At 43.8% G+C, this 72,089-nt stretch overlaps 1 protein-coding gene and 1 non-coding gene across 2 annotated transcripts; both read right to left on the reverse strand.

Moving 5' to 3' along the window:
• Window positions 1–3,304: 3,304 nt before the first annotated feature.
• On the reverse strand, window positions 3,305–46,674 carry fat1b (FAT atypical cadherin 1b). Its single transcript, XM_071411433.1, has 31 exons — window positions 43,415–46,674; window positions 42,879–42,997; window positions 42,649–42,744; window positions 42,453–42,552; window positions 39,632–39,693; window positions 39,329–39,489; window positions 39,109–39,277; window positions 37,274–37,484; window positions 36,307–36,446; window positions 33,055–33,330; window positions 31,660–31,870; window positions 27,435–31,490; window positions 27,107–27,303; window positions 26,071–26,224; window positions 25,704–25,937; window positions 23,496–23,882; window positions 23,157–23,371; window positions 22,832–22,969; window positions 22,504–22,647; window positions 21,865–22,062; window positions 20,236–21,061; window positions 19,612–19,734; window positions 19,218–19,375; window positions 16,326–16,645; window positions 16,044–16,204; window positions 15,750–15,903; window positions 12,276–12,386; window positions 11,719–12,007; window positions 11,288–11,633; window positions 10,904–11,020; window positions 3,305–4,412 (listed from the first exon to the last, which is right to left on the reverse strand). Exons 1-31 carry the CDS (start codon window positions 46,647–46,649, stop codon window positions 4,234–4,236), a joined length of 13,287 nt encoding a protein of 4,428 aa, XP_071267534.1. The 5' UTR covers window positions 46,650–46,674; the 3' UTR covers window positions 3,305–4,233.
• Window positions 4,711–4,787, reverse strand: trnaa-ugc (transfer RNA alanine (anticodon UGC)). Its single transcript has one exon. It is a non-coding gene; the product is annotated as a tRNA-Ala (tRNA).
• Window positions 46,675–72,089: the final 25,415 nt, after the last annotated feature.

Raw genomic sequence — 72,089 nt, forward strand, 5'->3', positions numbered from 1 at the left:
CCTGGGGACACAGCGTTGGTTTACCTCTCTATGACTGGGCCAGGGCTGACCTGGGGACAGTGTTAGTTTACCTCTCTATGACTGGGCCAGGGCTGACCTGGGGACAGTGTTAGTTTACCTCTCTATGACTGGGCCAGGGCTGACCTGGGGACAGTGTTAGTTTACCTCTCTATGACTGGGCCAGGGCTGACCTGGGGACACAGCGTTGGTTTACCTCTCTATGACTGGGCCAGGGCTGACCTGGGGACAGTGTTAGTTTACCTCTCTATGACTGGGCCAGGGCTGACCTGGGGACAGTGTTAGTTTACCTCTCTATGACTGGGCCAGGGCTGACCTGGGGACACAGCGTTGGTTTACCTCTCTATGACTGGGCCAGGGCTGACCTGGGGACACAGCGTTGGTTTACCTCTCTATGACTGGGCCAGGGCTGACCTGGGGACAGTGTTAGTTTACCTCTCTATGACTGGGCCAGGGCTGACCTGGGGACAGGTTTAGTTTAAGTCTCTATGACTGGGCCAGGGCTGACCTGGGGACACAGCGTTGGTTTACCTCTCTATGACTGGGCCAGGGCTGACCTGGGGACAGTGTTAGTTTACCTCTCTATGACTGGGCCAGGGCTGACCTGGTGACAGTGTTAGTTTACCTCTCTATGACTGGGCCAGGGCTGACCTGGGGACACAGTGTTAGTTTACCTCTCTATGACTGGGCCAGGGCTGACCTGGGGACACAGTGTTAGTTTACCTCTCTATGACTGGGCCAGGGCTGACCTGGGGACACAGCGTTGGTTTACCTCTCTATGACTGGGCCAGGGCTGACCTGGGGACACAGCGTTGGTTTACCTCTCTATGACTGGGCCAGGGCTGACCTGGGGACACAGTGTTAGTTTACCTCTCTATGACTGGGCCAGGGCTGACCTGGGGACACAGTGTTAGTTTACCTCTCTATGACTGGGCCAGGGCTGACCTGGGGACACAGCGTTGGTTTTCTGCTCTATGAGGCCAGGTGTGAGGAGACTGCAAGGGACAATTAATATGTTAAATATGGTTATTACCACCTGGGCTCCTCATTAACATGAATACATTTTTGTTTATTTATTTGTGTGTGAGAGAAAGTGTGTGTGTGTGTGTGGCGAGAAGAGTGTTTCTGAGTCTGTGTGTGGTGGGGAGTATTTGGGTCATTGTGTGTGAGAATAACTGTGTGTTTGTGTGTGTGTGCATGCATGTGTTCTGCCCAGGGATTTACATGTGTGTGTGCCTGTGTCACATGTTCCTGTTTGCCAGTCAGTCAAGGTGAAGCAGGCTGCCACATCACGTTACACACAAGGCTCTGCTCCTCTCCCCTAAGGCCCACCCACTATATGTCACAGAATTTATGTCACTGTCTGACAAGGATTTGTGCTACATGTAGGCCAGAAGTAGACCTGTTTAATCCAAATTATAAACTGGGTGGTTCCAGCCCTGAATGCTGATTGGCTGACAGCCGTGGTATATCAGACCGTATACCACGGGTATGACATTTATTTTTACTGCTCTAATTATGTTGGTAACCAGTTTATAATAACAATAAGGCACCTCGGGGGTTTGTGGTATATGACCAATATACCCGGCTACGGGCTGTTGTATATTGGCCAAATACCACACCCCCTCGTGCATTATTGCTTAATAATACCATCCTGTAGTTGGTAATGCCCTCCCTCCTTTCTGGTTTGATAATGTGATGAAGTCTGACACATCCATTCAGAGTAACATTGACATCTGAGCTAGACCACATGAATCCAGGTTACTTATGGTGTCTAATCCACACCATTCCCAAGAAAAGCTTTCTGGGGTTATACTGCCATCTTGTGCTATGCAATGAACATCTTTAGCTCTCACTATAAAGAACCTACTCTAAAACAGGGGCGTCAAACTCATTTTCCCTGTGGGCCGCATTCCATCTTCACCGAGGTCTGGAGGGCCGCACTTAAAATAGATTATTAATCCTAGCTGTCAATTTGCTAAAAAATTATTTATCCATCGCTTTTGGAATTTTCAATGCTTCCTGACTGTCTAGCTTTCCTTTCGAAAACTGTTAGCAAGCTGGACAGAGTGAAGAGACTATAAATATAGGTCCATTATCATTTCTACACCGTTTTCGAAAATGGTTTCAGTCATTTCAATGTCAATTGAGTTTTTGCAAAAAAAAATTTTTTAGGACATTTTACTCAAACCACCCACGGGCTGGATGGTTTGAGTAAATAGGCCTAGAGTTTGACATGTGCTCAAAAAAATCTAACTACATCAACATCAACCATTACAATGCTAAGAGTGTGCAAAGTTGTCATCAAGGCAAAGGATGGCTACTTTGAAGAATCTCAAATATAAAATACATTTAGTCTTGTTTAATACTTTTATGGTTACTACATGAGTCCATATGTGTTATTTCATAGTTTTGATGTCTTCACTATTATTCTACATTGTAGAAAATAGTAAAAATAAAGAAAAACCCAGGAATGAGTAGGTGTGTCCAAACTTTTGACTGGTACTGTATATCTTTTGTTTTACATCATATTGAGCTCATGTATACAGGACTGAACATAATGGATACAATATATTTGTTGTGTATCTCTGACTTGCTGTAGTGTGATAAGATCCTATGGAAACAGAAGTATCTGCCATTCTATTTCTCACAGAGGGTTAACCTTGTGAAAAGAGCTATATTTTCCTTGAGAAACATGAAACATAAACAGCTTCTAAAATGATTTTCCTCCAATGGAAACTGCATAAGAAGTAGAGGTGACCGTACTATCAACAGGCTAGATGACCACCATCAAGTCAAGTGCATCTGGTGAGGGGACGAGCAGCAGTCTTCCTTTGAAGCCCAAGAATGCATCCCAAATGGCACCCTATTCCCTACATAGTGCATTACACCCGTATGGGATTTGGTCAAAAGTAGTGCACTACATAGGGAATAGGGTGCCATTTGGGAAGAACACAGCTCTTTTACATCTCACAAGTTAAACTGGAGTAAATTACGTTTTTGAAAGTGTTCCAAAGTAAAATTCTTAATTCTTTGGTGAAAGTCCTATTCAGTCCAACTTTAAACATATCAGTCCGAAGTAGAAGTTAGAAACTGTTACCCCCTTTTTAAAAGAATGAGCTTGAGGTTGAAGAGAGGACTTTCCTCTCATCCTCTTCCTCTTTCCTTACTGATGATAGCAGGGTATGGCAGGACAACAGGATAGCTAATGCTAAAACTGTTTTGCTGTCCCTTCTGCTGACTGATCTGTATTCATTTATTAAAACAAACGTAACAGCAATGATTCAATGACAGAATCATTCATATAAATGTTTATTGTACAGTACAATTAAATAGCTAATTAATATATAATCAGTATAAACCTAACATAAGCTTCATGCAATGCAATGTCACTGATGAGAATATGCAGACATGTATGGTATTTACAGTTTTAGCCATTACAGATGGACGTACGGTGTGAGCTTTTTCTTCTAAAATTACATAACATTCACTACACCTTTCCTGCAGACAAATGACCAAATTGCCCTCTAGTGGCCTCATGGGTGGAATGTTATTAATATTTTTTATAATTTCATAATTAAATAAACATTATTTTACAACACACCAAAAATCTCACTGTTATGTTATATTTCAGTCTTCTGTGAAGTATATAAAGTATAATATTGGGATGCAAACTCAAAGTGTAATACATTTTAACTCTATATCTGACATGGTAAAGGTGTCTTCTTTTTTTAAAGCCCATAACCATGTGTATGAGATGTATACTTTTGTTTCAAAGTAGATTTGATTAAGACTACCAAGACATATTTCCAATAGAGCGCCAACGCTCTGATCATCAGGGTCTATCTCTGAATTCTCTAAATTAAGTTTATAGTTTCAGTCGCCTGTCAGAGGCCTTGTGTCCAGAGCTTAGGGTGTGAGATAACCAAACATGCCTGCTGGTCACTCTGACCCTTCACCCAAGCCTGACAGGTCAGAGCTGGAGGCATGGGAGACGGGCACACTGCCGCTGAGCTCCTATCCACAGCTCATGTCCAAGGGGTCACTTTGTGTCCCTATATAGTGGGGTCTGTAGGGTAGAGGTGGTGCTGCTGGTGCTGGTAAATGCTTTCCCCCTGCTGGCTACAGGTGAAGTATGTGTCTGGATGGAGTCATCATAACTGGCCCTGAGGCCTAACAGGTAGGTGGACATCATCCAGATCCAGAGAAAGGAAATCAGTTGGTGGAGTCACTCTCAATGTCTATACCTCCTACATAGCAGTCAAGGTTGAGGAGCTCAGGGTCAGAGTCAGTGCAGGAGGGGGCAGGCTTTTCTATACATATACACTGCAACAGTTCCTGGTCTACGGGACGCTGAGCACTCGGCATCCAATCAGATGTGTCCCAGTGATAGCCTATTCAGGGTGAAAATGTTATCAGTGAAAAACAAGCATCACAACTATGTAACAATGGTTCATATTTTGGCACAAATAAGCTGTGCTTCGCTGTGAATGAGATGTGATTTAGCTTTATAATTAGTACACAATTAGATTCTCTCAAAGTGTCTGTCTCCCCTTACACACAAATACAGACATGCATAGATCATCTCAGTAGTCTGTTACTGTGACCATTTTTACATTTACATTTAAGTCATTTAGCAGACGCTCTTATCCAGAGCGACTTACAAATTGGAAAGTTCATACATATTCATCCTGGTCCCCCCGTGGGAATTGAACCCACAACCCTGGCGTTGCAAGCGCCATGCTCTACCAACTGAGCCACACGGGACCATTGTTGGAGAATAGTCTGATAGGAGGTTTGGAGAATATAAACTGTGGATAATTATAGGATGTCCAATCTAAAAAACAATAGCTAAAATAATGTGTAGACTCTCCACTAAGAAAACCAATGGTCCAAACCTTATGTCTCTATCATAATCTGTTAAAAAGTTTACCCTTGTAGGATGGCCAAGATTAGGGTCACAGTAACTAAACTCATCATCTGTCTTCTCCAATCAGGAGGACATAAAACAACATAGAGGTAAGACACAGTTGAAGTCGGACGTTTACATACACCTTAGCCAAATACATTTAAACTCAGTTTTTCACAATTCCTGACATTTAATCCTAGTGAATATTTATAATGTTATTTCTAACTTCTGTTGACTCCAACATGGCGGATATTTCTTTGGCTGGATTGAGCGCCGTACTCAGATTATGCTTTTTCCGTATTTTTTGGGGGAAATCTGACACAGCGGTTGCATTAAGGAGAAGTCTATCTTTAATTCTGTGAATAACACTTGTATCTTTTATCAATGTTTATTATGGGGTATTTCTGGGATTTGATGTGGCTATCTGCAAAATCACCGGATGTTTTGGAATCAAAACATTACTGCACGTAACGCGCCAATGTAAACTGAGATTTTTGGATACAAATATGCACATTATCGAACAAAACATACATGTATTGTGTAACATGTTGTTCTATGAGTGTCATCTGATGAAGATCATTAAAGGTTAGTGATTAATTTTATCTATATTTCTGCTTTTTGTGACTCCTATCTTTGGCTGGAAAAATGGCTGTATGTTTTTTTGACTTGGCTCTGACCTAACATAATCATATGTTGTGCTTTCGCTGTAAAGCCTTTTTGAAATCGGACAGATGGGTAGATTAACAATAAGTTTCTTTCATTTGCTGTATTGGACTTGTTAATGTGTGAAAGTTACATATTTATAAAAAATATTTTTGAATTTCGCGCGCTGCCTTTTCAGCGGAATGTTGTCGAGGGGTTCCGCTAGCGGAACGCCTGCGCTAGAAAGGTTAACAAGAAATTTGTGGAGTGGTTGAAAAACGAGTTTTAATGACTCCAACATAAGTGTATGTAAACTTCCGACTTCAACTGTAGATATACATTTTGAGACATGACATTTTAATATACGCTTTTTTTAGTATACGCTATTAATGATACATTTCTCAAAAAAACAAGTGTATCTCTATGAAATGTCAACGGAGCACTGAGCGTACCGGAAGCTATTTATTTTCAAAGTCTTTTACATTTCATTTAATTTTCAACATATTCAAATAATGATTGATAGACAATTTCATTAAAAACATTATTTCAACGTCAACAAAACAAAGGAGATGATTGTGGACTTCAGGAAACAGCAGAGGGAGCACCCCCCTATCCACATCGACGGGACAGTAGTGGAGAGGGTAGTAAGTTTTAAGTTCCTCGGTGTACACATCACGGACAAACTGAATTGGTCCACCCACACAGACAGCGTGGTGAAGAAGGCGCAGCAGCGCCTCTTCAACCTCAGGAGGCTGAAGAAATTTGGCTTGTCACCAAAAGCACTTACAAACTTCTACAGATGCACAATCGAGAGCATCCTGTCGGGCTGTATCACCGCCTGGTACGGCAACTGCTCCGCCCACAACCGTAAGGCTCTCCAGAGGGTAGTGAGGTCTGCACAACGCATCACCGGGGGCAAACTACCTGCCCTCCAGGACACCTACACCACCCGATGTCACAGGAAGGCCATAAAGATCATCAAGGACAACAACCACCCGAGCCACTGCCTGTTCACCCCGCTATCATCCAGAAGGCGAGGTCAGTACAGGTGCATCAAAGCAGGGACCGAGAGACTGAAAAACAGCTTCTATCTCAAGGCCATCAGACTGTTAAACAGCCACCACTAACATTTAGTGGCCGCTGCCAACATACTGACTCAACTCCAGCCACTTTAATAATGGGAATTGATGGAAATGTATGTAAAAATGTATCACTAGCCACTTTAAACAATGCCACTTAATATAATGTTTACATACCCTACATTACTCATCTCATATGTATATACTGTACTCTATATCATCTACTGCATCTTGCCATCTTATGTAATACATGTATCACTAGCCACTTTAAACTATGCCACTTTATGTTTATATACCCTACATTACTCATCTCATATGTATATACTGTACTCTATACCATCTACTGCATCTTGCCTATGCCGTTCTGTACCATCACTCATTCATATATCTTTATGTACATATTATTTATCCCTTTACACTTGTGTGTATAAGGTAGTAGTTGTGGAATTTTTAGGTTAGATTACTCATTGGTTATTACTGCATTGTCGGAACTAGAAGCACAAGCATTTCGCTACACTCGCATTAACATCTGCTAACCATGTGTATGTGACAAATAGAATTTGATTTGATTTATTTCAAACTGAAGCTGGAATGACAACAAACTAGCTGCATTTTGTGTTTTTCTATTGACATTTCTTTGTATATATCCATAAAATGCTGATTCATGATTTCGACTGGCTGAGAAAAGCTGCCAGCCTGTCTGTATCGTCGCGGCACCACATTCATTACCATAGAACAGCTGGAGACTGAATTTCAATATTGAAACAAACAGCAAGGTTATTACACATCTCCGCGGTTGAAAAACAAATGCTAGTCTAAAAGAAATGGGAGATAATGTCTAGATACTTTTTAGAATGTAGATCTAGTATATAAAATGCCTGTCTGAGCTGATGAGACTGTGGATTGCGCAGTCAGACGGAACAGAGTAAATAGGCATTTTAACGTCATAGATTTAGCCGATGGTAACTTGTGGAATAGACACTGTCTGGAATGCATTTTTAACCAATCAGCATCAAGTATTAGACCCACCCGTTGTATAATTAAGCTTTTTGCGACCCACAGAAAAAACTTTGCAGACAACCACAGCATATAAAATCCTCAAAAGTCACTGTGAGAAGCTCTTGGTACGTATTATTGGATGTATTACGTTACAAAATCCAACTTTTAGGATACAATGTTAATGATATGTTAGAGAAAGACCTCACGGAGTGATTCAGAACATGAACAATCATATTTGTCTTGGTGAAATTCCATCACCAAACACGTTTTCACCCACTCTGTGCAGAGTGGGCGGACACCTAATAATTAGTGATTTCACAACATCATTGTGAAATCTCCTCTGTATTAAATCAGATTAGACACCCGCAGGCCTTCAGCAGCACATTCAACAGTAAGATGTTATAAAGGGTTTATTTACAAGCCAGCACATTGTTAAACGGTCCTTTTGGAGTACCATTCTGCATTCGCTACGGTAAGCTAACAGAGCATGAGAGGAGAGAAGACAAGCACATCACCTCTGGTGTTTTGAAGATCACAAGCCTAGTAATGACAGCTGAGAGAGAAATAAAATATTTCAAGTTTAAAATCAAGAGTTTATACTACAAAGAGACAAATTAACACCCATGGTAGTCAGTGTATTGGACTGATGCCTACTGAAGAGCATATACTGCATGTAAGGATGTAGACAGAACCACTGAGACCTAGTCAGAACCACTGGGACCTCGAGCCAGACCCACTGGGACCTCGAGCCAGAACCACTGGGACCTCGAGCCAGAACCACTTACAGCCAACATTACCTAATCTACTGACTCCCTAAACACAACTGCAGTGGCTTGCAAAAGTATTCACCCCCTTGGCACTTTTCCGATTTTGTTGCCTTACAATCTGGATTTTTGGGGGGTTTGTATCATTTGATTTACACAACATGCCTACCACTTTGAAGATGCAAAATGTGTTTTATTGTGAAACAAACAAATAACACAAAAAAACAACTTGAGCGTGCATAACTATTCACCCCATCAAAGTCAATACCTTGTAGCAATTACAGCTGCAAGTCTCTTGGGGTACGTCTCTATAAGCTTGGCACATCTAGCCACCGGGATTGTTGCCCATTCTTCAAGGCAAAACTGCTCCAGCTCCTTCAAGTTGGATGGGTTCCGCTGGTGTACAGCAATCTTTAAGTCATACCACAGGTTCTCAATTGGATTGAGGTCTGGGCTTTGACTAGGCCATTCCAAGACATTTACATGTTTCCCCTTAAACCACTGGAGTGTTGCTTTAAGCAATATACTTCGGGTCATTGTCCTGCTGGAAGGTGAACCTCCGTCCCAATCTCAAATCTCTGGAAGACAGGTAGAAGGTGTTTCCTAATAACATGCATTAGCCTGGATTCCAGCACTTACACTGTGATGGGCCATTGTCCTGCTGGAAGGTAAACCTCCGTCCAAATCTCTGGAAGACTGAAACATGTTTCCCTCAAGAATTTCCCTGTATTTAGCGCCATCCAGCATTCCTTCAATTCTGACCAGTTTCCCAGTCCCTGCCGATGAAAAACATCCCCACAGCATGATGCTGCCACCACCATGCTTCACTGTGGGGATGGTATTCTCGGGGTGATGAGAGGTGTTGGATTTGCTCCAGACAGTGTTTTCCTCGACGGCCAAAAAGCTCAATTTTAGTCGCATCTGACCCAGAGTACCTTCTTCCATATGTTTGGGGAGTCTCCCACATGCCTTTTGGCGAACAGCAAACGTGTTTGCTTATTTTTTTCTTTCAGCAATTACTTTTTTTATGGCCACTCTTCCATAAAGCCCAGCTCTGTGGAGTGTATGGCTTAAAGTGGTCCTATGGACAGATACTCCAATCTCCGGTGTGGAGCTTTGCAGCTCCTTCAGGGTTATCTTTGGTCTCTTTGTTGCCTCTCTGATTAATGCCCTCCTTGCCTGGTCCGTGAGTTTTGGTGGGCAGCCCTCTCTTGACAGGTTTGTTGTGGTGCCACATTATTTATATTTTTTAATAATGAATTTAATGGTGGGATGTTCAAAGTTTTGGATATTTTTTTATAACCCAACCCTGATCTGTACTTATCCACTACTTTCTCCCTGACCTGTTTGGAGAGCTCCATGGACTTCATGGTGCTGCTTGCTTGGTGGTGCGCCTTGCTTAGTGGTGTTGCAGACTCTGGGGCAGTTCGGAACAGGTGAATACGTACTGAGATCATGTGACACTTAAATAAAGTCCACCTGTGTGCAATCTAACTAATTATGTGACTTCAGAAGGTAATTGGTTGCACCAGATCTTATTTGGTGGCTTCACAGTAAAGGGGGTGATTACATATGCATGCACCACTTTTCCGTTTAAAAAAAAATATATATTTTTCACTTCACCAATTTGGCCTATTTTGTGTATGTCAATTACATGAAATCCAAATAAAAATCAATTTAAATTACAGGTTGTAATGCAACAAAATAGGAAAAACGCAACGGGGGATGAATACTTTTGCAAGGCATTGTATCTCCTGCCTCCCTGAACACAACTATCTCCTGAAACAACTAGTGTAGTATAAGATAGGAATGATACCTTATTTTCCACAGTAAATACTGTGTGATTGAAGTCCTATGAGGGCTAAGGAGGGAGTAACAAGAGAAATCTAACATTAGCACACAATAAATGTACCAAAAACTACATAGGGTTAATACTCCATTGAGTAATGGAGGTGGGAAAAAATAGATGGGAATTTAACCATATGTTTCAGAATAAACAAATGCTAATGGTATGTATTGGAACCACAGAAGCCACAAACTACACTTAACACAAGAGTTCAAGACAACACAAGGATGTGATATTACACTTACATCAGGAGACTATCAGGAGACTGTCAAACTATCAGGAGACTATCAGGAGACTGTCAAACTATCAGTACTGTACATGTAGATTGCCAGACTAACAGGAGACTATCAAGAGATTGTAAGACTATCAAGAGACTATTGGGCTACTTCCCACAACGTCAATGTAAATGACAACTTACACTGTGCCCCCTGTTAAACCCTGACCTGGGGCTGTGCATAGATTTAATCCAAACTGGAGTTGAGACTAGAGAAAAGGAGAGGAAGAAGGACAAGTGACATAAGAGAGAACACTCATTCAGAGGTATCATTACAGGTAGAAGGTGTTGCCTAATAACATGCATTAGCCTGGATTCCAGCACTTACACTGATGTCTCATCCTGTCATCTTGGACGAGTAACGAAACCTACCATTCTCATCTCCTGATCCTGACTGGTAGGAACAGAGTGACTCTGAGGCACTGCCACGGTTTTCCAGGTCTTTCCTAGATCTCTGAGTGGAGACCGGATCCAGCTCCACTACCTCTTCTGGCGGAGACAAAGATACAAATCACTTATTCATCCTTATGACCTTGCTGATGAAGACAAGATTGTTTGATTCACCATAAACACAAAGCTATCATACTGTACTATATGTAAAGCTACATCAAATGTGCAATTTAATTTTGTTGTTTACAATAAAAATACATGCACGTTATCAAAGTAAAGTTGATAGGTCAAAATGTGAAAACTATTAATGACAAAACAGTGTCTTCTCATTTCCTGCTCCCAGCCTCCAGTCATCTGCTCTCTCACCATCATAGTGGTAGTCCCAGCAGGGTTTCTGGATGGACTCCGTCTCTGAAGGGGTGTTGGAATGCAGGCGGCGTGGCAGGGTGGGAGCCACACTGCACACTGCCACCCCTCTCCTCAGCATGTGCACGGGGTCTGGGTCAGGGGTTCTGTGCTCTGTGGGTTCCACCAACCCAAGGCCTTCGCAGGAACCCTTGTTCAGGTTGTGGCGTGAGTTGCTGGGGTAACTAGGGGTGTAGGAGATGGGTCTAACTGGGATCTGTGGTGGAACGTCCAAGTAGACTGGGACTCCCCGGCTGGACTTGACCTCCAGGTAAGCTCTCCCAAAGAACTCTTTACCATCTTCATCCTTAAGGTTCAAAGTTCGAACGTCACAATTATTTGTCATATATTCAAAAATACAATCAATCACTTACTGACAACAGATATGATACCTCATATTCCTTAGATCCGTCCTGTTTGGCCCTCTTCCGGACGGCTACAAAGAGCAGAGACAGGCCGAAGATGGTGACCAGGAACAAGGCCAGTCCCAGGAGTTCCTCCAGGCCGATGGACCAGCTGGTGAACAGCAGCTCGTTCCTGACCAACACCTCGAGCTCACACTGGCGCCCAGCGAACCCCACCACGCAGCTACAGTTGAAGGAGCCGTAGGTGTTTACACACACACCTCCGTTAGAGCAGAGGCTCTCTGTCTGCATACACTCATTTACATCCCCAAGGCACCTGGGCAGAAGAACACCGTCCAGAGTCACATTCACATACAGCATCTATATGGAGTGTGTTCCAAATGGTCCCAATATAGTGCACTACTTTAGACCAGAGCTCTGTAGTGCACTATGTAGGGAATAGGGTGCCATTTGGGATGCATATATCCAGAACCTATATACAGTACATATTGCAGCTCTGGCACAGTGTGACATCATGGATGTGTCATACCAAACCCGGAGTGGAAGAAAGCGGGTTAGTGAGAGTAATGGATGTTTCTGCTTACCGTTCTCCCTGAAAACCCGGCTCGCACTCACACACAGCCCCATCCAGACTGTCGATACAATGTCCACTGTTTCTGCAGGGGTCATCTTTGCAGTACGGACCAACCGCACACCTGGAACATAGACACGCTTTTTAACTTCCCATACATCATCTATTTTCTACCAACAACAACAGCGCTATGAGAAACGTCCAACCCCACGGGATAGCAGACATGTGACTAACACTATAAGGTTCTATCTGCGCAAAGCATAGTTCAGAGAAAATGAGCATTAAAGTCTCAGAACTGTTTTGTAGTGATTTCTTCGTTCATAACCCATTAAGGTCCTCACCATAAAGGTACAGTGCTTTCAGAAAGTATTCACACCCCTTGACTTTTTACACATATTGTTGTGTTACAGCCATATTTGAGCCACTGGCCAACATACAATACCCCATAACGTGGAATTATGTTTTTTGAAAAATGAAAAGCTGAAATATCTTGAGTCAATAAGTATTTAACCCCTTTGTTATTGCAAGCCTAAATAAGTTCAGGAGTAAAAATGTGCCTAACAAGTCACATAACAAGTTGCATGGGCTCACTCTGTGTGCAATCACCTTTCAGCAGGACAATAACCTAAAACACAAGGCCAAATCTACATTGGAGTTGTTTACCAAGAAGACAGTGAATGTTCCTGAGTGGCCTAGTTACAGTTTTGACTTAAATATACTTGTATGGCAAGACTGAAAATGTATGTTCAGCAATTGTTGTCCGGACCTCTGGCAGTCTCTATGGAGGTGCCACAGGGTTCAAATCTCGGGCCGACTCTTTTCTCTGTATACATCAATGATGTCGCTCTTGCTGCTGGTGATTCTCTGATCCACCTCTACGCAGACGACACCATTCTGCATACTTCTGGCCCTTCTTTGAACACTGTGTTAACAACCCTCCAGGCGAGCTTCAATGCCATACAACTCTCCTTCCGTGGCCTCCAACTGCTCTTAAATGCAAGTAAAACTAAATGCATGCTCTTCAACCGATCGCTGCCCGCACCTGCCCGCCCATCCAGCAACACTACTCTGGACGGTTCTGACTTAGAATATGTGGACAACTACAAATACCTAGGTGTCTGGTTAGACTGTAAACTCTCCTTCCAGACTCACATTAAGCATCTCCAATCCAAAATTAAATCTAGAAAGGGCTTCCTATTTCACAACAAAGCATCCTTCACTCATGCTGCCAAACATATGCTCGTAAAACTGACTATCTTACCGATCCTCGACTTCGGCGATGCCATTTACAAAATAGCCTTCAGCACTCTACTCAGACTGCATCCAATTTGCTATCACAGCGCCATCCTTTTGTCACCAAAGCCCCATATACTACCCACCACTGCGACCTGTATGCTCTCGTTGGCTGGCCCTCGCTTCATATTCGTCGCCAAACCCACTGGCTCCAGGTCATCTATAAGTCTTTACTAGGTAAAGCTACGCCTTATCTCAGCTCACTGGTCACCATAGCAGCACCCACTCGTAGCATGCGCTCCAGCAGGTATATTTCACTGGTCACCCCCAAAGCCAATTCCTTCTTTGGCCGCCTTTCCTTTCAGTTCTCTGCTGCCAATGACTGGAAAGAATTGCAAAAATCACTGAAGCTGGAGACCCATATCTCCCTCTCTAACTTAAAGCATCAGCTGTCAGAGCAGCTCACAGATCATTGCACCTGTACATAGCCCATCTGTAAATAGCCCATCCAACTACCTCATCCCCAAATTGTTTTATTTTTTTTTGCTCCTTTGCACCCCAGTATCTCGACTTGCACATTCATCTGCTGCACACCTATCGCTCCAGTGTTAATTGCTAAATTGTAATTACTTCGCCACTACGGCCTATTTATTGCCTTACCTCCCTAATCTTACCTCATTTTCACACACTGTATATAGATTTTTTCTATTGTGTTATTGACTGTACGTTTGTTTATTCCATGTGTAACTCTGTGTTGTTGTTTGTGTCGCACTGCTTTGCTTTTTCTTGACCAGGTCGCAGTTGTAAATGAGAACTTGGTCTCAACTGTCCTACTTGGTTAAATAAAGGTGAAATAAAAAAATAAAAAGATCAACAACCAATGTGACAGCTTGAAGAGTGTTGAAATGAATAAATGGCAAAATGTTGTACAATTCCGGTGTGGAAAGACTTACCCAGAAAAACTCACAGCTGTAATCGCTGCCAAAGGGACTTCTACAAAGTATTGACTCAGGGGTGTGAATACTTATGTAAATGAGATATTTCTGTGTTGAACTGAGGTCTGTGCCCAGAGGGAAGGTTATATCTGGCACAGAATGTTAAAATAATTCACATTTCCATAGAGAAGTACAGACATTTAATGATTAAATAAAGAGAATAGCCTTCCTTCTTTCTAATCACATCAAATATATTAATTCATGTTCATCACACATTTCTTAAAGCGATAGCTCTCGAAAATGACAAATACACTATATCCTATGGATAACTAGCAGCATTGCTAAAGCTTAGCTCTGGATGAGTAAACTGATATGTGTGTCTGGTCTCTGACACCTAAAGTCAGTAAACTACTTGCTAGTTATAAAAAAATGTGGCAAGTTTGACATTTTTGTCAAAAATCTTCCTTGGAGGTTTTTGTATTGATATAGAACAAGACAAAAGCAGCAATGCCTCTCCTAAGGGCCTTAAACATGCCCTAAGGCACCTGTATTTATTAAGTGCTGGGAAAAAGAGGACCAGAACCTATGATATGAATAATCAAGGACTTGGGACTAGAACCTATGATATGAATAATCAAGGACTTGGGACTAGAACCTATGATATGAATAATCAAGGACTTGGGACTAGAACCTATGATATGAATAAACAAGGACTTGGGACTAGAACCCATGATATGAATAATCGAAGACCTGGGACTAGAACCCATGATATGAATAATCAAGAACTTGGAACTACAAGGTTCTACCTGTAAAATGTATAGTACGGAGTTAATGAGTATTTTTCAGAATTAGAACTATTTTGTGATGTCTTCCTCTTTCATGACTCAATAAGTATATGACCTTATATGTATATGACATACAGTTAATTTTGATTGGCAGCCCAGCATTGTGTGATATGATTGCAGCTATAACCTTAAAGCATCAAATTAAAAGGTGTTTGCGCACAAAGAACATTCTGATTTTTCAAAAAAAAATTCATTGTAAATTTACTTTAGAACAAATCTGACAGATCTCACATGTAAAGGACCACCTAATGAGCAACTCTATGTGAATAACTCATTTTTTACCAAGATGTCAAATAGAATCTCAAGGTCACGATTGGTTATGTCCCAACTGTCACCCTGTTCCCTATACAGTGCACTACTTTCAACCAGAACCCTAAGGGTCCTGGTCAAAAGTAGTGCACTACAAAGGAATAGGGTGCCAATTGGGACACATTTTCCAAATTTCAGTTCATAATGGGTAACTGCTCTATGTACCGTGGTCCTGAGTACTGTCCTCTACACTGGCAGTAAAAGTCCTGGTTGTCCAGCACACAGGTTCCTCCATACAGACAGGGGTTGGAGGAACAGGGGCTAGCTGTCACCTCACAGTGAGACCCCATGAACAAGTCACTGCATTTACAGAAGTAACCTGCAATAGAAACAAGTGTATAATGTACAAAATAATATATATAGGATAACAAGATGTTTGAGACCAATATGTTCTGTATAGACTGTGAATAGGACTGTATGGTGATTTATCTATGTCAATAAATGGTGTCTGTCTCCTACCTCCATGAGGCAGAGTGGAGCAGGTTCCTCCATTCACACAGGGCTGAGAGGAGCAGTCTGGGACAGGGAGGGCCCCACAGCCTGGTGCCACCCCCACCACCTCCTCTACTAGAACATGGGCCTGGGCCTCAGTGTCCAGGTTCAGATCATAGCCATTAAACCTGACAAAATAAAATCAACAGTTATTTAGTCATTTCACAAGCAAGTTTGTTACAAATCACGTTACAATTATTTATTTATTTTAACAAAAAGGTTGATAAAAGGGAGGGAAACATCAAATACCTGACTGCCTCCATACAACCCTGTAGATCACGACTGTGAGAGACTGGCAAACGCTGTGAGGCTGTCTTTGCTCCCCTCTGCTGGTCGGATTCAGAAACACCACCCAGAAACAGGCTTCCGTCCAGGTTGAGGGAGCGGAGTGTGCCTGGTGCCGTGCCCGAGGCCGTGTAGAGCTGATCCAGAACCAGCATGGCGTGGTTGCCGTTTACCTCAAGGGATACGGTGTGCCACTGGCCATCACTGACCTGGGCACTGTGGATAGAGACGATGCCTGGGCCACTGCCGTAGTCAAACTGGTACTGCAGCCTACCGTCCACTATCTGGGGGCAGGAGTGGGTACATAAAGATAGGAAATGGCTGTTAGGCCTGGGAATTGCCAGGGACCTCACGATACAATATTATCACGATACTTTGGTACCGATTCGATATGTATTGCGATTCTCACGATTCTATATACACTATATATACAAAAGTATGTGGACAAATTAGTGGACCTTCAAATTAGTGGATTTGGCTATTTCAGCCACACCCGTTGCTGACAGGTGTATACAATTGAGCACACAGCCATGCAATCTCCATATACAAACATTGGCAGTAGAATTGCCTTACTGAAAAGCTAAGAGACTTTTCAACATGGCACCGTCATAGAATGGCACTTTTCCAACAAGTCAGTCCCGGTCAACTGTATGTGCTGTTATTGAGAAGTGGAAACGTCTAGGAGCAACACAGCTCAGCCGTGAAGTGGTAGGCCACACAAGCTCACAGAACAGGACCGCCGAGTGCTGAAGTGCACGTAAAAATCTTCTGTCCTTAGTTGCAACACTCACTTCCGAGTTCCAAACTGCCTCTGGAAGAAACGTCAGCACAAGAACTGTTCACTGGGAACTTCATGAAATGGGTTTCCATTACTGAGCAGCCGCACACAATCCTAAGATAACCATGCGCAATGCCAAACGTTGGCTAGAGTGGTGTAAAGCTTGCCGCCATTGAACTCTGGAGCAGTGGAAACGCGTTCTCTGGAGTGATGATTTGCGCTTCACCATCTGGCAGTCTGACGGACAAATCTGTGTTTGGCGGATACCAGGAGAACCACCTGCCCGAATGCACAGTGCCAACTGTAACGTTTGGTGGAGGAGGAATAACAGTCTGGAGCTGTTTTTCATGGTTCGGGCTGAGCCCCTTAGATTCAGTGAAGGAAATCTTAACGCTACAGCATACAATGACATTCTAGACGATTCGGTGCTTCCAACTTTGTGGCAGCAGTTTGGGGAAGGCCCTTTCCTGTTTCAGCATGACAATGCCTCTGTGCACAAAGCGAGGTTCATACAGAAATGGTTTGTCGAGATCGGTGTGGAAGAACTTGACTGGTCTACATAGAGCCCCGACCTCAACCCCATCGAACACCTTTGGGATGAATTGGAACGCAGACTGCGAGCCAGGCCTAACCACCCAACATCAGTGCCCGACCTCACTAATGCTCTTGTGACTGAATGGAAGCAAGTCCCCACAGTAATGTTCCAACATCAAATGGAACGCATTCCCAGAAGAGTGGAGGCTGTTATAGCAGCAAAGGGGGACCAACTCCATATTAATGCCCGTGATTTTGGAATGAGATGTTCGACACATACTGCGCACCATATCTCTGTTGCAGAGGGACAAGAAAGCCATGAGAAAACAAGTTTTGATCAGACATAAAAGTGCTAAAAAGAAATTGGCTCCCTATTTAAAAAGAAGATGGAGAACAAGCTATGAAGGAAAAATACTGGAACTTTGGCACAGGTAAAGTCAACTAGAGCAGCAAAAATTATTTTTCAATATTGTCAAAACTATATGATATATTGGATTGAGTTTTTACTCATCACAAATGGTTGTCTCAAATTGCACCCTATTCCCTAAATAGTGCACTCAGGGGCCAGTTTATTAGGTACACCACCCGATTCACGAAAATGGTTTCTAGGGTTTACCGAGAATGGTGCAACAAACAAAAAACATCCATTCAGCGGCAGTCCTGTGGGCGAAAACAGCTTGTTGATGAGAGAGGTTGAAGGAGAATGGCAAGTATTGTGCAAGCTAACAGGTGGACAAATAACGGCACATTACCACAGTGGTGTGTAGAACGGCATCTCAGAATGCACAACTCGTCAGTCTTTGTCACAGACGGACTATTGCAGCAGACGACCACAGCGGGTTCCACTCCTATCAGCTAAAAACAAGAAGAAACCCCTCCAGTGGGCACGCCCTCACCAGCACTGGACAACTGAGTGGAAGAACGTTGCCTGGTCTGACGAATCCCGGTTCCTGTTGCGTCATGCTGACGGCAGAGTCAGGATTTGTCGTAAGCAGCATTAGTTCATGGCCCCATCCTGCCTGGTGTCAACGGTACAGGCTGGTGGCAGTGGTGTAATGGTGTAGGGAATGTTTTCCTGGCAAACGTTAGGTCCCTTCATCCCAATTGAGCAACATTTGAACTACACAGCGTAACTGAACATTGTTGCTGACCAGGTGCACCCCTTCATGGACACAGGGGGTCCAACCCAGTACTAGATTGGTGTACCTAATAAATTGTGTAGATGGAGTAGGGTGCCATTTTGAATACAAGACAATGTGATGTTAGAAAATACTGACTAAACACATACTATTTTCCAATGAAGCATGTGAGTGTCTCTACATGTGTACAGTATAGTGTTGTAGTGACTGTATTCACTGTCATTTCTTCTCAAAGTTTAAATCCTGAGTTTATGGCCTGTTTTATTAAAATGTAATTATTGATTTTCCTAACTGAACAACCAACAGCAACTTGTGACCTATCCCCTACTACTTTATAGTGCACTACTATTGACCAGAGCCCTATATAGGGAATAGGTGCCATCTGGGACTTATCTATAGACCTACCTCTAGAATGCAGTAGTCTGTTCCTCTGGCAAACAGGAGAGTGGCATGGTGGGACAAGGTTCTCAGTCTGAGAGACAGTTTCATCTCCTCTCTATAGCGGTTCTCCATCAGACGATACCTGATGTAACCCTTCCCACTGAACCATAGAGACTGACCTCCTGTGGTTTAAAAATAACATGTAGACGGATCAGTTATGTGACATCTTCCATCTCTGTTACTAATATCGGTTTTGCTGGTGACTGAAGTAATGGTTATATCGGATCTGAAGAAACAGGAGCCATTCTATTCATCTTGAATGTGAGAATAATGTCTAGCAAAGTTAGACTAAAGAAACAGTCATTGAAACACTATCTTGGTTGATGATCTGTTTGGTTGTTTGAGTGACAGACAGTACCTGAGCAGCCTCCCTGTTGGTCAGGTGGACAGACACAGCTGTATGGTCCCTCTCTTTGGTTGGACACACATCCCTCAGGACAGGGCTTCTCCTCACAGAGCTTCAACACAGGACACTCACCACCTAGTACCGAACATATCAAATCATTACAATGAGGGAGAGGACACATCCTAAACGGCACTCCATTCCCTATACAATGCACTACTTTTTTTAGGGAAAAAAGTGCCATTTGGGATGCGGCCGAAATGTAGTGTATTGGACGACTTCTATTGTTTTATCAATAACTTGACGATATGTGATGTGTGTTGGTGTGTGGTGTGTTGTGGTAGTGTGTGATGTGGTGTGTGATGTGTTATGTGGTGTGTGATGTGTTATGTGATGTGTGGTGGTGTGTGATGTGTGGTGGTGTGTGATGTGTGGTGGTGTGTGATGTTTGGTGTGTTATGTGGTGTGTGGTGTGTGAGGTGTGAGGTGTGAGGTGTGGTGGTGTGGTGGTGTGGTGGTGTGAGGTGTGAGGTGTGATGTGTGGTGTTGTGTGTGAGGTGTGAGGTGTGGTGGTGTGGTGGTGTGGTGGTGTGAGGTGTGAGGTGTGATGTGTGGTGTTGTGTGTGATGCGTGATGTACCTTTACAGAGGCACACAGCAGATCTGTGATGTGGCGGGGTGATGAGGCTGAGTCTAGCCGTGCTGTAGGTGGTCAGGAAGTTCTGGTCCAGGGTGACCACCTCACTACAGAGCATGGCAGGACAGTCCAAGCCTGCACATAGCTTCCTGAACACCCTGACCACGCGGAGGCCTGTAACCTCCTGGATTGCACCCACAGAGGCATTGAGCTTACGAAGGAGGATCCCGTCCTTGGTAGTGGTCAGGGGGCTACCGGGAGGTGACCGCTCCAGAGCCAGCAGGACATCCAGGCTACCAGGGGGCTCACAGGGCTGCAGACTGACCAGCTGGACATCACTCCTCTTGATCCCTGCCACCATGCGCAGCACCCTCAGGAAGCCCCTCCAGTGCTCCCCTACGAACTCCTCGGGGCCCACCCCAGCCAGACGAACGGCCACGGAGCTCTCCAGCATGCGCTTGGTCACCTGGTGGACGTGCACACTGACACCGGTTGCCGTGGTGAAGCGTCCATCAGTAACGGTGACGTTGAGCAGGTAGTGGCCCAGCTTGAGGACGTGACCCGGCCGGGTCACCAGACGGCCATCTGAAGGGGACAGGGAGAACAGTAGCGTATTGGCTAAATTGGGCTGGAGGTTGTAGGTCAGGGAGTCATAGAGGTCCTGGTCAGTGGCTCGGATCTGACCCAGCACCCCGCCCGGATAGGCCTCTCCTGGGGTGGAGATGAGTACCTCCAGGGGGAGGATAGCAGGGGGGTGGAGGCTCTCTTGGATCACCCTGATATTGATCACTGTGGAGGCCAGGATTGGTGGTCTGCCACTGTCTAGCACCTGAGGAAACATAACACAACAGAACCACAACATCATTATTACAACCTATCACTATAATCACTACCCAGTGCTTGAATTCCTCACTTCAGGTTAAGAGGATAAAATAACAGGCTTGCAAGTGCCATTGATGACCAGAGGGGGGAGTTGGTGGACTGGTGGTCACTGCTGCTTCTGGGATAAAGGACAGAATCAATACTGGAATGAGGGCAATCTGTACAAACTCTGGGATTAAAGGAGAAAATCAATACTGGAATGAGGGCAATCTGTACCTACTCTGATATTAAAGGAGGGAATCAATACTGGAATGAGGGCAACTTGTACAAACTCTGGGATTAAAGGAGAGAATCAATACTGGAACTGGAGCAATCTGTACAAACTCTGTTATGATCACATAAGTTTACAACCATTCCTGTGTTTCCAGTGAACCTACTGGTGCTCCCTGATACAGACAGCAGGTATACTACCCTTCCACTATTCCCTGGGTGCCGATTAAGTGGATGTCGATTAAGGGAGCCCCCCGCAACTCTCTGATTCAGAGGGGTTGGGTTAAATGCGGAAGACACATTTCAGTTGAATGCATTCAGTTGTACAGCTGACTAGGTATCCCCCTTTCCCTTTCAACCATTCCTGTATTTCCAGTGAACCTACTGGTGCTCCCTGATACAGACAGCAGATATACCACCCTTCAGTCACCTCAATGGTTGATCTATTACTATTCATTTACTGTATCAAGTACAAAACACATTTCAGAAAATTGTAATACTACTTTTAGCCTAATTAGCATTTTGTGAATGTAGACCAACCTGAGCATGTAGTATGTAGTGGTCCTTTACTGTGCGGTCCAGCAGTGTGGTGGTCCTGAGGGTTCCCTGGGGGTCTATTAGGAAGGAGCCTCCCTCATCTCCCCCAAGGATGATGAAGGAGAATGGGGGGCCGTTGTGGGAGGCATCCCTATCTGTTACAGTCAGCTTGAGAACACTGTTCCCTACTGGGACACTCTCCTGGGGTAGAGAGGGGGGGAAAGAAAGAGGGAGGGAGAGCGAGACAGAGGGAGGGGGACAGAGGGGGGGGGGAGAAAGAGGGAGGGAGAGCGAGGGAGAGAGAGACAGAGGGAGGGGGAGAGAGAGAGGGAGAGAGATTCCATATCCATGCCTTTCGATGTTGATTCAGGAGCTACTGTTCAGAGGCTTAATGAAGCTCCCTCGTTTATCCTTTCTATTCTCAGCTATACATCCTGTATCTGTACCTCACACTATTCCTTACACTCATCTGCTTCAAGTGCAACTCTATGGCACCCAATAACGTTTCTGAGGCGTCTTAACTTCAGTTAACTTGCACCCTCCAGCTAAACCTCACTTCATTTAAGAAGTGTAGTCAGTGTTGTTGGATTTAATCTCTATCTCATCTCTGTGGCATGTCTACCTCTGACCTGTCTGTCTTACCTGGATGACAAGGCTGTAGTCAGCCTCAGAGAACACGGGCGCATTATCATTCACATCCGAAACGTCAATGTTGACCAGGGCACTGCTGGATCTGGATGGACTCCCACTGTCTGATGCCAGTACCGTCAGAGTGTACGCAGGCACCTAGTTTAACACAGAGTAAAGGGGTGGGAAAAAAATCAGCTCTAGACTTTGTGAGCAATTAAAAACAATTGAGGCTTGTAACATTGCCAATACTTGTCTGCTTCAAACTGTGACAATTGGAGTGTTAATTGTGCTCTGTTGAATGAGAGGAACATGGGAAGAATGTGGAAAGTTAGTTCGCTACCTTTTCTCGGTCTAAGGGGCAAACAACCTTCACCTCACCGCTGACCGTGTCTATGGTGAAGGGCCCGGCTTGGTTGCCCTTGACGATTGAGAAGTGGATGTGATTGTTGGAGGGACCATCGATGTCATCAGCCATCACCTTAACAACAAAGAACAGAGTGCATGAATGGACATGTTAACAATAGTAACAATAGTGCATCAGACGTTTTCTAGTAAAATGACACTGCAGGATTTCCCTTTCTTTCTACAGAGCATTTGAGTACAAATCAAAGCTTGAAAATGTTTCATTTATAGTGATTGCGGTCTTCATACCACTGGACACTCACCGTCAACATGGTCAGGCCCATGTCGGTATCTTCACTGATCACAGCAGAGTACACCTCCTGGCTGAAGACAGGAGAGTTGTCATTGACATCTGTCAAGTAGATGGTTACCGTGGCAATGTCACCTTGGCTCGTCCTGCCTTTGTCCGAGGCCTGTACTGTCAAATAGTGCTCATGGGACGCTTCATAATCCAGAGCCTTGGTCACAAATATGTCACCTGTAGACACACATACATACGCTCAGTAAAGGGACACTAAACTCACATGACTAGGACAGCCTTTTCAATGGCAATCCTCATTTTATGTCATAAACAATAAAGTTGACATTTATAGTATAGCTACCGGTGTGTGAGTCCATGCTGAACATCCCATGCTCGTTGCCGTTGACGATGGAGTAGGTGATGTCAGCGGTGGCCTTGGGGTCTCCGCTAGCTGCAAACACCCTGACCACCTGGGTCCCCAAGGTGACGTCCTCTGACACCGTGACGCCGTAGTCCCTGTTTTGGAAGGCCGGGGGTCTGTCGTTGACGCTGAGCACAGAGACCAGCACGGAGCAGACAGAGGACAGTCTTCTGGGTGAGCCCTGGTCTGTGGCCCGGACACGCAGCGTGTACCCAGCCTGGGTCCTCACCAGGGGCCGCTCCACACGGACCAGCCCTGAATGCTGCTGGATGGAGAACCGGCCATCGGCTGAGTCCTCAAAGGAATACAGGATCCTGCTGTTGTTTCCTAGAGAGAGGGACAGAGAGTTTAACCCATAAACGCACAGCCATCTCCACTCTATCCTACATGAACAATCCAGATGAAATGGGAGGTCAATGGCGTTTTGACCAGAGCTTGCCCAGCCCAAGCATATCCAGCATACTATATCTGACCACAGTCATTTGTTAGGATAACTGCACGGCAGCTGAGTGAATTGGGGCCAAATCTCTCCATGATCTCAACGACCTCCGGCCATCAGATGACAAGGCATTTCATTAACTGATCCTGAACGATGGATGTTATTGAGGCCAGGGAGTGTGAGTCTGTCTGTGATGACATGGACATCCTCTGGGCAGGTCTGTGTTTAGGTCTGTGATTAGTGTACACATTAGGGTTGTTTATGATAGAGGCCCAGCTGGGGCCTCACAACAACAGACCCTAATGAATACAGCCAGGCAGGCATCACAAATTAAACCCAACTCCCGACATTTATGATGCAACCAAAGAAAGAAAGGAATATGCTGCATAACTCAACTCTTATCACAGATTAAAGTCTGTCTGGCTCTCTATCACAGCAGGCCCCAGTGGAGATACGGAAAGTCCAAGCTAGGAGTCCAAGGAGAAATATCTAGGCGAAATACAAATGGCTCCAAGGAAAGCAATATTTTCTCAATATGAAGTGCTGAAAAGCACCAGTAAGAGGTCAATTAGAGGTATATTGGAACAAACAGCTACAATGTGTTGTAAATCCACACAACAACACTGTTGTTGCACAACTACATCCTCATACAGTAAACTCTTTCTGCTGGGAACAGAACCTGCGTCCCAAATGGCATACTCCCTACTACATAATACTCTACTTTTGGCCAAACCCTTATGGGCCCTGGTCAAAAGTAGGGAACTAAATAGGGAATAAACAGAGTGTCATATCCAGCGTGACGTAAGTCAGTGCATTCATCTTAAGATAGCTAGGTGAGAGAACCACATTTCATAGTAAGTACATTTTCCCTCAAAGTAGTAATCAGCAAAGTAGATGCACTTGTAATTTCATACTAGCAAGTGTTTCAAAATATATACTGTATACTATATATATATTGACCATGTGTGGGTGTGTTTTCACCCTGGTTAGGGCTGTTGACTGAAGCAAACTACCTAATGTATAGTGGATACCATCTCTTTATACTCGTATTGGACCAATGGACCAATGGACAAAAGCACTGTCCGTATCAATCACTCACTGCATTAAGTCCATATAGAGGAAGTCTTTCATTCTTTTGTTGTCGTTTTCCTGTTGCTTGGTTGGTTGGAGAGGAAATATTATTTACACAGCTTGCCAGTGTTTAATTGGATTTCGAGGAATATTTGGGCTTGACTGTTAACTGTTAAGAGGAAAGGACTACTGTCAATAACAGACTAAATAACATTGTCAGTTTATCATCAAAGCAATCTTTTTCCAGTTGAATAATTCCATCAGCCTGGGTCGTGTTAATTTGTGTTTCTATGTGTGTGTGTCTTCCGTTAATACCAGGATAAAGCACAGACCTCATATCTCTGTCTTACTACATAATTGATTACTTGCAACAAAGAGCAACCAGCGCTTGCTTACACTTTCATTATGACTTTGGAAACTTCTGCAAGGCTAACTTCAAAAGGTATACCACACCAACCATTTATTATGAATGTGAATTAGGACTTTTCTCAAGGCTCTTTATTCATTACATCAGCATATCTATTCTAATTGATCTGTAAATCGTGATATTGCCGCACATTTATTACATTAGCTCTGTCTAATAACAGGATATATCTTATCATAACATGAATACTTTTCGGCAAGTTAATGCCTCTTACCGGCATCCAGATCAGTGGCCTGTAGCCGTGCCACATACGCGTTTATCTCAGTGTTCTCAAAGACAGTGACAGGGTAGGGGTCAGCTGTGAACTCAGGAGCGTTATCGTTGACATCTCCCACTGTTATCACCACATTAGCCTGGCAGTAACGCTGTCCTCCGTCCTCCGCTTGCACCAATAGACTGTACACATCCCTCTCCTCACGGTCCAACGGCAACAGGGTTCTCAGCCGGCCTTCAGAAAACACACAGCACAGACAACTACGTCTTAGGTTCTACAGGCTCCACTCCTAGAACATTTACTAGTAACATTTGGTGAACAATTTTCACCAAACATGATGATTATATGTTTGATTGATATACAGTACCTGTGTCTGATTCAATGCTAAAGTAATCAGCTCCATCTCCAGAGAGAGTGTATGAGATCTGAGCGTTGGATTGGATGTCTGCATCAATGGCAGAGACTCGCAGGACCAGCCTCCCTTCAGGAGTGTTCTCAGGGACTGTCTGGGCATAGAGAGCCTGTAGAGGAGTCATGGACGTTACATGACGTAAACAACTCTGTAAGAAACTCAACAAAATAAATATAAACTTTTGGACTTCGTATTACATAGAAACGTCATATTATAAAGAAACTTCATAGGACTTCATATTACATAGAAACTTCGTAGGGTCATTTTGTTTAAAAGTACTTTCACTCTGTTACAGTATGTTCTCTAAGTGCCTTTGTACTGTACAACCCTTACCCTCTCACAGACAGGACTGTTGTCGTTTTGCACTGCCCAACCCGTACCCTCTCACAGACAGGACTGTTGTCGTTTTGCACTGCCCAACCCGTACCCTCTCACAGACAGGACTGTTGTCGTTTTGCACTGCCCAACCCGTACCCTCTCACAGACAGGACTGTTGTCGTTTTGCACTGCCCAACCCGTACCCTCTCACAGACAGGACTGTTGTCATTTTGCACTGCCCAACCCGTACCCTCTCACAGACAGGACTGTTGTCGTTTTGCACTGCCCAACCCGTACCCTCTCACAGACAGGACTGTTGTCGTTTTGCACTGCCCAACCCGTACCCTCTCACAGACAGGACTGTTGTCGTTTTGCACTGCCCAACCCGTACCCTCTCACAGACAGGACTGTTGTCGTTTTGCACTGCCCAACCCGTACCCTCTCACAGACAGGACTGTTGTCGTTTTGCACTGCCCAACCCTTACCCTCTCACAGACAGGACTGTTGTCGTTTTGCACTGCCCAACCCTTACCCTCTCACAGACAGGACTGTTGTCGTTTTGCACTGCCCAACCCGTACCCTCTCACAGACAGGACTGTTGTCGTTTTGCACTGCCCAACCCTTACCCTCTCACAGACAGGACTGTTGTCGTTTTGCACTGCCCAACCCTTACCCTCTCACAGACAGGACTGTTGTCATTTGCATCGAGGACACTGATCTCCACAGTGGCTGTGGTCACAGACGTTCCGTCGGAAGCAGTGACGTTCAGGAGGTAACTGTCCCTCTCCTCTCTGTCCAGAGCTCTCCTCACCACCACCCTCCACTCCCCCTGAGAGTGCTCCAGGTCAAACTGAGCCCGTGGATCACCTCCTGGGAGAGGCAAAATACATTTCACATTCAGGGTAACAAACAATCTTGCAAAATTATCCAAAGCAACTGAAACATCTCTGTAACATTCTGTAATTCAAAGACAATCTGTTTACTCAAGCCAGCTAGAGTACCTGTGATGAAACAGCAGATTGGCTTGTTGAGGTCTTCAGAGTCTCTGTCGGTGGTCCTCAGGACTGCTATGGCCCTGCTAGGAACGGGGATGTCCTCACTGACGCTGGCCCTGAACACCTCCGCCATGAAGCGCATAGGATTGTCATTCACATCTACCACCGTCACCTCCACTGTGGCAGCGGTATTCAGCCTCCCGTCATGCCCTCTGTCTGTAGCTAGTACTGCTACTGAGTACCGATCCTGCTGCTCCCGGTCCAGCTCCTTCAGGGTTGTGACCCACCCTGACTCTTCATCCACAGCAAACATCCCCAGGACCTCTACAGAGTTTTGATACTGGTCCAGACTGTAGGTAACCTGGCCGTTCACTCCTGAGTCTAGATCAGTAGCTTTCACCTGAATCACTGAGGTCCCTTTAGGTAGGTTCTCAACAACAAATGATCTGTAAGAATCCGATTCAAACTGTGGACTGTTATCGTTGACGTCCTGTACCTGAATATGGAGTTGGGCAGTAGTAATCACATCAATGTCCTCTAGGTCGCCCTGTGCCTGCAGAGTCAGCAGGTACCATTTAGTGGTTTCAAAGTCAAGACGTTTGGCTAGTTTGAGCTTCCCTGTGTCTGTGTTGACAACGAAGACTTGGTCTTGGTTGCTCTCAGGGGTGCTGCCTTTAACAAGGTTGTATATCAAAAGCTGCTCACTCTCTTGGATGACATCAATCTCAGAACCTATAGGAAGACCCTCACTGACTGACCATCTCTTCTGTAACTCAACTAGTTTTGGCACGGTCACCTCCTTGGGCAGTAGTCTGATGTATACTGGCACCAAAGTTTTTTTCGGTGGATCTCCAGCGTCTTTAGCACTCACATAAAAGGAAAAGAGGTCATTTTTATAAGCTGTAAAATTGTTTTTGGCAATTATATCACCATTGAGAGGATGTATGTCAAAACCTCCCACCTCAGATTGTACAGTGTAAGTGATGTCAGCATTGCTGCCTTCATCTGCGTCCACAGCAGTAACTCTGACTATGACAGTTCCTTCAGAGACATCCCTGGGAATATTGGCTTTGTATTCTGCTGCCCTGAACTGAGGAGCGTTATCGTTAACATCAGTCAGGATCACGTTGACAGAGGTGAAGCCTAGCTTTCCCCCTCCATCTTTAGCCATCAGACTAATAGAGATTAGGTTACTGATTACATTCTCTCTGTCTAAGCTTTCCACAGTAAAAATCTCCCCATTTTCATTGATAGTGAATTTGTCCTTTGCGACATCATTCACTATGTAATATGTCACCTTGCCATACACTCCAAGATCTTTATCGGTAGCTGTGACTTGAGTGACCAACGTGCCAACAGGTGAGTTCTCCAACAGCTCTACAACAGAGTCAGTGTGGGAGAAAGAGGGGCTGTGGAGGTTAGAAGTGACCACTGTGACCTGTACGTTACATACACTACTATAAAGCCCATCAGACACAGACACACTGAGGTTATAGAGTGTCTCCCTGTTCAGCTTGCGGTATTTCGATATGACAATCTCTCCACTCCTTCCGTCTATGGTGAAGCTGGAGTCCTCATTGCCAGAGAGTAGGGAGTACTCCAGGCGGTCAGTGTCTGACAGGTCAGCATCAGAGGTCCTCACACAGGCTACAAAATGACCCCTTTGGGCCAGCTGGCTAACCATAGCCTTATACAGATGCTGTGTGAAGACTGGTGGGTTGTCATTGATGTCTGTCACTGAGATGATGACTGGGACCTCACTGGATTGGGCAGGGACACCCCCATCCACAGCTCTGACCACCAACCTATGTTGTGGTCCCACCTCAAAGTCTAACAGGCCAGAGGTCATGATCACCCCACTGTCTTGGTCAATGGTGAAGTAATCTGAGCCACCCCCCTCCTCCACTAACTGGTAAAACAGCACTTTGTTGTTGCCCGAGTCTGAGTCTGTGGCAGACACCTGTAACACTGACGAGTCAATGTCAGCCAACTCAGACACACTAGCCTCATATAACCTCTCTTTGAAAGTCGGAGCATTATCATTGACGTCCTCCAAGATAATGTCAAGGAAAACCTCAGAGTGAGCCCCTGTAAGTGAGTCTGAGGCTCGGATACTAAGTCTGTATGCTGGGTGGGTCTCGTAGTCCAACGGCTGTACAACATGCAAGACACCAGTGATGAAACTAATGGAGAACTGACCTAAAGGGTCTCCCTTTGATATGCTATAGACAGTCCTTGGTCCCTCTGAAGCATTGGCCTGGATCTTTACAATGGAGGTGTCTAATGGAACATCCTCTGGTATAACTATGTCATAGGATGATTTTTCAAAAACAGGTACGGCTTTGCTCACCACTGTCACCGCCACCTCCACTGTTGCCGAGTGAGATGGGTCCCCTCTGTCTTTAGCGATGATGCTGATTGCAAACTTAGTGTCAACGTCTTTTGGGTGAATGGTCCTTTTGAGTGAGATTTCCCCTGTGGGGCTGATCTGAAAATATCCCCAGTCTTCTTTCAGCTGGTATTTGATCTCAGCATTCCTACCAATGTCTTTATCCACTGTGGTTATCTGCCTGACAACCTGACCCACTGCTGAATCTAACTGCACCAGGGCTGAGTAGGGGAGTCCCACGAACACAGGCTCATTGTCATTTACATCTTCAATGGTCACCACCACAAGAGCATGAGCCACCCCTGAGGATCTGTGTTCCTTCGTCACCTCCACAACGATCTCAAATGTATCCTGTTCCTCTCGATCGAAAGGTACTCCAGTCGTAAACAGCACACCAGAGGTGTGTCCAATTTCAAACCTCCCCTGTGGGTTCAGGATGGTGTAAAACAGAGGTTCGTTTAACCTTTTTCTCGCAGCAGTCACCACAGCCAGAGTTTTCCTCTCAGATGAGTTCTCTGGTAGAGAGACAGTATACAGGTCCTTGGCAAACGCCAGATCTTTGTTCTGATTCTCTCTTATGTTAATTTTGACCATGGCAGTCTTGGTGAACTTCCCATCAGACACTCTGACTGTCAACTCGTACCCATTTCGTAACTGGGCTGGATTCAAAACAGAAATAACGCCTGACTTGGGATCAATCATGAATTGACCTCCTATGTTTCCATCTGAGATAGAGAACAGTAGTTTGGAACCAACTCCTGAATCCAGATCAGTGGCGTTTATAGAAATCACCTTCACTCCACTGTAGGTTGGCACTATGACAGACGTCTCAAACACGTCTTGGCTGAATGTTGGGGGGCAATCATTGACATCAGTGATGTGGATGGTGACATAGGCTATGATCTCAGAGAAAAGTTGTGGCTTTCCACTGTCATGGACCTGCACAGTGAAGTTGAACTCTGACCTCTGCTCATAATCCAGGCCAGTGACAGTGCGAATGGCTCCGGTACTAGAGTCAATGGCGAAGTATTCAAGGGCATAGGGCTCTACAATCTGGTAGACCAGCCTGCCATTCAGATCACTGTCAGCATCAGTGGCTTGGATAACCAGACAAGACTTTCCATTGGTTAGCACCACACTGTTAACAGGGGCGGACTCACTGACAACTCCTCTGAACTCTGTCTGTGTGAACACTGGACTGTTGTCATTCTCATCTCTGAGGTGAATAAGGACTGTAACATAGTTCACCATCTCTGCCATGTTGGTGGCCTGCACTGTCAGTCTATATGAAGACACACTCTCATAGTCCAACAGCCTCTGAGTGACAACAACCCCAGAGGTTGGATTGATATCGAAGGCGTTGTTGACATTTCCCTCTCTGATCTGGTAGAGGACAGAAGAGTGACTGGAGGCAGAGACCAGAGTAACTAAGCTCCCTACAGGGGCTGTCTCACTGATAACAGCTGAGATCTCCTCCTCAGGGAACCTGGGCCTGGCGTTATCCGGCACAGTGACAGCTATACGTACTGTTGTCACCGCACTCAGTGGAGGCGCTCCTCTGTCTGACGCCTTTACAGCCAGCTCAAACTGACTCTTGTCGTCACGATCTAGCTCCTTAGCCACTGTAATGGTCCCCAGGACTAGGTCGATAGCAAACGAGTTGTCCTCGTTCCCTTGAAGGGAAAACAGCAAAAGAGAGTAAAAACCAAAGATATTAGTAACAGCATGGATTGTTATTCTACAGTCTGGTGTACTGTAGTTATTAATTAATAGTCAAAGACTAAAAAGTCATGGTACACAGAGAGTCATGGTTTCAACAGTGTGGTAGGAACAGTACTGTACCTGACTCTATGATGTAGCTGATCTCTGCATTGCTTCCTCTGTCTCGGTCCTGAGCCGTAACTTGAAGTACAGCCGATCCCACAGCAGCTGACTCAAACACCTGGCCTGAGTACCGGGGGCTGGTGAACCAGGGGGTGTTATCATTGGTGTCCTCCACGTTAACTATCACTCTGACCAGGTTACGCTTTATAGGCACACAATCATCACACACCTGGAAAACACATGGATCACAGTACTCATATAAGACATTATATCACACATGGGTAGGTGCTACACTGTACCAGTTATTCCTACAGGCCTGTTTCTCAAACAAAACATCAACCAAGACATCCACACAGACAAAGAAAGGACTGTTTATCCGCATGAATTGAAAGTTTTTTTTATACGCTTGATTTGATCTGAAAGGCTTGTTTGTCATCTTGATTTGATCTGATTTGAAAGGCTTGTTTGTCATCTTGATTTGATCTGATTTGAAAGGCTTGTTTGTCACCTTGATTTGATTTGAAAGGCTTGTTTATCAGCTTGATTTGCGTGTTATGAGTGATACATGACTCATTGTGCGTTCCAAATAATAGCACCCTCCTCCCTATATAGTGCACAACTTTTGTGGGCCATGGTCAAAAGTAGTGCACTATAAAGGAAATAGGGTGCCATCTGGTACACAGCCACGTTAAATACCTAGTGTTGTCTTACCATGACAGTGAGGGCGTGGCGGTAGATCCCTCATGTTGTCTTACCATGACAGTGAGGGCGTGGCGGTAGATCCCTCATGTCGTCTTACCATACAGTGAGGGTGTGGCGGTAGATCCCTCATGTCGTCTTACCATGACAGTGAGGGCGTGGCGGTAGATCCCTCATGTCGTCTTACCATACAGTGAGGGTGTGGCGGTAGATCCCTCATGTCGTCTTACCATGACAGTGAGGGTGTGGCGGTAGATCCCTCATGTCGTCTTACCATGACAGTGAGGGTGTGGCGGTAGATCCCTCATGTCGTCTTACCATGACAGTGAGGGTGTGGCGGTAGATCCCTCATGTCGTCTTACCATGACAGTGAGGGTGTGGCGGTAGATCCCTCATGTCGTCTTACCATGACAGTGAGGGTGTGGCGGTAGATCCCTCATGTCGTCTTACCATGACAGTGAGGGTGTGGCGGTAGATCCCTCATGTCGTCTTACCATGACAGTGAGGGTGTGGCGGTAGATCCCTCATGTCGTCTTACCATGACAGTGAGGGTGTGGCGGTAGATCCCTCATGTCGTCTTACCATGACAGTGAGGGTGTGGCGGTAGATCCCTCATGTCGTCTTACCATGACAGTGAGGGTGTGGCGGTAGATCCCTCATGTCGTCTTACCATGACAGTGAGGGTGTGGCGGTAGATCCCTCATGTCGTCTTACCATGACAGTGAGGGTGTGTTTGTTCATGACCTCGTGGTCCAGCGGTTCTGTGGTGTAGAGCTGTCCCGTCCCAGGGTCCAGCCTGAACCTCCTCTGGCTGAAGAGATCAGTGCTGCTCAGCAGAGTGAAGGTTAGCTTGGTCCTCTGGTCTCTGTCTGTGGCACTGAGCTGCAGAATGCCTGTTTCTGGTGCTGTGTCCTCTGGGATGCTGATCTCATACTGGGGCTGAGAGAACTGGGGCTGGTGGTTGTTGGTGTCAATCACTTTGATGAACACCTAGGTAAATGAAGACAGAGGCTGTGTATTTGTTGCACCAATTTCCAACATACTGCAAATTGAAAAGAGGCTGTTTGTTTCAAAATGCATTTAGTTACAACAGTATGCAAATGAAAATAACAGTATGCATTGCATATTAATTGCTGTCATGCATTGCTGTGTAAGTATTTGTTGCACCGATTTCCAACATCTTGCAAATTAACTTAACAGTAAGCTTTAAGTGCGGACATCTTCATTGCTGTCATGCATTACACTTTTATATTTAACATAGTCTTCCCTTGTTTCCTGAGTGGAATCAGCACTAAAAGTGTTCACTTCTAAGATCCTGTTTGAATGTCCAATATTTTGGTACTGTAGCTATTTTCAACATTAGTTCCATACTCCATAAACCCACATAAGAGGGGAAAGAGATGTGACTCAACAGCATTATGTGCAGGAACATATGGTAGTGTTATACTGAGGTAGAAATTGCCATAAATAAATGTGCTTTTTAGAGAAAAAGTTGCTACAAACAAACAAATGAAGAAAATGATTGGGTGTTTGGCAGATGTCTAGATGGCAATAAAACAGCTTGGGTAAACAATTCTCTAAACCTGGACCTTTAAAACCATATGAAGGCCATGGGTGCGTCCCAGATGACAGCCTATCCCTAATGTAGTGCACTACTATATAAGGAATAGGGTTCGATTTAGTATACAGCTCATGATTATCATTTCATGGTGGAATTTCTCTGGAACCAGAGTCACTGAAACTGAGACTGAAACTGAACCATAACAAAACAGTGAATGTAATTTCCTGTCTAACCAATCGCTTCACCCCAGGCAGTTGGTCATGGTGATGCATGCCATTTATGTGCACACACACCTACAAGTCCTCCACCAACAATAGGAACATAGGAACAAGGAGGTATATGTGCAGATCACTCAACACAAACTATACCTAGATAAAATTGCCTTGGTCTCAAGGTAATGTGTGCAGTATATGAAATGTCTTACAAGGTCGCAGCCTAAGGCCCACAACATTATAGCTAGTGCTTCTTCTTTTTGATTCCCTAATGTCAGTCATCACCGATGTATTGCATTTAACATTTTACAACTATCCTGAACAAAAATATAAACGCAACATGTGGTGTTGGTCCCATGTTTCATTAGCTGAAATAAAAGATCCCAGAAATGTTCCTATGCACAAAAAGCTTATTTCTCTAACATTTTGCACACAAATTTGTTTACATCCCTGTTTGTGAGAATTTCTCCTTTGCCAAGATAAACAGCATGATCATTACACAGGTGCACCTTACGCTGGGGACAATAAAAGGCCACTCTAAAATGTGCAGTTTTGTCACACAACACAATGCCATCAATGACTCAAGGTTTGAAGGAGCGTGCAATTGGCATGCTGACTGCAGGAATGTCCACCAGAGCTGTTGCCAGAGAATGTAATGTTAATTTCTCTACCATAAGCCGCCTCCCAATGTAATTTTAGAGAATTTGGCAGTATGTACACCCGGCACCACAACCACATGGAACCACGCCAGCCCAGGACCTCCACATCCGGCTTCACCTGCGGGATTGTCTGAGACCAGCCACCCGGACCCAAGTAGGTGGGCCTATGCCCTCCCAGGCCTACCAATGGCTACACCCATGCATAGTCAGTACAAATATTTGAAATTGTTGCATTCTGCGTTTATATTTTTGTATAGACTCAGCCGTGGGCAGATGGTCGGGGGGACGTAACATAATTATAATAATTTGTACACTGCAAATTGACCACAACTAAGCCCAAAAATAGTTTTTATTTGAAAATAATAATTTCATACCTTAATTACATTGAACACGATCACCTCTCTTTATTTATTCATTGGAATACTTTTATTCTAAATAAAGATTTTTACTAAAAACATTTCCCCTAAATAATCCCTTTACGGGCCTGTTGCCAACCCCTGCTTTACAATATCTCTGAATCATTTAAAATACGTTGGAAGATGTACATAAAAATCCAACAGCCAACTCATTTGCTTGTCATTTATGAACATTTTGAAAATCTTGGCTCTCTCTAATTTTCTCCTTCTCTCTTTCTTTCTCTCGGAGGACCTGAGCCCTAGGACCATACGTCGGGACTACCGGCCGTGGTGACTCCTTGCTGTCCCCAGTCCGCCTGGCCTTGCTGCTATTCCAGTTTCAACTGTTCTGCCTGCGGTTATGGAACCCCTACCTGTCCCAGACCTGCTGTTTTCAACTCTTAATGATCGGCTATGAAAAGCCAACTGAGATTTATTCCTGATTATTATTTGACCATGCTTGTCATTTATAAACATTTTGAAAATCTTGGCTCTCTCTAATGTTCTCCTTCTCTCTTTCTTTCTCTCGGAGGACCTGGGCCCTAGGACCATGCGTCGGGACTGCCGCCCGTGGTGACTCCTTGCTGTCCCCAGTCCGCCTGGCCTTGCTGCTATTCCAGTTTCAGCTGTTCTGCCTGCGGTTATGGAACCGCCACCTGTCCCAGACCTGTTGTTTTTCAACTCTTGATGATCGGCTATGAAAAGCCAACTGAAAATTATTCATGATTATTATTTGACCATGCTTGTCACTTATGAACATTTTTGAACATCTTGGCATAGTTCTGTTATAATCTCCACCCGGCACAGCCAGAAGAGGACTGGCCACCCCTCATAGCCTGGTTCCTCTCTAGGTTTCTTCCTAGGTTTTGGCCTTTCTAGGGAGTTTTTCCTAGCCACCGTGCTTCTACACCTGCATTACTAGCTGTTTGGGGTTTTAGGCTGGGTGTCTGTACAGCACTTCGAGATATTAGCTGATGTACGAAGGGCTATATAAAATAAAATTGATTGATTGATTGATTTGTCATTCGGCATTGTGACAAGACAACGGCATTCCCTGGATGCTAGCATGGCACCCATATGGCAGGAGTTATCTGGAAAAAAATCTATTCAGTCCTGTGTTTTTCAGTGTCGTGAATTACCTGGGTGCTGATGTATCTGTTTCCATCTGTTGCCTCCACTGTCAGGCTGTAATTTGATTTTGGTTCTGCATGGAGGGGTTTGGCTAAAATGACGGTTCCACTGCCCTTGCCTACATCGAAGCGGCTGTCAGCGTTGCCACCTGTTATCAGCGTAATGAGAAGTGACAGTGGATTAAATTAACGTTTCCCTTTCTCTCAACAGGAGACATATAGAGCTTTTTTTTGGATGCATTGTCTTCTATGCTTAAGAGTAAACCCATATAATCCTATTTAATCTTATTCTATTTGATAACAACACCACAAGAGTGGAAAAATGTCAAAAATAGACACACACAATTTGATTTAATCAACGATGTTACATTTTTCTATGAAATCTGTACAAGTTGGGCATTCTGAGAAAGCATCACAAAGCCTAACAAAGAACAGGAGGTAGATAACAAGATCTGGGTAATCTCTGCAGCAGATACCTTCTGTAGTACACGTCAAGTCGCAAGCCATTTGAGCGATGTGAAACACTTCTTTAGCGTGCATGTCTCCTTGCCAATTAAAGAGAAATCCGCAGAGGGTGAGAGAAAGAGTTGGAACGGAGGAGCAGAACAGAAGAGAGATCAAGTTGTCAGTTGTAGGACAGTTAATTAGTGCAGGAGAAGAGGTAAAGAGAAAGAAAAGTGAACGACGTCTAACAGGGGTTGTTACCTAGCAAGCCTTACATTTAACAGGGGTTGTTACCTAGCAAGCCTTACGTTTAACAGGGGTTGTTATCTAGCAAGCCTTATTTCTGACAGGGGCTGTGAAATTTAGCCTAAAGACTTCAACATAGCAGCTCAAGTTTTTACAGAATAATGGAGATAACAATAGTAACCCACATTCACACATTTTCTGCCAGGGAAAGGATTAATGTGCTGGGTTCCTGTAATTTCGATGCAGACAGGTGAGTCTGGAAAAACAAATGTGTGTTACTGGTTACCTGTGATTTGGAACCAGACAGGTGCGTCTATGGGTTGGGTGGAGATGACCCCCACCATGTGAGCCACTGGGTCAGTCTCCATGACAGAGAAGACGAGGGAGGTCTCTTCAAACACCAAGGGCTCAGAGGAGGGCTCAGGCCTCACGATCCACTCAATGTGCAGCCGACAGGTAGAGGACCTTTGGGGTCTCCCGTTGTCCACCACTTTAATCTGGGCAACGGCACAACATGGGAGAGCAAGGGATAATAACTGGGTTATTAACAGAAATACTTAAGGTGCTGCCTTGTGCTAAATGGACTTAATACACGTTATACATCAGTAGCATGTTGAGCAGACTTAATACACGTTATACATCAGTAGCATGGTGAGCAGACTTAATACACATGTTATACATCAGTAGCATGCTGAGCAGACTTAATACACGTTATACAGTACATCAGTAGCTAGAGCAGACTTAATACACATGTTATACATCAGTAGCATGGTGAGCAGACTTGTTATTCATCAGTAGCATGCTGAGCAGACTTAATACATGTTATACTGTACATCAGTAGCATGTTGGCAGACTTAATACACGTTATACATCAGTAGCATGCTGGCAGACTTAATACACATGTTATACATCAGTAGCATGCTGAGCAGACTTAATACACGTTATACAGTACATCAGTAGCTTGTTGAGCAGACTTAATACACATGTTATACATCAGTAGCATGTTGAGCAGACTTAATACACATGTTATTCATCAGTAGCATGCTGAGCAGACTTAATACATGTTATACTGTACATCAGTAGCATGTTGGCAGACTTAATACACGTTATACATCAGTAGCATGCTGGCAGACTTAATACACATGTTATACATCAGTAGCATGTTGGCAGACTTAATACACGTTATACATCAGTAGCATGGTGAGCAGACTTAATACACATGTTATACATCAGTAGCATGGTGAGCAGACTTAATACACATGTTATACATCAGTAGCATACTGAGCAGACTTAATACACATGTTATACAGTACATCAGTAGCATGTTGAGCAGACTTAATACACATGTTATACATCAGTAGCATGGTGAGCAGACTTAGTACACATGTTATACATCAGTAGCATGTTGAGCAGACTTAGTACACATGTTATACATCAGTAGCATGTTGAGCAGACTTAATACACGTTATACATCAGTAGCATGTTGAGCAGACTTAGTACACATGTTATACATCAGTAGCATGCTGAGCAGACTTAATACACATGTTATACAGTACATCAGTAGCATGTTGAGCAGACTTAATAGACTTAATACACATGTTATACATCAGTAGCATGTTGAGCAGACTTAGTACACATGTTATACATCAGTAGCATGCTGAGCAGACTTAATACATGTTATACTGTACATCAGTAGCATGTTGGCAGACTTAACACACGTTATACATCAGTAGCATGCTGAGCAGACTTAATACATTTTATACTGTACATCAGTAGCATGTTGGCAGACTTAACACATGTTATACATCAGTAGCATGTTGAGCAGACTTAATACACGTTATACATCAGTAGCATGTTGGCAGACTTAATACACGTTATACATCAGTAGCATGTTGGCAGACTTAATACACATGTTATACATCAGTAGCATGCTGAGCAGACTTAATACACATGTTGAGCAGACATATTGCATGTCTTTAACTAGTTCATATTTAAACACAAAGTTTGAAGCTGCAGGCTGGTGCTGAATGGATATATAGATATGATAGATAACTGAATACATTTCATTGCTAAACAGATGTAATACCACAGTAGCTACTGCAACAAGCTGTACAGACTTACTGTAAGGATGGCATGCTGTCCTGCCGAGACAGCCTCTCTGGAGAACACATGGCCAGTTTGGGGTTCGATGAAGAACCTCCCCTGCTCGTCTCCCCCCTCAATGCTGTAGGACACCTCAGCGTTGGGGCCCCTGTCTCTGTCAGAGGCGATCACTCTGTAGATGGGCTCTCTCTTAGCAACCCCCCTCCTCTCTGTTGGTCTCTCCCTGTCTCCATCTGACCTGTCCCTGTCCCTCTCTGACCTGTCCCTGTCCCTCTCTGGGAGCTGGACCTTATAGATCTTCTCCAGGAACTGTGGGGTGTTGTCGTTCTCATCCTGCACCCTCACCACCACCCGGACAGCTGTGGACCTGGCTGGGACGCCCTTGTCTGTTACTGTGATCTGGGAGTGAGGAAGGAGGGGAAGGGTCAAGCAAGCATTAGGTGTCACTTTTACAGTTTGTTAGATATTCATATTTTGATTAATTGGATATTGATTTCCAGAACGTCCAATAGGATGACCCTACGTATAAAAGATGGTTCACCTCCAGTGTATGTTCCTCTTGCTGCTCTCTGTCCAGTTTTCTGGAAGTGGTTGTCACCAAACCTGTCAGGTCAGACATCAAACACAGACTGTATTAATACAGTCAGGATCTACATGTAAGATACTCCCGTGTTCTTGCAAAACTCCCATTTGCATCACTGATAATGTGGGTTAATGTTATTCAAAGGCAAATTAACATGGGTATGTTTCAGAGGCATACTGTAGAATGTCTCTGTCTTGTACCCAGTACATGTAGCTCCACCCAGCTCTGAGGAGCTGGAATAGACCTTCAGACATGTTCTACTTTATATATGGTCCTTAAACACTGGGCCATAAACACAGGTTTTATACACAAATTCATGCACATAAGCCCAAAGAAATTAACCACTTCCATTACAACAAGTTTGTGCCATATTCTGAGGAAAGGAAAACTATTTTTTCCCAAGACTTAACGGGATGCTTGTTAGGTTAAATGTGGAGTCCACTTGCCCATTGAAACCACATAAACAATGGCTGTTTTGTGTGCTATGTATGATTAGCAGTGGGGAAAAAATATATATTGTAAGCCAAGCCTGTTGATAGCATAGCATTATGTTAGTTATGCAGGAGGAAAGTCCACCACAACATAGGGCTGGGAAGGTTCTTGATTGCTACTTGAATTAACAATGAAGTAACTAAAGAATGACATAATGGAAGTAACTTATTCTTCTCAACAGTTATAGTATAAAGAAACAAGCCAAGATTTACTGTATCAGAGGGAAAATATATTCTAACACTGTAGCTAAGGATAGGTAACCTGTTATAGGTCTACAGACTACAGTAGCAATGTCTGGAAGTTGTTAGAGAAGGAATCCATTTCCTACTTGGCTGGATCTGTTCTCCACAGGGTCTTTTTTTGTAAAAACGCCGACATTGTTCTCTTCAGAGAATTGGTAGCTAAAACCTGATATAGTCCCTGTCCCAAATGGCACCCTATTACCTACATAGTGCACTCCTTTTGATCAGAGCTCTGGCCAAAGGTAAGTGCACGATATAGGGAATAGGGTGACATTGGCGATGCAGACACTGGAAGTGTGTGCAGCGGTATGAAGTTGGTTGATTTACAGTGAAAGGGCTTTCTCATGGTCAGTAAACCCTGTTGGCTGTGTGCACAAGGGCTTTCTCATGGTCAGTAAACCCTGTTGGCTGGGTGTACAAGGGCTTTCTCATGGTCAGTAAACCCTGTTGGCTGGGTGCACAAGGGCTTTTTCATGGTCAGTAAACCCTGTTGGCTGGGTGCACAAGGGCTTTTTCATGGTCAGTAAGCCCTGTTGGCTGGGTGCACAAGGGGTTTCTCATGGTCAGTAAACCCTGTTGGCTGGGTGCACAAGGGCTTTCTCATGGTCAGTAAACCCTATTGGCTGGGTGCACAAGGGCTTTCTCATGGTCAGTAAACCCTGTTGGCTGGGTGCACAAGGGCTTTCTCATGGTCAGTAAACCCTGTTGGCTGGGTGCACAAGGGCTTTTTCATGGTCAGTAAACCCTGTTGGCTGGGTGCACAAGGGCTTTTTCATGGTCAGTAAAACCTGTTGGCTGGGTGCACAAGGGCTTTTTCATGGTCAGTAAACCCTGTTGGCTGGGTGCACAAGGGCTTTTTCATGGTCAGTAAACCCTATTGGCTGGGTGCACAAGGGCTTTTTCATGGTCAGTAAACCCTGTTGGCTGGGTGCACGGGGGCTTTTTCATGGTCAGTAAACCCTATTGGCTGGGTGCACAAGGGCTTTTTCATGGTCAGTAAACCCTGTTGGCTGGGTGCACACGGGCTTTTTCATGGTCAGTAAACCCTATTGGCTGGATGTACAAGGGCTATTTCATGGTCAATAAACCCTATTGGCTGCATGCACAAGGGCTTTCTCATGGTCAGTAAACCCTATTGGCTGGATGCACAAGGGCTTTTTCATGGTCAGTAAACCCTATTGGCTGGATGCACAAGGGCATTCTCATGGTCAGTAAACCCTATTGGCTGGGTCCACAAGGGCTTTCTCGTGGTCAGTAAACCCTGTTGGCTGGGTGCACAAAGGCTTTCTCATGGACACAACAGAAAACAGTCTAGTGTTAGAAATAAACTAAATGACATGGTGTGGCCATCAAGCTCTAGCCTGATCCCAGATCTGTATTTGCATTAGCCAAGTCCTCTGACTGTTTCATGACATTACAAGGACTTGGCTAAACAAGCACATACAGATATGGGACCAGGCTCACCCAGATGACACTGACATGAAACACAGAGATATATGCTGGACAGGCAGCAACACTATCTCTACACTGGACTAGCAATGTTAGATTTACTTTACAGGGAGTGCTGCCATAAAACTTTGCATAACAGGAGCGCTTCCATGAGAAGAGTTCATACTGAGTGTGATGTCTATGCAAACTGAAAATGTTCATGTTTAAATTAGCGTACTGTGCAAAACTTTTCAGGGATGTTGTGCTTGTTATGACATCAAATGGTTTGCAGTATTACAAAAAGTACAACACTTTTTCTAAAATCAGTTAAACATGATGACGCAATAGGACAGTCCCACACAAAGTTCAGTGTGTAACAATACAAAGCATAGTGAGGATCTTCCTTTAAAAGTTTTAAGCTTATGCCACGACCGTTTGTGGTAGATGGTGGCAGATTGTGGTAAATTGCGTCATTCTGGCAACAATGGCTGACACTTAAATAACGTGAACTCTGAGGCACAGAATTCTGCGGCACTACGCTATCTGTGCTGTAGTACGCCGCAACTTTTAAAAGAAGAACCACTGTAAAAATGCATGAATAGTGTTTAGGATTGCACCTGTCTGGTGGTCGATGCTGAAGAATCCCTGTGGGTTCCCGCTGGTTATCTTATAGTAGAACTGGTCACTGTTTCCAGAGTCAGGGTCCACCGCCTCCACCTGGATAACAGAAGGGGAGAGAACACTCAGCAACTCTCGGAGGACAGTGGAAGTTTATAAAAGTGCTTCTTTAAAAGTACGTCTAGAAGTATGGACCTGGAAAACAGATACATCCTTGGGGGAATTCTCCATGACCTCAGGGTAATAAACTGGCTCGGAGGTCTGTGGTGCGTTGTCATTGACATCTTCAACCTGAATAAATAATCATACATTTTATTTGGAACACAGATGTCATTGAAAAACAATCGCAAAGTGCTACATGTGCATTAAGATAAATAAAAAGAGGGACATGGACAAAAAATAACACAATCCAACAATAAACTAACCTCAATGTAGACCTCCATAAAGGACGACTGAGGCACCACAGCTAGGTCGGTGCCATAGATAGTCAGCCAGTAACGATTGGTGGTCTCATGGTCTAAAAGCTCCTGTGTCTGTATGACACCTGTGAGGAGAAAGAGAAGAAGCATGTTTCATGTCAGTCACAGTTTGGGCTGAGCTTCCACTGAGCAAGGCATCACTGGGAACTCTGGTCTCTCACATGGCTCGAGATCCCAGCTCTGTGCTCTCTACTTTACATAGCAAACATTACAGGCTGAAAGTCCAGATATAAGTCAAAAACATAATTGAAAATGCAAAGTACGTTCAAGAATAACCAGGTTTTAGATACCTCAGTGATAAAGGGTTGTGTTGGCCTAAAGGGACAAATGTTTTGGCCAAACAAGAAAATATATGAAGACCATTTTGCAATCCACCTGGTTACAACATGCAATATATAGTACATTTCAATGCTATAGCAGGGTTAGGGTTAAATGTTATCATTTTTGTGGGAAAATCATTTAAAAAAGAAGAAATCTCTTACCACTCTCTTCATCTATGGTGAATACTCCGAGGCCTGATCCGTCTCTTATAGAATAGCGTATTTCTCCATCTCTACCGTGGTCATTGTCTTGTGCTGTAACTGTCATTATATTTGTGCCAATAGGAGCATCTTCTCTCACACTTCCCTTATCCACAAAAGAGGCAAACCGAGGCTGGTGCAGATTCTCATCCACATCTACTACGTAGACTTCAATAAAACATGTGCAGGACAACGACTCAGGTTTCCCTTTATCCTTGGCTCTGGCTGTCAGGTTATACACCTGTCTCCTCTCAAAGTCCAGGGTCCTTAATATACGAACAGCACCGTTTGTTTTATCAACATCAAAGTCTCCATCTCCATTGTCCAGCAGGCTGAAACGGACCTGTCCAGACTGACCTTGGTCAGGGTCATGGGCCTGTAGCCAGACCACCACCGCCGCTAGCGGGAGGTCCTCCCGCACCTTCACGCGCTGGTGGAGGGGGAAAAACCTAGGAGGGTTGTCATTGACATCCTCTAACACTATCTTCAGAGATACTGTAGAAATCATCTGAGGTTCATCAACTGCCTGATCACAGGCCACAACTTTTAGGATAATAGTTGGGTGTAGCTCCCGGTCCAATGGACTTTTAACCTTCACCACTCCCGTCTGGTCATCTATGACAAAGTGATCGGACTCAGCCATCAATGAATACCTGATGATTCTGTTGGCCCCTGAATCTTTATCTGTGGCATCAACCTGAATGACAGCTGTTCCTACGTCTGTATCCTCCCTTATCGATACAGAGTAGCTATTCTGGAGGAAGTTTGGGCTGTTGTCATTTGAATCCAGGACATTGATCTGTAAGACATGTGACGCTGACCGCTGTGGTATTCCCAGATCATACACAGTGATGTTGAGAGTATATTGATCCGTTATTTCTCTGTCTAACGGCTCCATAATCTTTAGCCAACCAGTGTCCATTTCAATCATGAAACGACTCTCAACATCTCCTCCAGATATCACAAACATCAATGTTCCACTGAAGCCACTGTCTGCGTCTATGGCACTTAGATGAGCTATGCTCATCCCAACTTGTAGGTCCTCTTTAACCTCAATGACCTTAGGAGTAGAGTCCACAAAGTGAGGAGAATAATTATTGATTGAATGAATGTCCTCAAAATGATCTTCCCTTTGAGAGTGGGGCATGGTGCCAAGAAGCAGCTTCTCAGCCATACGCCCAACCACTCCTGTATCCACACACTTTTCGAAGATGGCTCCTGAACCAGACAGGACTGTGATGTTCACAAACATTGGCTTACTTGATGTCTCCCCATCGTTGGCACTAATTTGTAAGGAGTGGAAGGACAACCTTGCAGCCTCACCGTCATTTAAGGGCAACTTGAGTGATAACAGCCCAGTGTCTGGTGTCAAGTCAAAAAGACCAAGGCTGTTACCATCTATGACTACATGCTGAACCCCTTCCATGTCATCTGCATCGATAGCAGACACCGCGACTATCTGCTCACCCACCCTGTAGTATCTTGGTAAGCTCACTTCACAGTCAACCTTCTCAAACAAGGGCTCATTGTCATTAAGGTTGTTGAGTGTAATAGAAACTGGAGTCTCCACTTCACGACGGAAAGGAGAGCCCCAATCTGAAGCTCTGACTCGGAGGTTGTAAACCCTTGGCATCTTTTCATAGTCCAATTCCCTGGCAGTGCTGATGACACCTGTGAAGTAATCTATGGTAAAAGGCTGTGGTGGGTTTACATTGGCGATGGTGTAAGTAACGTAACCATTCTCTCCTTCATCCATGTCGCTGGCACTGACCGTGAGGATGCTGGTCCCCACTGGTACATTTTCATTGACATTGCCTTTGTAGGACGGTTGCTGAAAAACTGGTGCGTTATTATTCACATCAATCACGTTGATGACCACCCTGGTTGATGCTTGTTCTTGGTTATTAATAATCACCTCAAAGTCATACTTGCTGGCACGGTCGGCTTGGATACCTGCAGTTGTTGTTATCAAGCCTGTGTTTGAATTAATAGTGAAAGGATGAGTGATCTGTTGGATCTTGGGGTATTTGATGGAGTATTTCAACATGGGGTGATTTGGCATAGCTCTCACCATTACAACAGAAGTGTTGGGCGGGGCAAATTCTGTCAGGTTGACTCTGTAAATGTTTTTTTCAAATGTAGGAGCCCTTACATCAACACGTGGGGATCTCACTCTAATGACTTCAGCGGAGGAGAACTGTGGTGGGCTACCTTTATCCTCGGCCTGTAGTGTAAGATTGCATCCAAACTGACAACTATCCCAGTCCACATCCTTAATGGCTTTGACCCTGTATTCTTTTCCACCAGGACTCGTTTTCACTGCCCTAAACTGCTGGAGTGGGTCCCCAGCGACTATACTCAGTGATGCTATCTCACCATTAGGCCCTTGATCATTGTCTTCCACAGTTACTAGAGCATATGTAGGGTCAGTGTCTATGGCTGATGGAGCTAAGAGAACAGCTGTGAGGACTGGAGCGTGCTCATTGGCCTGCAGTACCCTGACCGTCAGCTTGGCTGTGCTGCTGAAGCCACTGCTCCCATAGAGTTTCATGCCCCGATCTACAGCCAAGACATCCATCTCAAACAGCCTCCGCTCAGCGTAATCCAGCCTGGCCATGAGAGTAATCACCCCACTGGTGGGATGAATGGCAAACATATCGGTGTGTTCTCCTCCCAAGCTGAAATAGTACTCTGCATTTGAGCCGACGTCGGCATCGGTGGCGGTGACTCTCACGATGCTAGTTCTGATGGCAGCGTTTTCAGGCACGGAAACAGTGTAGGAGGTTGGTGAGAAAAGAGGCCGGAGATCATTGGTGTCCAGAACTCGCACTTGAACTCTTGTTTGAGCGACTGCGTTGGTGCTCCATTTTAGTGCTTTGACTCTCAGTGAGTAGAGCTCCTTCACTTCCCTGTTGAGTATAGCAGAGCTGCCTCCTTTGGTCCTAATTCGCAGGAAACTGAAGTCTCCCAGTACATATTCTTCAGCCTTGAATAAAACCTCTCCATCTCCAGATTCTATTTTGTATTGAATGTCCCAGGATGGGTCTGTGATGTATATTCCCATTTTAATTGGGCATTCTACATAGCTTTTAGCAGCTGAGTTTTCATATATAGTGGTATTGTATACTGTTTGTGTAAATTGAAATGGTGATGTCTGCTGTCCAGGTAGTCCTGAGCAACTCCATAAGATCTGCATAACAATTGCTGTGAAGAGCTTTCCCATGTTGGCATCGTATATCAACATAGTTCCTGAAAAAATAAAAGATAATGACTCAAGTGTGAATAAATTGCAGTTGGATGTATGTTTTGAGAACTACTATGCTTAGGTATGCTGCCAACTTAAACCAAATCCCCAAATCCAATTAAACATTTCAAGAGTATCTTAAATAAATCCCACGGCCGACTGTAAATCGCTCTGCGTAAGATCCGTCTGCTAAATGACAAAAATGTCAAAATGTAGGATAATAGAGCACTCTCACACCCATGCACTCTAACAGGCATAAAACAAGTCAACTATAATTGTCCTGTTGCAAGCTACACTTGCGATCATTTGAGAGGAAGACTATAAATAGCCTACTGTAAATTATTGTCAATGGCTTATTCAATTAATTCACTTCTCAAGTAAGATTTTTAAACAAATGCATAATTTATAACAGAATGTGCAAATTAACATCAATACTCTGAAAACGATTGCTGGGTAATTAGCCTACAGACAGCCCTACATGGAAACTCACCTTCTCACAACTTTCTGCTACTCAAGTAGTTGCCAATATTCCTTGTTGCCAAATAAGACGATTTTGAACAGGGATACTACAAACTGAATTTATCTGAAGTCATGTTTTATTCTTTAATATCTAAAGGAAGAGTGTATTTCGAAGTCGTTAATGAGTCAGAGATTACAATCCAATTGTTGGCTCCTCACTCTGAATGAGCGGCTCGAGCGCAGCAGCAGAGTGGGATACGCGTGCACTGAAAGAAGTGACGTATTTCAAGCTCGAGCGCTCGTTCCTGTCTGAAAAAAATCCTTACAGCAGTGAGGTAATAAGAATGTCAGACAATGGATGGAGTTGGCAATACAGTACAGCACAGAACTTTTGAAAATGAAATCTTGCCCGACACCCACCTATGAGCGTGCACTGGTAATGTTATCAAGCTATTTGATATTTACAGACGGCCAGCCAGGTTCGACTTTCCCTTCCTTTGTATTTTATCGGTGTCAAGGCGAACGGCAGACACCCATTTGTGTTTTTTGCATAAAAAATACCCACAAAAATAAGATTTTTACCACAATTAACAGATTTTCAGTAAAAAGTAAAATATTGTATCAGGTATTATGAATAAAATAGCCATAGCTGATGCTATGTATATATGTATATAAGAGCAATAAAATAGGAAGCTTTTCAAAGGGAGATGAATGCATGCTGTCGATCTCCTCCAACCTCAAGACAATTTCCAATGAGGATCTTGGTGAGAACTGTATAGTACACCATAAAGGACTTAGTCTACTATATCCTCACAAGGTTTGGTCTCAGATTGAACTGTTCTCCATCAACACATACAATTTGTGTCTATTTGGCCCACATCTAAGGAAGGTTAATGATGATCCCTGACTGTCAGATATAATTTGTTGTAATTTTGGACAGTGACTTATAGAATGTGGTTAAACATGTACTAATATAATTAGGCTGTGTCATGCCTTGGTCTGTGTGATCCCTGGATATAGCTCTTTTGGAAGTAAGTAAGTAAGTTTACACATTATGTAGTAGTATAGTACAGTATGTGGTAGTACAGTATGTGGTAGTACAGTACAGTATATTGTAGTACAGTACAGCATGTGGTAGTACAGTATGTTGTAGTACAGTACAGTATGTGGTAGTGCAGTACATTATGTTGTAGTACAGTCCATTATGTAGTAGTACAGTATGTAGTAGTACAGTACAGTATGTAGTAGTGCATTATGTGGTAGTACAGTACAGCATGTGGTAGTACAGTGCAGTATGTGGTAGTGCAGTACAGTATGGTGTAGTACAGTATGTAGTAGTACAGTACAGTATGTTGTAATACAGTACAGTATGTTGTAGTACAGTACAGTATGTAGTAGTACAGTATGTTGTAGTACAGTACAGCATGTGGTAGTGCAGTACAGTAAGTTGTAGTACAGTACAGTATGTTGTAGTACAGTACAGTATGTGGTAGTGCAGTACGTGGTAGTACAGTATGTGGTAGTACAGTATGTAGTAGTACAGCACAGTATGTAGTAGTACAGTATGTGGTAGTACAGCACAGTATGTAGTAGTACAGTATGTAGTAGTACAACACAGTATGTAGTAGTACAGTACAGTATGTGGTAGTACAATATGTAGAAGTACAGCACAGTATGTGGTAGTACAGTATGTAGTAGTACAGCACAGTATGTAGTAGTACAGTACAGTATGTGGTAGTACAGTATGTAGTAGTACAGCACAGTATGTAGTAGTACAGTACAGTATGTGGTAGTGCAGTATGTGGTAGTGCAGTACAGTTTGTTGTAGTACAGTACAGTATGTATCCACAAACCGTGGATTGATGGCAGCATTCGCGCGAAACTGAAAGCGCGAACCACTGCTTTTAACCAGGGCAAGGTGACCGGAAACATGACCGAATACAAACAGTGTAGCTATTCCCTCCGCAAGGCAATCAAACAAGCTAAGCGTCAGTATAGAGACAAAGTAGAGTCGCAATTCAACGGCTCAGACACAAGAGGTATGTGGCAGGGTCTACAGTCAATCACGGATTACAAAAAGAAAACCAGCCCCGTCGCGGACCAGGATGTCTTGCTCCCAGAAAAACTAAATAACTTTTTTGCCCGCTTTGAGGACAATACAGTGCCACTGACACGGCCCGCTACCAAAACCTGCGGACTCTCCTTCACTGCAGCTGACATGAGTAAAACATTTAAACGTGTTAACCCTCGCAAGGCTGCAGGCCCAGACGGCATCCCCAGCCGCGACCTCAGAGCATGCGCAGACCAGCTGGCTGGTGTGTTTACGGACATATTCAATCAATCCTTATCCCAGTCTGCTGTTCCCACATGCTTCAAGAAGGCCACCATTGTCCCTGTTCCCAAGAAAGCTAAGGTAACTGAACTAAATGACTACCGCCCCGTAGCACTCACTTCCGTCATCATGAAGTGCTTTGAGAGACTAGTCAAGGACCATATTACCTCCACCCTACCTGACACCCTAGACCCACTCCAATTTGCTTACCGCCCAAATAGGTCCACAGACGACGCAATCGCAACCACACTGCACACTGCCCTAACCCATCTAGACAAGAGGAATACCTATGTGAGAATGCTGTTCATCGACTACAGCTCAGCATTTAACACCATAGTACCCTCCAAACTCGTCATCAAGCTCGAGACCCTGGACTTCCTGACGGGCCGCCCCCAGGTGGTGAGGGTAGGTAACAACATCTCCACCCCGCTGATCCTCAACACTGGGGCCCCACAAGGGTGCGTTCTGAGCCCTCTCCTGTACTCCCTGTTCACCCACGACTGCGTGGCCATGCACGCCTCCAACTCAATCATCAAGTTTGCGGACGACACTACAGTGGTAGGCTTGATTACCAACAACGACGAGACGGCCTACAGGGAGGAGGTAAGGGCCCTCGGAGTGTGGTGTCAGGAAAATAACCTCACACTCAACGTCAACAAAACAAAGGAGATGATTGTGGACTTCAGGAAACAGCAGAGGGAGCACCCCCCTATCCACATCGACGGGACAGTAGTGGAGAGAGTAGAAAGTTTTAAGTTCCTCGGCGTACACATCACGGACAAACTGAATTGGTCCACCCACACAGTAAGCGTTGTGAAGAAGGCGCAGCAGCGCCTCTTCAACCTCAGGAGGCTGAAGAAATTCGGCTTGTCACCAAAAACACTCACAAACTTCTAGAGATGCACAATCGAGAGCATCCTGTCGGGCTGTATCACCGCCTGGTACGGCAACTGCTCCGCCCACAACCGTAAGGCTCTCCAGAGGGTAGTGAGGTCTGCACAACGCATCACCGGGGGCAAACTACCTGCCCTCCAGGACACCTACACCACCCGATGTCACAGGAAGGCCATAAAGATCATCAAGGACAACAACCACCCGAGCCACTGCCTGATCATCCAGAAGGCGAGGTCAGTACAGGTGCATCAAAGCAGGGACCGAGAGACTGAAAAACATCTTCTATCTCAAGGCCATCAGACTGTTAAACAGCCACCACTAACATTCAGTGGCTGCTGCCAACATACTGACTCAACTCCAGCCACTTTAATAATGGAAATTGATGGAAATAGATGTAAAAATATATCACTAGCCACTTTAAACAATACTACTTAATATAATGTTTACATACCCTACATTACTCATCTCATATGTATATGTATATACTGTACTCTCTATCATCTACTGCATCTTTATGTAATACATGTATCACTAGCCACTTTAAACTATGCCACTTTGTTTACATACCCTACATTACTCATCTCATATGTATATACAGTACTCGATACCAACTACTGCATCTTGCCTATGCCGTTCTGTACCATCACTCATTCATATATCTTTATGTACATATTCTTCATCCCTTTACACTTGTGTGTATAAGGTAGCTGTTGTGAAATTGTTAGGTTAGATTACTCGTTGGTTATTACTGCACGGTCGGAACTAGAAGCACAAGCATTTCGCTACACTCCCATTAACACATTAACATCTGCTAACCATGTGTATGTGACAAATAAAATTTGATTTGATTTATGTAGTAGTACAGTATATTATGTGGTAGTACAGTACAGTATGTGGTTGTACAGTACAGCATGTGGTAGTACAGTATGTTGTAGTACAGTACAGTATGTGGTAGTGCAGTACAGTATGTTGTAGTACAGTATGTGGTAGTGCAGTACAGTATGTTGTAGTACAGTACAGTATGTGGTAGTGCAGTACAGTATGTTGTAGTACAGTACAGTATGTTGTAGTACAGTATGTAGTAGTACAGTACAGTATGTAGTAGTACAGTATGTAGTAGTACAGTACAGTACGTAGTAGTACAGGACAGTATGTGGTAGTACAGTATGCAGTAGTACAGCACAGTATGTAGTAGTTCAGTACAGTATGTGGTAGTACAGTACAGCATGTAGTAGTACAGTACAGTATGTGGTAGTACAGTATGTGGTAGTACAGTATGTAGTAGTACAGCACAGTATGTAGTAGTACAGTACAGTATGTGGTAGTACAGTATGTAGTAGTACAGCACAGTATGTAGTAGTACAGTACAGTATGTAGTAGTACAGTACAGTATGTGGTAGTACAGTATATAGTAGTACAGCACAGTATGTAGTAGTACAGTACAGTATGTGGTAGTACAGTATGTAGTAGTACAGCACAGTATGTAGTAGTACAGTACAGTATGTGGTAGTACAGCACAGTATGTAGTAGTACAGCACAGTATGTGGTAGTACAGTATATAGTAGTACAGCACAGTATGTAGTAGTACAGCACAGTATGTGGTAGTACAGTATGTAGTAGTACAGCACAGTATGTAGTAGTACAGTACAGTATGTGGTAGTACAGCACAGTATGTAGTAGTACAGCACAGTATGTGGTAGTACAGTATGTAGTAGTACAGCACAGTATGTAGTAGTACAGTACAGTATGTGGTAGTACAGCACAGTATGTAGTAGTGCAGTACAGTATGTGGTAGTACAGTATGTAGTAGTACAGCACAGTATGTGGTAGTACAGTATGTAGTAGTACAGCACAGTATGCGGTAGTACAGTACAGTATGTGGTAGTACAGTATGTAGTAGTACAGCACAGTATGTAGTAGTACAGTATGTTGTATATACAGTACAGCATGTTGTAGTGGCGTTTCCCTTTGCATTGCTCAAATCAAGAATACAATTCTAACATGAGAACAAATGTTTCAATTCATTAATATGAAATTACAAAGTGATATCCCATGTTTATCCTTTTAGAATACATTTTCGATTGCAACTTTTAGTCAGAAGCAATAGCCCAAATAGGTCATGCAAATTGTGTTATCTCTTCTCCTGAATAATTACCTCTGGATGTGTTAGAGCTGTCATGTATCACCTCCCTTCATGAAAAGCATGATACATATTTTAAATAATTCCCGTGGGAAAGTTTTGCTCTTCTGATGAAATTAGGATTATTTATTAAATGACAATATTGCCTCATACAGTCTATCCACATTTTTTTTCACAGGAAGACGGGCTGATAAAATAATAATGTGATACTTCTTTCTCTGAAGAAAGTCATTCTCAGTCCCTCCAGTGAGAAGTATGTATGATAGCCAGGTACTAGACTATATCTGCTGTCCTTGTAAAAACACAATGGCTCTACAGTTTCACATTGCTATGCACCCTGGGGCACCTCACATGAGAGGGAGTTCTGTGGACATATCTTACTCCATGAGTGACAGACACACAGCAGTTCAAGGCAATATCAGCCCAACCCATTCCAGGGGACCCAGGTAAGGATGCTCTGGGCTTTAGGCAATGCTATCTTTCACACTGAAAACTGAAACCCACACCAGAATATGTTTTTCCCCTCTAGGTATCTCATTGACCCATTCTTACGGAATAGTATCCTAGGTCTGGAACACAGAATGTAATCTGAAAGAATGTTGTATCTATTATTGCTGAGACACCCATCAAAGAGGGAAGGTGGAGAGACAGGTGGTAGAGAATTCTGTCAGAGGAGAGACGTGTCCAGGCAGGGCTCACAAGACCTCATTTACTGCCTCAAAGGCTAATGAATATGATGAAGAAATACACCATTCCGTACAGTAGCCTGTTGTTTCAATATGCTTTGTGTTGTTGTCATGACAGACAAAGATATATAGTTAGGAGAACCTTACTGAGCATGTTGTCAAGTAGCTACAGTACATCAAGTAGTAAACAAGCGGTTTCTGTTTCCTGTGTAATATCAATATGAGTAACATCAATATTGCTGCTACACCTGTGCCTGCAACCTCTCTGCATCTCAGTGCTGGCTGATACATATTACCCAATCATTTTGGAACGTTTTGCAAATCACCAAGTTGTAGTTAAAGAAGCCTGGCTAAGAGAACAACAACAACATCACGTACAGTTGTATAACTGCCTTAATTTTGCTGGACCCCAGGAAGAGTAGCAGCTGCCTTGGCAGCAGCTAATGGGGATCCATAATAAATACAAATACAGTATATTTATGTAGACTTCAGAATCATATCCACATTACTGAATAAAAATGTAAAAAACACATTGAAGCATAATGAACTTAATAAAATGAAAGCATAATGAAAGCACAATAAACACTAATTGTTATACGGCTAACCGGTCTTCAATATACTGTTATTATGAAAAAGTATCTCTCAAAAGTATTTCAAACTTTTATATGCCTACATCAATCTCAGAAACCCTGGGCGCCGGAGTCACAGTCCATTATGCTGCTCCCTCCAGGCAGTCAGACGATCCTGTTCAGATTGCTGCCTCTTCCCCTCTATGACACTGTTCTGAGTGGGCTGATGGGCTGGCATGAGGCCTGGTTTGATGACTTCCCATCTTCAGCTCCATTGAGCTTTGTGCTCTCCACATCTCCTGGGAACTGTGGGGTATCTGAGCTGCCCACTTCTATAGCGAGGCCATCTTTATGTGGCCACTACTGTAGTCACCACCCCTACTTCTTCACAACATGAGGCTCATAGCCGTGGAATGACAGCAGATGTCCTCCCTTTCTCCCTGGATGCACTGACAACCACAGACATGCTGTCTTTGACTTTCAATACCCTCCCTCTCACAGAGAATCTTACGCCTGTCATGACAAAACGTTGAAATGAGGGAACAACTGAGCGTAAATGGCTTGTGACAGACTTGTGTGTGGGATTTAACTTGGTATACTGGAATCCAAATAAGATTAGGGCTTCCCCCTGGGACCATCTAATTCTATTTTCTCCTAATGCCATGTGACATTGTTTTAATAAGTCACCTCTTAGTCCTGTTTGTAATTATCCTAAGCCGCAAATCATCTTCTGAGCTGGTTAAAGGGTCTTAGTCTAACTAGCTTTGGGCCGGTAAAGGCCAGCTGGACATCTCTCCTAGCTGTTCACAGGGCTCTATACCAGCGCTCTATCCCTGGATTAAAGAGAGGCCAGTAGATCAGAACATAGATCAGAACATGTTCCACTGTTCTTCAGTGTTAACTCTGTGAGCCGCCTGGGAGAATACATGTTTGACATTTTAGCTGAATTTGTATGGTTAGTCTCATCAAATGTTGACAAGTGTTCAGCAATATGCTTCAATGAGAACAGAAAGAAAACATGTTATTTCTGTTAAGGATAACTGATTGGACATGACACAGTATAAGAAAAGCTTAGGTTGTTATCTTGAGATAGGTCTTCAGAAACTGAAGTACTGGATTCATTTAAAGAATGCATTCTTATGCATGCTAATTGTTCTGTGGTTGTTATCTTTTCTTTGCATGACATCTTATCCTTACTTTACCCATTCAACGTATGCAGATAACAAATGCTTCAACTAGGATTAATTGTTTCAGATAAAAATTGAGGGCTAAATGATATATCGAAATCATTACCATATTTTTTTTTTAAATTATGTACAATTGTTACAATTACCATTACTCCATAGCATTTTTTCTCTTGGAAATTTTAGCTTGCTTCAAGAGAAGAGGAGGAGAGGCCTGTAGAGATGGACAGAGATTGGCAACATGATTACATCATTATTTGATTTTTTAAGTGCTGTGGATTGAAAAAATAAGATCAGTCTGTGATTTAGATTAGTCCCAGCGAGTATGACTTTTTTTATCTTGTAAAATGTGTGCATGGCGCACATTTTGATGATGTGGACCAATCAGTGACCCACCAAACACTGTTTAGTTTTAGCTCAAGGTATTACAGTATGGTAAGGAAATGATTAACTGATCTTCTGATAACAAAATACACATTGGGTCAAAACTTACTGGAAACAATTGTTATTAGATAAATGAGTCTCAGGTGGGGGTTGGACAGACAACATTCTCTCTCTTCATCACTGGGGATTCACAGAGATAAAGGTGAGAGAGAGAGAGAGAGAGAGAGAGAGAGAGAGAGAGAGAGAGAGAGAGAGAGAGAGAGAGAGAGAGAGAGAGAGAGAGCGAGACTGGGAGAGAGCAAGAGAGAGACGGACCTGTCACTGTCAGCATGTCAGGACTGTGAGGACTAGTAGAACTAACCACATGGACATTTTTAGGGATAGGACATAATTTATCGGAGTGTACACAATGACAAATGTCCTCCAGTGAGATTCCTAAGACTGTGTTGCCATGACAGATCTACAGTAACTTCTCCTCATGTAGTCTTCATCTGATGGAATGAACAATGAGGAGCAGATGGGTTGTACAGCGTGGTAACTGGATGGCCTGGAGTGACAGACACAGCCTCCATCAAGCAATCCAAATCAAATGTATTTATATAGCCCTTCGTACATCAGCTGATATCTCAAAGTGCTGTACAAAAACCCAGCCTAAAACCCCAAACAGCAAGAAATGCAGGTGTAGAAGCACAGTACACTGCAAACTCACATTAGAGTTAGACTCCCAGAGGTAAATATGGAACAAGGTGGCGAGGGTTCTTGCTGAGTGAAGTGAACTTCCAAAGACTTTTATGAGAAAATAGTTGTTCAGTCTGTTGAATAAAATACTCTACTGTGGAGATCAGTTCTGTCGGTCACAGCCAAGTTCTGAGAGACATCTAATTGATGGAGGTTCTTAGGCTTGTGGAGGTTTTCTAACTTAAACATGAACTTCCACACCGCAGGTGACCGCTTTAATAACAACATCTGAGTGTGAGAGATTAAAGAACCACTGAACACACCGATTGGCGCATGTGATTTCAGTCTTGGAAGTGTTTCCTGACTGATTCCGCGTTTGGTTAATGATGTTTGTCCCCCATAAGACACCGTAGACGCGGAAGCCTATTTCACTTCTTCAAAACCCCTAAAATTATGTTTTAGTTGCATAATTTTACATCTAAGGTGTTTGGAGAAGTTTTTCTCAAGTGAAAAAATGTGCGACGTTTTGTCTTATGCAAACAAAGTTGGAGCTGCTGTCTTATGCCAGTGGTCACCAACCTTTTCTGTGTCAAGATCACTTTCTGAGTCAAAATGCAAGCTGAGATCTAACACTCAGGTTTTTTTTAAACATTACTTAAAAAACGTAAGCCTATGCAACATTAACCAATTAAAAACAGTTTGTAGCAATGAGGTTTGTGCAGTAGGCTATTGGCCCAATACATTATCACTGTATATTTGCTATGCTTGAATTGCCATGCCAATGTTATTCTTCTCAGACCATTTTGAAATTATATAGAAAAAATGTGGGTATATAATATATAATTTGTTGTATTGCTTGTGAGGCACAGCTGAGTGAGCGTAATAATTTGCTTATTTTTTGTATTACTGGACTGATGGCCTGCATCTGATGGTCAGTTTGAGAGGAGGGAGGGAGAAGCGGTGAGGCTGCCTCTCACTCCCTCTGCTGAGAAAAGGGGACGCAGTCTTCCAGCTGACGGCGAAACTCAAGTCGCACTGCCTCATGCACCAATTCATGTTGTTACTCCTATGACCAGAGAAGATGAAATATTCCTAAAAAAGACAAGCCGCTAATAATAACAACGCAAGCTTATCGGAACACTTTGCTGTAGTCTTTCATTGCAGCTGCAGTGCTGGTTGTAGCGTGAGTGGAAGTAGGGAGAACACACATTTTATGGCTTATAAAAGTGTTGAACAAAGTGTTGACAGTGCTGAATAACAACGTAAACATAAACTTACACATAAAAACAGCCGCTCTTTGCTTTATTCGCTGAGTATCTCTCTAGTCATGGTTTTAAACATTTTAAATCTCACAGTATCAACTTTACTGTGCGTTCGAGGCTTCTTTTTACAGTCAATGGCTTGAGGAAACTGTGCAGACATGGTGATCTGAGCTATCTGTATTAGCTCTCTGGGCCTGCCGGGTAGGCAGAGTTCCACCTTCAGTCACATTAAATTGTTGAAAATGGGAACACTGCCTTCCCGGCACTAGGGCAGCTGAATCAAGTGCACCTACCACAAACAGTGCGGAACTAATAAAGAAATAGGATTGCAAGGCTTTATCGTTGGGTTTTTTAAAGAAATGTTTGGTGATGGACTAGGAATGCCTTGGACTTCGACCAGTTGGTGACTCCTGGTCTATGCTATCGGATAGAGAGCAATCACCACAGCTGTTCACCCCATGTTAGTGGGCAAATGGACATTGTCAAATCAAAACCCAACCTTCATTTACCCGCTGTGATGCACGGATGTTCCAAACTCGTTTTAGACGAGACTGACTATGACCAAAATTATCCTATTTACACTTTGTAGTAAATTTTGACACTAGAATAATTGTTTCTGACGCATATCGATGCCACATATAGTGCATTCAGAAAGTATTCAGACCCCTTCACTTTTTACACATTGTTACAGCCTTATTATAAAATGGATCAAATAGTTTTTTCCCCTTGTAAATCTATGCACAATAGCTCCTAATGACAAAGCAAAAACAGGTTTTTAGAAATTTCTGCAAATGTATAAAACCCCCCCCTCCAGAAATATCACATTTACATAAGTATTCAGACACTTTTCTACTCAGTACTTTGTTGAAGCACCTTTGGCAGCGATTACAGCCTAGAGTCTTCTTGGGTATGATGCTACAAGCTTGGCACGCCTGTATTTTGGGAGTTTCTCACAATCTTCTCTACAGATCCTCTCAAGCTCTGTCAGGTTGGATGGGGAGCGTCGCTGCACAGATATTTTCCGGTTCTCTCCGGAGATGTTCAATCAGTCTGGAATCTGTCTGGGCCACTCAAGGACATTCAGAGACTTTTCCCGAAGCCACTCCTGCGTTGTCTTGGCTGTGTGCTTCGGGTCGTTGTCCTGTTGGAAGGTGAACCTTGGCGCCAGTCTGAGGTCCTGAGTGCTCTGGAGCAGGTTTTCATCAAGGATCCCTTTGTGCTTTGCTCTGTTCATCTTTCCCTCGATCCTGACTAGTCTCCCAGTCTCTGCCACTGAAAAACATCTCCACAGCATGAAGCTGCCACCACCATGCTTCACTGTAGGGATGGTATTGGCCAAGTGATGATCGGTGCCTGGTTTCCTCCAGACGTGATGCTTGGCATTCAGGCTAAAGAGCTCAATCTTGGTTTCATCAGCACAGAGAATCTTGTTTCTCATGGTCTGAGAGTCCTATAGGTGCCTTTTGGCAAACTCCAAGCGGGCTATCATGTGCCTTTTACTGAGGAGTGGCTTCCGTGTGGCCATTCTACCATAAAGGCCTGATTGGTGGTGCTGTAGAGATGGTTGTCCTTCTGGAAGGTTATCCCATCTCCACATAGGAACTCTGGAGCTCTGTCAGAGTGACCATCGGGTTCTTGGTCACCTCCCTGACCAAGGCCCTTCTCCCCCGATTGCTCAGTTTGAAAATTAATGGAGGCCAATGTGTTCTTGGAGGCCACTGTGTTCTTGGGGACCTTCAATGCTGCAGACATTTTTTGGTACCCTTCCCCAGATCTCTTCCTCGACACAATCCTGTCTCGGAGCTCTACGGACAATTCCTTTGACTTCATGGCTTGGTTTTTGCTCTGACATGCACTGTCAACTGTGGGACTTTATATAGACAGGTGTGTGCCTTTCCAAATCATGTCCAATCAATTTAATTTACCACAGGTGGACAAGTTGTAGAAACATCTCAAGGATGATCAATGGAAACAGGATGCACCTGAGCTCAATTTCGAGTGTCATAGCAAAGGGTCTGAATACTTATGTAAATAAGGTATGTTTTTTATTTTTAATACATTTGCAAACATTTCTAAAAACCTGTTTTCGCTTTGTCATTATGGCTTATTGTGTGTAAATTGATGAGGAATTTTCTTTATTTAATCCATTTTGAATAAGGCTGTAACAACAAAATGTGGAAAAAGTGAAGGGGTCTGAATACTTTCCGAATGCACTGTAGGCTGTTGTTCTGTAATGCTGATTCTCTGGTTATTAGGAACATAAATCCAAGTGCATCCCACATGGCAGCCTATTCCCTAGAGTGCAAGGGCCCTGGTCAAAAGTAGTGCAGTAAATAGGGAATAGGGTGACATTTGGGACGCACACAAAGTCCTTGGTGCTAAGTGATAACATCCCTTTTATTCCTAGGAGAGAAACTGTGTCTCAGAGCTGTTGGAGAAACAATGTAAGACGGTTTACAAAACAAGGAAGTGATGCCAGGTAACTAACAGATCTAGCTCCATAAGAGTTCTTGTTGTGGTGAAATGTGACATTCCAACTTCTGCATATTTTCCTCTACTTAGGTTTATCAAGCACGAGTCTCATTGAAGGAACTCACATAAATGTGAAAGTAAATCTGTTTCTGAATTGTGGTAGGTTTTTGGTCTCAGGTACAGTTCATTACTGTACACTTCAAAATGTACTAAGTTTGACTGGGGTAGGCTATCACCCCAATAAATTGCTTTAAAAGCAGTTGTTCAAAGCAACAGGAAAATCAGAGGCGTCTCTGTGTCACTGATTTAATCTCAGCCAGTCTCTGTGTTCCCTCAAGCATTTCAGCAAAACAACTCATCACAAGTTACTCCTAAAAACAACTCGATAACCACTTTTCTGACTCACAAAACTTGCAGTTCATGGATGGTGAGGTTTGAATTATTCAAAGACCAAAGAGCAGGGGTGTCTATTTCAGTCTGGTGAAGAAAGAGTACAGTTCTGAATGATGTGTACAGTAAAAACACATAGTGGCACCAATTCCACTTCTGTTCATGTTAATTGCATTTTATAGTCTAAGCACAGTCATTTTTATTAACAGAGTCGATCCAGAAAACTACAGTAGAAGAGTGTTCATAAGTGATGAGGCAAAAACAGTTGGAACACTATTGGAAACAGGCTGGTCTACCAGAAAATCATTAGACATGGAGATACATCTAGTGAACAAACTAGATACAGACAGTATGCAAAACTTGACGGAATTCATCAAATACACCACACTGGCCCAACATTGGAACACAGTACTGTCTGCTACTGTACGCTCTCCTCTGGCAACCATGAATTATTATGTTGTGAGTCAACAGAAAGGCATGCAGAGGTGTTATGGACAGATAAATGACAAGTCTGACCATTTCTGTTGCAGTGTTTAATTATTTATTTTTTTACCTTTATTTAACTAGGCAAGTCAGTTAAGAACAAATTCTTATTATTAATGACGGCCTAGGTACAGTGGGTTAACTGCCTTGTTTAGGGGCAGCCTTTCGGTTACTAGTCCAACGCTCTAACCACTAGGCTACCTGCCGCCCCCTGTTGAAGCAGTCGTCTACTTATTCAGCGCCCATCAAGACCAAGCGTCAGAACAGTATGTTCCTACACATTCTCTTCACACAAGGAAAACTGTTTTATTTAATGTTTGCTATGTCAATGCTTTTTGTATGACATATTTAAGCTTGTTAAAGAAAAAGAAAATAGCATTTAAACATGGGCAAGACTACACTTTCCTGAGTAATCAGGATGAGTCATCTCTTTTACTGCACATATTCTGTCTACTATAGACTAAACAAAGTTAAGGGGGAACATTTTGGGGAAAAGAATACATTTAATAATAAATTATTCACTAAGCCCAGTGAGAGACAGCTCTTTTATAATTGTATAGCTGAATAACTAAGGGAATGATGCATATCGTCCTAAAAAGCTGTTCATTTTAAACCAGAGGTTCAGGACAGTATGTCCTCGAGGTCCATAAAGGCTGACTCAGTCCTTTCACAATCACCAGCCCAATAGAACATTATCAGGTACTGAAAAACATCCTGGACCCTCTCCCCCATCTAGCCCCACTTCACATGGCATATGTTGCTGGGCTGCTGAACAAGTGATTGCCTATAGAGGTAATAAGTTTAACATCAACAGACAGAGTTGGCACTTGGGAACTAGAAACAGGCTCTGTTATTATTATTGTTATTATTATTATTATTATTTGAAACAGGCACTGTCAGAGGAAACATGGAAGGAAATGTTTCCTTATGTTGTGAACTTAAATCCCAATGCAGCCTACATACATTTAGTCCACCATAAAATAACATGGTTAGTTAAGATAAAGATATCTAACTGTATCAGAATTCATGTAGCCATAGAAACTGATCCCCGAGTGTTTGAATGAGAAACATGGTTGAGTAATCAGTTGTTCTTTCTTCTTTGTTACAGTGGATGTGAAAGCAGACACAGAAGAGATATAGGGAGAGTCTGTCCCAAACCCACCCTTATCTCTAACAAACAGCCATCCACCGACAAATCACTAGGTTTCACATTTGATCATGTATTGATTTGTTTTTGATATGGAAACACGTTCCTTGCCGATGCATGCTGTGAACCATAAGTTAAAATAAGACTGAGACAACGGCATGCCTCCAGGCCAGGGACACTCCCATGGATGAAAGTGTCTTACTATCACTATACCAGGTTTGTTTAATATATCACATTCTACGTTTGTCTCACATGGGAAGAAGAATATTCAAAAAAAGTGTCAAACTTGGGGATTACTGTAATTGAAAAGTTGTATTTAGTTTTAAGAGATTTAACAGTTTCAGAATTGTTGTTTTCTTTAATAATTGATTCAACTGTTGTGAATTTGTCCTGTACCATCAGAGTCACGCTTGAGATTTCTTGTTGATACCATTTTTTCCATCAACTATCTTAGACAAAGTGCTTTTCTGATCTTCAGATTCACATTTTTGAATCTCTTCCTTTATGAAAAAAGCAACAACGATGTTAATTACCATCTTCATCAGTAGTCAGTCACATTGCTAATATATTCACACTATATTTGTGATTTGCATCATCAGCTAATACCTCATTTACTTCAGGATGTTGCGGCGTGGTATATCTTCCACTTTGACAAAAACATCCTCATCTGACTTTTGACTTACATTTCCTGACCCTCCCTCTTGTAAAGGATAAATTAATACATGTGACCACATTATGGTTACTCAGGGGTTGACAACTCGGGAGGAGGGGAGTATGGGTCCTGGTCAAAAGTAGTATACTATATAGGGAATAGGGTGCCATTCGGGACACACACTACAGGATAACTCACCTATGCGCTGACCATGACAGGGGAGTCTGAGTCTGGGATGCAGCAGGTCAGAGGGCTCTGTAGGGCGGAGGTAGGGGGTGTGGCTGTCCCACATTCCATGGTTTCTGAACGGAGAGGTAGAGGAGAGGAAGCAGCTGCTGTCTCATGGCTTTCCCTCTGTGAAAAGACTGTGGGCTCACATCCTAGGATATCACTTCCCAACAACACAAGAAAAGAGAATATCACTTCCCTACAACACAGGAAAAGAGGATATCTCAGGAAGAGGCCAAAAGGTAAGTAAGAGGAAGTCTTCTGGAGGGTAGCTCTATTTCCCTGTGTAGGGCAGGTATACAGAAGCCATACAGTACCTGTCCCTGCTCAAGCTCTAGAGCCAAATCATTGCTGTCTTGGAGAGAGTCGTTACTGTCTTGGAGAGAGTCTTTACTGGCTTGGAGAGAGTCTTTAGGAGAGAGTCTTTACTGGCTTGGAGAGAGTCTTTACTGGCTTGGAGAGAGTCTACTGGCATGGAGAGAGTCGTTACTGGCTTGGAGAGAGTCGTTACTGGCTTGGAGAGAGTCTTTAGGAGAGAGTCTTTACTGGCTTGGAGAGAGTCTTTACTGGCTTGGAGAGAGTACTGGCATGGAGAGAGTCGTTACTGGCTTGGAGAGAGTCGTTACTGGCTTGGAGAGAGTACTGGCTTGGAGAGAGTCTTTACTGGCTTGGAGAGAGTCTACTGGCATGGAGAGAGTCGTTACTGGCTTGGAGAGAGTCGTTACTGGCTTGGAGAGAGTACTGGCTTGGAGAGAGTCTTTACTGGCTTGGAGAGAGTCTTTACTGGCTTGGAGAGAGTCTTTACTGGCTTGGAGAGAGTCGTTACTGGCTTGGAGAGAGTCGTTACTGGCATGGAGAGAGTCGTTACTGGCATGGAGAGAGTCGTTACTGGCTTGGAGAGAGTCGTTACTGGCATGGAGAGAGTCGTTACTGGCTTGGAGAGAGTCGTTACTGGCTTGGAGAGAGTCTACTGGCATGGAGAGAGTCGTTACTGGCTTGGAGAGAGTCTTTACTGGCATGGAGAGAGTCGTTACTGGCTTGGAGAGAGTCTTTACTGGCTTGGAGAGAGTCTTTACTGGCTTGGAGAGAGTCTTTACTGGCTTGGAGAGAGTCGTTACTGGCTTGGAGAGAGTCGTTACTGGCTTGGAGAGAGGTCTGGATGTCATCAGGCTCAGCCTGAAGTCTTCATCTTCCTCATTCTTGTCCTCTCTGCTGCCGTAGTTAGTCAGAGCCTGGCTGTCTGCCTTAGACAGGTCTACAGGACCAACACAGACCAAATCAAACACTTCATACAATACCAAAATTATATATGTATTTACCAAGGTGAAATTCAATTTTGCAGCTTACTTATTAATAGAAGCAGTCCTTCACTGTCATTCATATCTTCCTCTTCTTCTCCTTCTAAGGCATCATTGCAGCTGTCATCTTTCAAACTAGTCATCCTTTCTCCTGCCTCAGCACATTCCTCCCTCTGCTCTGTTTCATCTTTGTCCTGACAAAACACATTCTAGATACAGTAGTTTAGGAATTTTGTAGATGACAGGTTTTGCATCTCAAATGGCACCCTATTCACTATGTAGTGCGCTACTTTTGATCAGGGCGCTGGTCAAAAGTAGTGCACTACATAGGGAATAGGGTATAATTTGGGACACATATGCATTGACACATTGTAAAGGCTCCCTCATCTTGTACCACATGTAAACCAAGATCATAGTGTACACTACATGATCAAAAGTATGTGGAAACCTGTTCGTCCAACATCTCATTCCAAAATCATGGGTATTAATATGGAGTTGGTCCCTCCTTCGCTGCTATAACAGCCTCCACTGTTTTGGAAAAGCTTTCCACTAGATGTTGGAACATTGCTGCGGGGACTTGCTTGCATTCAGCCACAAGAGCATTAGTGAGGTCGGGCACTGATGTTGGGTGGTTAGTCCTGGCTCGCAGTCGGCTTTCCAATTAATCCTAAAGGCGTTCACTGGAGTTGAGGTCAGGGCTCTGTGCAGGCCAGTCAAGTTCTTCCACACAAACCATTTGTATGGACCTCACTTTGTGCAAGGGGGCATTGACATGCTAAAACAGGAAAGGGTCTTCCCCAAACTGTTGCCACAAAGTTGGAAGCACAGAATGTTCTAGAATGTCATTGTATGCTGTAGCATTAAGATTTCCCTTCAATGGAACTAAGGGTCCTAGCCCGAACCAGACTATTATTCCTCCTCCACCAAACTTTCAAAACAAATAAAATGTTATTGGTCACATAAACATGGTTAGCAGATGTTAATGCGAGAGTAGCGAAATAATTGTACTTCTAGTTCCGACAATGCAGTAATAACAAGTAATCTAACAATTTCGCAACAACTACCTTATACACACAAATGTAAGGGATGAATAAGAATATGTACATATAAATATATGGATGAGCGATGGCCATGCGGCATAGGCAAGATGTAGTAGATGGTATAGAGCAGTATATACATATGAGATAAGTAATGTAGGATATGTAAACATTATTAAAGTGCCGTAATTTAAAGTGAGGAATGATAGGCATAGGCAAGATGCAGTAGATGGTATAGAACAGTATATACAGTTGAAGTCGGAAGTTTACATACACCTTAGCCAAATACATTTAAACTCAATTTTCACAATTCCTGACATTTAATCCTAGTAAACATTCCCTGTTTTAGGTCAGTTAGGATCACCACTTTATTTTAAGAATGTGAAATGTCAGAATAATAGTAGAGAGAATAATTTATTTCAGCTTATATTTCTTTCATCACATTCTCAGTGTGTCAGAAGTTTACATACACTCAATTAGTATTTGGCAGCATTGCCTTTACATTGTTTAACTTGGGTCAAACGTTTCGGGTAGCCTTCCACAAGCTTCCCACAATAAATTGGGTGAATTTTGGCCCATTCCTCCTGACAGAGCTGGTGTAACTGAGTCAGGTTTGTAGGCCTCCTTGCTCGCAGACACCTTTTCAGTTCTGCCCACAAATTGTCTATAGGATTGAGGTCAGGGCTTTGTGATGGCCACTCCAATACCTTGACTTTGTTGTCCTTAAGCCATTTTGCCACAACTTTGGAAGTATGCTTGGGCTCATTGTCCATTTGGAAGACCCATTTGCGACCAAGCTTTAACTTCCTGACTGATGTCTTAAGATGTTGCTTCAATATATCCACATAATTTTCCTACCTCATGATGCCATCTATTTTGTGAAGTGCACCAGTCCCTCCTGCAGCAAAGCACCCCCACAACATGATGCTGCCACCCCTGTGCTTCACGGTTGGGATGGTGTTCTTCGGCTTGCAAGCCTCCCCCTTTTTCCTCCAAACATAACGATGGTCATTATGGCCAAACAGTTCTATTTTTGTTTCATCAAACCAGAGGACATTTCTCCAAAAAGTACGATCTTTGTCCCCATGTGCAGTTGCAAACCGTATTCTGGCTTTTTTATGGCGGATTTGGAGCAGTGGCTTCTTCCTTGCTGAGCAGCCTTTCAGGTTATGTCGATATAGGACTCGTTTTACTGTGGATATACAGTGGGGAGAACAAGTATTTGATACACTGCCGATTTTGCAGGTTTTCCTACTTACAAAGCATGTAGAGGTCTGTAATTTTTATCATAGGTACACTTCAACTGTGAGAGACGGAATCTAAAACAAAAATCCAGAAAATCACATTGTATGATTTTTAAATAATTAATTTGCATTTTATTGCATGACATAAGTATTTGATCACCTACCAACCAGTAAGAATTCCGGCTCTCACAGACCTGTTAGTTTTTCTTTAAGAAGCCCTCCTGTTCTCCACTCATTACCTGTATTAACTGCACCTGTTTGAACTCGTTACCTGTATAAAAGACACCTGTCCACACACTCAATCAAACAGATTCCAACCTCTCCACAATGGCCAAGACCAGAGAGCTGTGTAAGGACATCAGGGATAAAATTGTAGACCTGCACAAGGCTGGGATGGGCAACGGGACAATAGGCAAGCAGCTTGGTGAGAAGGAAACAACTGTTGGCGCAATTATTAGAAAATGGAAGAAGTTCAAGATGACGGTCAATCACCCTCGGTCTGGGGCTCCATGCAAGATTTCACCTCGTGGGGCATCAATGATCATGAGGAAGGTGAGGGATCAGCCCAGAACTACACGGCAGGACCTGGTCAATGACCTGAAGAGAGCTGGGACCACAGTCTCAAAGAAAACCATTAGTAACACACTACGCCGTCATGGATTAAAATCCTGCAGCGCACGCAAGGTCCCCCTGCTTAAGCCAGTGCATGTCCAGGCCCGTCTGAAGTTTGCCAATGACCATCTGGATGATCCAGAGGAGGAATGGGAGAAGGTCATGTGGTCTGATGAGACAAAAATAGAGCTTTTTGGTCTAACTCCACTCGCCGTGTTTGGAGGAAGAAGAAGTATGAGTACAACCCCAAGAACACCATCCCAACCGTGAAGCATGGAGGTGGAAACATCATTCTTTGGGGATGCTTTTCTGCAAAGGGGACAGGACGACTGCACCGTATTGAGGGGAGGATGGATGGGGCCATGTATCGCGAGATCTTGGCCAACAACCTCCTTCCCTCAGTAAGAGCATTGAAGATGGGTCGTGGCTGGGTCTTCCAGCATGACAACGACACGAAGCACACAGCCATGGCAACTAAGGAGTGGCTCCGTAAGAAGCATCTCAAGGTCCTGGAGTGGCCTAGCCAGTCTCCAGACCTGAACCCAATAGAAAATCTTTGGAGGGAGCTGAAAGTCCGTATTGCCCAGCGACAGCCCCAAAACCTGAAGGATCTGGAGAAGATCTGTAGGGAGGAGTGGGCCAAAATCCCTGCTGCAGTGTGTGCAAACCTAGTCAAGAACTACAGGAAACGTATGATCTCTGTAATTGCAAACAAAGGTTTCTGTACCAAATATTAAGTTCTGCTTTTCTGATGTATCAAATACTTATGTCATGCAATAAAATGCAAATTAATTACTTAAAAATCATACAATGTGATTTTCTGGATTTTTGTTTTAGATTCCGTCTCTCATAGTTGAAGTGTACCTATGATAAAAATTACAGACCTCTACATGCTTTGTAAGTAGGAAAACCTGCAAAATCGGCAGTGTATCAAATACTTGTTCTCCCCACTGTAGATACTTTTGTACCTGCTTCCTCCAGCATCTTCACAAGGTCCTTTGCTGTTGTTCTGGGATTGATTTTTACTTTTCGCACCAAAGTACGTTCATCTCTAGGAGACAGAACGCGTCTCCTTCCTGAGCGGTATGATGGCTGCGTGGTCCCATGGTGATTATACTTGCGTACTATTGTTTGTACAGATGAACGTGGTACCTTCAGGTGTTTGGAAATTGCTCCCAAGGATCAACCAGACTTGTGGAGGTCTACAATTTTTTTTCTGAGGTCTTGGCTGATTTCTTTTTATTTTCCCATGATGTCAAGCAAAGAGGCACTGAGTTTGAAGGTAGGCCTTGAAATACATCCACAGGTATGCTTCCAATTGACTCAAATGATGGCAATAAGCCTATCAGAAGCTTCTAAAGCCATGACATCATTTTCTGGAATTTTCCAAGCTGTTTAAAGGGACAGTCAACTTAGTGTATGTAAACTTGTGACCCACTGGAATTGTGATACAGTGAATTATAAGTGAAATAATCTGTCTGTAAACAATTGTTGGAAAAATTACTTGTGTCATGCACAAAGTAGATGTCCTAACCGATTTGCCAAAACTATGGTTTGTTAACAAGACATTTGTGGAGTGGTTGAAAAACGAGTTTTAATGACTCCAACCTAAGTGTATGTAAACTTCCGACTTCAACTGTACATATGAGATGAGTAATGTAGGATATGTAAACATTATTAAAGTGGTGTTATTTAAGGTGACTAGTGATACCTTTATTAAGTCCATTTATTAAAGTGGCAGAGATTTGAGTCTGTATGTTGACAGCAGACTCTCTATGTTAGTGATGGCTGTTTAACAGTCTGATGACCTTGAGATAGAAGCTGTTTTTCAGTCTCTCGGTCCTAGCTTTGTTGCACCTGTACCTACCTTGCCTTCTGGATGCTAGATGGGTGAACAGGCAGTGGCTCGGGTGGTTGTTGTCCTTGATTATATTTTTGGCCTTCATGGGACATCGGGTGCTGTAGGTGTCCTGGAGGGCAGATAGTTTGCCCCCGGTGATGCATTGTGCAGACCGCACTACCCTCTGGAGAGGCTTGCGGTTGAGGGCGGTGCAGTTGCCGTACCAGGCAGTAATACAGCCTGACAGGATGTTCTCGATTGTGCATCTGTAAAAATTTGTGAGTGTTTTAGGTGACAAGCCAAACATCTTCAGCCTCCTGAGGTCGAAGAGGCACTGTTGCGCCTTCTTCACCACGCTGTCTGTGTGGGTGGACCATTTCAGTTTGTCCTGAAATGGTCAGTTTGTCAATTAACATCATTCTTACATAGGTATTCCTCTTGTCCAGATGGGATAGGGCAGTGTGCAGTGTGATGGCGATTGCATTATCAGTGGACCTATTGGGGCGGTAAGCAAATTGGAGTGGGTCTAGGGTATCAGATGGGGTGGAGGTGATATGCTCCTTGACTAGTGTCTCAAAGCACTTCATGATGACAGAAGTGAGTGCAACGGGGCGATAGTCATTTTGCTCAGTTACCTTAGCTTTCTTGGGAACAGGAACAATGGTGGCCTTCTTGAAGCATGTGGGGACAACAGACTGGGATAGGGATTGATTGAATATGTCCGTAAACACACCAGCCAGCTGGTCTGCGCATGCTCTGAGGACACGGCTAGGGATGCCGTCTGAGCCGGCAGCCTTGTGAGGGTTAACGCATTTAAATGTTTTACTCACGTTGGCCACGGAGAAGAAGAGCCCACAGGCTTTGGTAGCGGGCCGTGTCACTGGCACTGTATTGTCCTCAAAGCGAGCAAAGAAGTTGTTTAATTTGTCTGGGAGCAAGACGTCGATGTCCGCGACGGGGCTGGTTTTCTTTTTGTAATCCGTGATTGACTGTAGACCCTGCCACATACGTCTCGTGATTGAGCCGTTGATTTGCGACTCTACTTTGTCTCTATAATGACGCTTTGCTTGTTTGATTGCCTTGCGGAGGGAATAGCTGCACTGTTTGTATTCGGTCACGTTTCCAGTCGCCTTGCCATGATTAAAAGCAGTGGTTCGCGCTTTCAGTTTTACGAATGCTGCCATCAAATCACGGTTTCTGGTAAGGAAATGTTTTAATAGTCACAGTGGGAACGACATCTCCGATGCACTTGCTAATAAACTCGATCACCGAGTCAGCGTATACAGCAATGTTGTTGTCTGAGGCTATCCGGAACCTATCCTAGTCCACGTGACTGAAGCAATTCTGAAGCGTGGAATCCGATTGGTCAGACCAGCGTTGGTCAGACCTGAGCATGGGCGTTTCCTGTTTTAGTTTCTGTCTATAGGCTGGGAGCAACAAAATGGAGTCATGGTCAGATTTGCCGAAGGCAGGGCGGGGGAGGGCTTTGTATACAAACTTTACAGTTGGCACTATGCAATCGGGCAGGCAGTGTTCTCCTGGCATCCGCCAAACCCAGATTCGTCTGTCGGACTGCCAGATGGTCAAGCGTGATTCATTACTCCAGAAAACATGTTTCCACTGCTCCAGAGTCCAATGGCGGTGAGCTTTACACCACTCCAGCCGACACTTGGCATTGCACATGGTGATCTTAGGCTAGTGTGCGGCTGCTCGGCCATGGAAACCCATTTCATGAAGCTCTCAAAGAACAGTTATTGTGCTGACATTGCTTCCAGAGGCAGTTTGGAACTCGGTATTGAGTGTTGCAACCGAGGACAGACAATTTTTATGTGCTACGCACTTCAGTACTTGGCTTCCCATTCTGTCAGCTTGTGTGGCCTACCACTTCGCGGCTGAGCCGTTGTTGCTCCTAGATGTTTCCTTTTCCCTACCAGAACAGCACTTACAGTTGACTGGGGCAGCTCTAGCATGGCAGAAATTTGACAAACTGACTTGTTGGAAAGGTGGTATCCTATGACGGCGCCACGTTAAAAGCCATTGAGCTCTTCAGTAAGGCCATTCTACTGCCAATGTTTGTCTTTGGAGATTGCATGGCTGTGTGCTCGATTTTATACACCTGTCAGCAACGGGTGTGGCTGAAATAGCTGAATCCACTCATTTGAAGGGGTGGTCACATACTTTTGTTTATATAGTCTATGCAAATTAAAAGGGAAAAAGACAGGACTAAAATAGTAAACATACTTTATATTCATCTTCCAGCGCTATCGAGTATGGCTGTTGTTCCGCCAATGATTCTGTCTCCTGGAAAACAATGAATAAATGAAATAACATTTTAGCTGCATTTGTCAAACTCCTATATGATGGTAAATAAAATAAACACATTGTCTAACACTAATACCAACCTCAGTGTAGCAGGTCCATTTCACTGCAGGGGCTGTGATAGTGCTGGTGCATTGAACATTCTGCTTGACTGCCAACCTGTTCATGTCCTGCATCAGGTGGAAGAAGAGAGGTCCCCCAGTAGATCACCACCACTGTCTCTCAACAGCCTCCCTGCATAACGGGCCATGGAACTCTGACGAAGGTGAAATAAAGAGAAAGATGGTTTTAAACCCAGACAGATAGAAGTTAATGTCAAATTAACAATAGGATCAGTTAGATTCCAAATGGCACAAAATTCCCTACATAGACTACAAAGGGAAGCCCAGCCGTGAGCTGCCCAGTGACACAAGCCTACCAGACGAGCTAAATGACTTCTATGCACGCTTTGAGGCAAGCAACACTGAAGCATGTATGAGAGCACCAGCTGTTCCGGACGACTGTGCGATCACGCTCGCCATAGCCGATGTGAGTAAGACCTTTAACCAGGTCAACATTCACAAGGACGCAGGCTGAGACGGATTACCAGGACGTGTACTCCAAACATGCGCTGACCAACTGGCAAGTGTCTTCACTGACATTTTCAACCTGCCCCTAGCCGATTCTGTAATACCTACATGTTTCAAGCAGACCATCATAGTCCCTGTGCCCAAGAACACCAAGGTAACCTGCCTAAATGACTACCGACCCGTATCACTCATGTCTGTAGCCATGAAGTGCTTTGAAAGGCTGGTCATGGCTCACATCAACACCATAATCCCAGAAACCCAAGACCCACTCCAATTTGCTTACCGCCCCAACAGATCCACAAAATACTCAATCTCTCTTGCACTCAACACTGCCCTTACCCACCTGGACAAAAGGAACACCTATGTGAGAATGCTGTTCATTGACTGCAGCTCCGTGTTCAAAGCTCATCACTAAGCAAAGGACCCTGGGACTAAACACCTCCCTCTCCAACTGGATCCTGGACTTCCTGACGGGCCACCCCAGGTGGTAATAGTAGGCAACAACACATCTGC

The sequence above is a fragment of the Salvelinus alpinus genome, chromosome 7 (assembly GCF_045679555.1).
Source record: "Salvelinus alpinus chromosome 7, SLU_Salpinus.1, whole genome shotgun sequence".
NCBI classification, from domain to species: Eukaryota; Metazoa; Chordata; class Actinopteri; order Salmoniformes; family Salmonidae; genus Salvelinus; species Salvelinus alpinus.

Bases quoted from the DNA above. Each gene is read 5' to 3' on its own strand.
- fat1b (XM_071411433.1), bottom strand. From the start codon at position 46,649: ATGCAGATCTTATGGAGTTGCTCAGGACTACCTGGACAGCAGACATCA. The intron at 39,694-42,452 runs GTGCAATCCTAA...CTGACCTGACAG, and splicing joins CAGCATCGACCACCAGACAG to GTTTGGTGACAACCACTTCC. The intron at 22,063-22,503 runs GTAAGACAGACA...TCTCTACCCCAG, and splicing joins ACTACAGCCTTGTCATCCAG to GAGAGTGTCCCAGTAGGGAA.